At 44.5% G+C, this 72,089-nt stretch overlaps 1 protein-coding gene across 1 annotated transcript; it reads right to left on the reverse strand.

The window, feature by feature from the left end:
- Window positions 1-6,634: 6,634 nt before the first annotated feature.
- Window positions 6,635-45,299, reverse strand: LOC140213790 (venom metalloproteinase antarease-like TtrivMP_A). The gene is made up of 8 exons (XM_072285114.1): window positions 45,233-45,299; window positions 45,050-45,180; window positions 36,335-36,384; window positions 33,189-33,297; window positions 19,512-19,649; window positions 16,680-16,794; window positions 8,963-9,064; window positions 6,635-6,905 (listed from the first exon to the last, which is right to left on the reverse strand). The coding sequence occupies exons 2-8, from the start codon at window positions 45,121-45,123 to the stop codon at window positions 6,879-6,881; spliced, it is 615 nt and encodes a 204-aa protein (XP_072141215.1). The 5' UTR covers window positions 45,124-45,180; window positions 45,233-45,299; the 3' UTR covers window positions 6,635-6,878.
- Window positions 45,300-72,089: the final 26,790 nt, after the last annotated feature.

Genomic DNA, 72,089 nt, shown 5'->3' on the forward strand with positions numbered 1-72,089 from the left:
TAACCTATATGAAAAAAAAGAAACGTCAAAATCACCTGGACGTATGCTATTCACAAGTACCTTAGTTTGTAGGTTTGAGCGTTTGAAAGATGTTCAAATTTTTTTTTAAATTTATGAACTTGAATTGTTTTTATGTAACCAATACTTAGGCTGTAGGTGAGGAGTCTTCTGGTGTTTTAGCAACTGCAATGAAACATCACATGGGCTAAATTGACCTTAAATGCGAAGCGTATACTCTCATATAATATTGCTAAATCCGACAGGCTTGTCATTGTATAATTTCCTTATAAACAGCTAATAAATGGCACCTACTCAGACGATGCGTGCAGCTGGCGGCAAAGCGGTAGCGAAGCGGACATGGCGAATATTGTAGAATCGTGCGCAGCTGTTGATCTTTAATTAGCGCTATGTGGTGCCTAGGCAGGCCGGAACATTGCTCGCTCGTCATTTGCGAGTTTACGGGCGCCTCTCTAGGCGTGCCTTCGGCCCGCTGCACTCGTGATTTGAGCTGTCGCAAGAATGTCGATGTGTTGCGCGATCGTCGGGTGCTCGAATACGTAATCGAGCACGAGCAATGACTCATCAGTACACGGTGCAGAGTATAGGAAGGCCGAACACATCTTTCCTGTGCCAGCTTCCAGAGCGCAAGCGTTTACCGCCCAGCAGCAGTCATGTGCGAATCGGATGAACCAGCGCGCACGGAACATGTAAACTCTACTTGATAATGCAAGCTACATTTCAACAACATACTGACTAACCCATCTAGATGTGCTTAGCCAACGCTTTCTCGGTTTGCGTATTATTATAACCTGCGATGGTGCTCGATAACCAAAGGTTGCGTTCAAAGGTAAATTGTATTGAAGGGCGATGTTCTCAAGCTATCATTTCCTCGTAGTGCCTTATCTTCAATATACTTCGTGCGTCTCTGCATCGGACACCTGGAAGTAGACCAACGGGATCCTTTCTCACACAGCGCCAGAAACGAGCAGGAACAGCCTACGGTGATTTCTAACAAAGGAGAAGGCGACGTGGCGGCCATGGAATATATGCAGTGGCAAGCCATGCATTAATGCAATACCACCAGAGCGAAATGGGTGAAGCTTAATCACCAAGGAGGTTATATGTTTATCACGGCCGCAGTCCGGCCTGTCAGGCCGTGAGTTTACGCGCACTTAGTACTATGGCGTCGGAGAAGCGTGGTCGTCTGACATCTCGGAGGCCCGGGATCGATTCTCATTCAGACCGAAATTTGCTGGTTTCTTTTCAAAGGAAATTATTTACTTCGTCTACAGGAACCCGCCTGACTAATTTGAAGTGGGTACGATCATTTTTCGACGTGTTCTTACTCTTCGTTCCGGCAGCCATTTTTTCTACCATCTTTCAGTCACGCCGCCGACGACAATGCCGGATTTTGGGGTAGTGGAGCATATGAAGCTTCGCATTAAAAGCGCGAGCAGCCACAAATGTGATCCAGCGTACCGTTTCCCTTTCAAAGCAGGCGAGTCCACGTCGATTTTTATTTGCTTCCTCCGCGTACCCGGCCGTACGCGGTAATGCGGGCACTTTGTGTGCGTCACCATCTCGCTTGCTAGAAACGCACAACTCGGTAAAGACGCTCTTTGACCACATACAAACTCCTTTTCGACTCTGATATACTCTGATATACTCTGATATACTCTGAGTGCTTGGTGGCATCCGGAAAACTATGTAAAAGCTTAGGAGCACTGGCCTCCCGCACTTCCTATCATTACCGCTGTTTCGCTCTTGGGGGAAAACTGTGATCAATATTGGACTCTGTAGATTTAGGAACTTGCATATGTGAATGTTCAACGAAGCTGCATCTGCTTCTTAGTACACACAGCCGACAGGGACGATTACCCGTCGTGTGGGGGCACGCCAACCCTATACCACATTACGTGGGAGTGCGCACTAGACAACATGAACACCCCGACACGAACACCACCAAGGAGCAATGGGAGGCACCGCTGTCCGGCTCGGCCCTCGACGACCACCTCAAGCTGACACAGAGACTTGCGAAGATGGAAAGAGCCAGCGGAGCACTGGACTAGGAACCCCGACCGTTAGCGATTTTCCTGACTATTCTTTTAATAAAGTTTATCTATCTATATGTCACGTTCATGTTAGGACCAATCGCTCTGAAAGAGGGAGAAACCATTATTTGTTTCTAAGAGCGTATACCTAATCCTTCAGGGAGTTGAGTAAAAATGGGCACATGCGCAGTCGCACCTACCTAGTATTTACGAAGTGGTCCAATTTGAGGCGTGCAAGATGTTAGACACAAGCATTCAGGCCAAGTGGCAAAGATCTCATAGAGATATGAATTGTCCTTAAACATGCCTTGCTTTCTGTACCATTATTATATGTTGCAGACCAAACCATCCATTACCGCGAGGCGAATGGAAAAACAAGACAAAAAGAAAAGCTGACATGCGTTAGCAGTTTGGGAGCTTCACGCGGACGTAGGTGGTCACCGGATGACGCTGCAGTGACTTCAAAAAACGAAGAAGCACTCGCGCTGCTTTGTTTCATACTCAAATACCATGCAATCACACTAAATGTATCCCACATCGTGTAAAATTGTGGTCTTTGGTATAGATACTTGACAGATATTCATTTTCGTCCACTCGTTTTCGGTGCTAATTTGAATTTAGAATAATTTCCCTTCATTCGTTCGTCCTGTACCAGTTTTCGATACGTCTTAACCAGTATAACTTGTACTGTTTGCCCTTTTGGCTTAAACTTATGCAAGAAAATAAAGTCTTAGATCGTGCATCTTGTATTCGGTAAACCAGTTCAAAAGTTGTAACGCCTCCTTTCCACATGAAACGTTGTTTTAGAAGTCAAGCCAATACAAGAGGAAACGCATGCAGGAGAAAAGCAAAACAAATAGAGAAAAGCTGGAAATTCCTAAGTCACGGCACAAAAGAGGGAATAACATATTCACCAAAAATGATTTTCCAGCGAAGTATCCTCAGAAGCGAATTTTTCATATTGAGAGCTACTTCAAACAAGAGATGTCCTTCGTTAGTACAATGACGTAGTTTTGATTTTTAGGTGGCAATGAGCGTGTGAAGAAAGCCAAGTGCATGCGGTGTCTCATTTACAGATAAATTTAAATATAAGTGTAGGTAAAAGCTCTTGCCTGCGTTCTAAGTGCGCTTCCGTAAGGTCAACGTCAAAACGCTCCAAGCGTCTCAACGCGCTCTTTTGCCGGCGACGAATTCATAACTGGAGGAAACAATGCATGGCTTTCAATTTGACGTTATTGCTTTTCTATTATACACTTGTGGCTGCGGCGTGACGTGTGCATTGACGCACGCACATGACATAGCTTTAGTCAACCAGAACCGTACAGCCGCAATGACGTTGGGGAAGTGTGCTCCTCCAACGCCTCCTAGATAGCACAAAACCGATGCAATTTGACTCCTGACGTCATGTTACATTCCCCAACTACCAGTGAATCTATTGGGCAGGCACCCGAGTAAGCTGCGGTGATGTTGACCTCACCGCTTTGATCACGCCAGGCTCAGCAATGGAAATCAGCATGACGTCACAGAGGAGAATGCATAGGCCTCCTATCTAGGAGGCGCTAGCTACTCCCTCACCCCGTAGTCACGGGTTCAATTCACACCGAGACCGAAATATGCTAAATTTTCTGTTAAAATCTAGTACTACTTTGTTTATAGGAACCTGTCTTTGAAGTGTGATGTCAATCAGAGTATTTCCGACGTATTTTTTTACTATTTACGCCGTCGGCCAGTATTGGTAACGTTATTCGACCTCGACGCCGACTATGATAGATTTTCGCGCAATGGTGTATATAATGCGTTCGTATTAATTAAATCAGTCATTCGCAGTCCCGTGTGATATGAACTCCAACAACATTCCCTTTGTCGAGGGACATTTGACTGTACAGCTGCGCCAACAAAGAAAGAATCGTTAATTTAATACCTACGAGTAACTGAAGTTATGTATAGTTCCTAAATTATTCGTATGTCGGTAGCACCCGGGTCGTCTGGCGTTTCCTTAGACCATGAACATCCTGTTGCAACTCGCACTGCACGCAAGTGCAAATTTTAGATAAAAAAACATAATTGCTTTTGCGTGGCAAAGACTGATGCACTCAATAAAAAGTATGCGTAAAACAATTCTAAATGATACTCATTGCAGCAGCTGTCGCCGGTAGCGAGGTGGCTTTTGATCGAAATTTTCAGCTTGCCTTCAAAGCCATTTCTTTTCCCATCGAAATGAATGGACAAATTTACATTTGAAAGGTGCTCGCAAATTATTTCACTTGGAATGAAGACACATAATCGAAAGAGAAAAGCTTAATACGGTATTTCAGCTATAAAGAATTTACACGTTTAGCAAACGTTATTGTGCGGCACTTAGTTTAGCGGTTCCTTCAACCTTCCGGCCACATATTCTCAGCAAAAAGCGACTTTCATGGACAGAGAGGGCGCACGTCGCAGGTCCGCTTAGTCAGCTTAGTGCGATGCCCCGGTAAAGCGCATGCCATTGACCGTTTAAATAATATAGAGATTGATGTTGCCAAGTTAACATTCGGCGGTTACCCTCATCAAACGACCGGCGGAGAGTGGCGTCAAGGGCCGGCGTTTGTCTGTGGAGCTATAGTTGATGGCGATTCCCGAGCTCTGCCGACGAGAGGAGCTCGTGCAGCCGTCCCCGCTCTGAATTGACAGTGCCCCAGAGGATTCCTTTCTTCAGCACGTCGTAGGGCATCTGGCAGGGTGGTGCCGATATGACGTCGCACAATATGTGATGTCAGTGTGTAAGGGACCGTGCCTTGCCTGCTGTCGGAACAAGGTGCCTAGAATGAACTTCTACTTTAATAAACCAGAGATCTAGATGATCAGGCCAGAAGAGAAGTAGTCGTTGTGCCTAATGACTCATCGACGTGGTCAGTGATTCTGTTGAATTGGTGCTTGACGGCGGCCCTGCGGAACCTTCTGGGACTTGCTATTCTTTATTCCCGTGACATTACTAATGCAGGTAGCAAGAAAGGGACGTTGCTACGTCGAGTTGCGAGACTCACATAACTTTATTTGCACTGCTCACACGCTCGCTCATCTCCCGTTATGGTTTTCGGCGCGTCAGTACATCGGCACCGCCACAGATGTCCTTGAAGGGAACGCTTTAGCGAGATGCGCCGTCACTGCGCCGGGCATGAGCCACTGTTCAGTGGACCTCTCAGCAACATAGCCAGCACCAGCGCACCACGATTCTCGTCTAGAAGGACAGCCGCGCACATCACGGCAGTGCCACTAGACGGCGAAGCATGTACAGAAAGCAGCCCGAGAGAGGAGCCCACTTTCTGCATCACGTATGATTCAGTTTTTACGCGCATCAATTGATCGCTGTATTTCAAATCCAGGCGCCCGTTTCGCGGCGGCGGCACTATATGGCACTGACTGCTCTGAGGGAATCGTGAAAGAGGAAACTCGCTACAGTACATGCCGCATACATAACTCGTTTTGACGGCGGTAATGCGTTGTGTCACTGCGATATTCAATACTGAACTTTATACCACTTGCAGTCAATTGGAGAAGGGTTGCGCCAAACTTTCTTTCTTTAAATTCAATCCGAACCTAATATATTTCTCCTAGCAAAGCAGGAAACATTCGCTCTGACTGTAAAAACGTGTATATCGCTCTAGAACCCTGACTTATTTATTACGAAATTGTGAACAGCCCACACCTGATCATTTTCTGCAGGTTAGTCATACGGTGCTTCACATTTCAAAAGAACCCTACGCAAGTTGCCACTTTAGATTCGCGTGAACAGGAATAAATTATTATACATGTTTCTTCTGAGATGCCAACTTAGAAATCAACTGATTGTTTAACAATTATCTGCAAGCACGCGATTCTCTAACTTCATTTTATCCACGCATCATTGCTAACATGCCACCTATATTTCCTATACCAACTAAAGCCCCCAATTGGAATGTTTTGGAATAAATTTTGGATTCAGTTGTGTCACTGACGTAGGCAACGTTTTGTACAACGGCTATTTTAACTCCCTAACGTCTTTAAGGCAATTTCCTACAAGGGCTACATTTACCCTACATAAATAAACACGATTTCATCATTTCTCTTCATACCATTAAGATGAAAATTGTAGCTCGGCACAGTGCTGCCAACCTTCCATGCGAGCTGTGCCCTAAGTCCACCAAAAACATGTTACTTCCACTGGACTTTTCCAAAATATGGTTGATCGGTTTGTCAATATTACTTCTTTTGTCATAAAGCTTCGGCGAGGCATACAAATAGACTGCAAGTGTTACAGCTTAAATGTATTTTTTAAGCTCGTTTTAAACTCTTTTCGCACGACTCCAGTGCAGAGGTCGCACTGGAGGTCGCGCTCCAAGAGGTCGCACGACTCCAGTGCAAATGATGTCGCAGTGACGTCCTTTGAGCGTCCAGTGGTACACCGAACTCAGCCTCTCTAGAGCTCCCTAGCCTAAGTTCTTGCTCTGTCTCGCCACGTTTTCTGGCCACCCGTCTTCAGCTGATTGCCTCACCCGCAGCCCATTCGACGCCTGCACCATTCTTCCCATTAAAATCCTCCGATACTCCACACCAAACAATGCTTCATACAAATTTTGCTCATTTATTTAAGTAGACAGGAGGCTCATTGTTGCCTTTGTATCTAGGGGCCGTTCCTAAGTAATATTTTGGTTTATGCATATGTCCTTAAGATCTTCTGAAGCGTGTTGGTGTGTGGCAGAAAGCATCTCCTTCGCCTTGAATATTTAAATATATTCGTGCCGAACAAGTTCAAGAACATCCAACGGTGAAAACGCCTGCATCGTGACACAGCAGTAATCTATTATTTTATGTACACTTTCCGTTGTTGCATATCTGAAAAGAAAAGAATTGTATTGTATTGTGTTTTATGGCACAAAGGCAACTAAGGCCATCATGCGCTGGAAAAGAGGCGTGGAATGTAACTAAATAATGACAGTCCTTTCAAAAATTGACACAATATTTTAACTAGGCATCCATAAAGCTTCCGATCAGTAATTTGTGACAAATGCCGTTCTAATCGCGTGATGTCATTACCTGTGGTGAAAATATGAATGCGCACCCCAAACTACTAGCAGCATTGTTTTCGAGCCCTTAGCCGAACTGTCATTTTCTAAATTTTGAGCAGTAGTTGTGGACATTCGTTCGGATTAGTCTAACAAATACTTAACGACAAGGTTGAATTGTCGATTAATTACTCCTAAAGTGATCCTTACTTTCCTCCTAGAGATTTAGCTTTATTGTGTCGGCTTCCTGCACAATCAAGAGAGCTTGACTGTGGTCAGACTTTTTAAACTTCAGTTTGCCTCATCCCTGATTTAACTAGATCTTCGAAATTTCATCACTAGCGAAAGGTTTATATATATCTAGCACTTTTCGATTTGAATATTAGTTCAGTGGTACACTTCACACCTCGGCAATGCTATTAATGTGGAAGATATGAACGTATGCCTCATGTTCATAGAACTCTAATATGTCAGGTTGCAATAGCGTACCTCTGATTCACATGTGCCTGTTTACCTTTAGTCGTACACTTCCGATTTCTTTTCATCGGAATGTGGACTTTAATTGCATGAATAGGCAAAACTTGGCACATTTATACGTTTATACATGCTTGAGGGAAATGTTGGGGATTCATCATCGCCATTCTGATTATGGTCACCACTGAAACACCTATTGCTAGCATCGGTATCAACAGCCTAAGAAGATAAATTTGATATTGTGCACATACCACGAAGAAGTTCCATTGATCTGGTAATACATGTCTTGCGTCAGCTGAAACCATCTTTTGTCGGCCAATTACCTTATTTTATCCCACCCCGTATTGCGTAAGCCTCCTCAGATACACTGACCTTTGACCGTTTCCCATTCTGATATCAGCAACAATTATCGGTCCCACGCCTTACATCTACTGGCCACCTCCCTTCCATCTTCATACTCTCAACAAGGCCATTCATCACCCACATGTCCTGTAATCCCCACACCCCTCTTTCTGTCTCTTCACCTTATGACAACCTTTCACTGCAATCGCACGACGCTTTCTTAGGTTAATGCGAAGTATCTTCATTGACTTTAACATTTGTGCGGCTTATGCTAGCAACAGTAGATTGTAACATTTTTATAATACATGTAACCAGCTGGTAATTTGTCTGATCGTGAATGTCGCATGCGCCTAAGTACATTTGTTCATCGGCAAATCGTATCCTGAAGGTCATGATCTCCTGTGAATAATTAGCCTACGCATATGAACTCTTTCAAGGATTCTCGAGGCTGAGTTCCAATCACGATTTCTCGTTATTTTCCTAGGGCGTGGAATTTTACATGATGGCTCTGGATATTGTCCTTCAGACCTACCGACACACTTTGTCGGCCAAGGTACTCAATCTGTTGTAAGTTATCTCCATGATTTCTCACCAGTACAATATCACCAGGAAGCCTCAGTTTGGAGCATTTGCGAATGGTTATCAGGGCTAGTCAGTTCTTACCTAAGAGCTTCAAAACTTTTACACGTGCAGTCAGCTTCCTTGGAAAGATTGTTTCTGGTTGTCTGGCCAACTTCCTAATATTTATTTCCCTGGCTGTTCTGTGAAGAACTCGAGTAGCTGTGGACTCTATAGCAATTTGTTTACATATTCCCGTATGCTGTGTGCGCTTCTTGACTACGCAATATCTCTAAACCTTAAGCTTTCTCTAATTCATCAAAGGCCATGTCGTAGCCCTTGCATGCCATTTACAAATCCCAAGAACAAGGCTTGTCGGTAGCTGTAATTGATACACTGTATTGGATTAACCCTCAATATCTAGGCAAACATTGCGACGATTGGCAACTCAGTGACCCTGATTTGGGCTGGAAATGTTGGGAATGAAAGAGAAGCTCACAAATGAACAATTACCTGAGATGAATCGAACTTGTTGCAGCGTTTACCCTCTCGTTCTGGCAGCTGAAAGGAAGACTTGCGGCCAGTGTAGCAACGGAATGAGCATGGTCCATCTGTCTGTTTGATAAAGTGTTAAAAACACAAATGAAAATGAGTAACGATTACATCTGAGCTAAATTTACCACCGCGAGATGTAACGTAGCCTACTAAAAGAACATGGTGGTGCTAGTAGTGGTGGCTTGTAGCAACAGGCGGGTTTAGCTTGGCGATCAAGGCAGGTAATGGTAAAAGGAACATCATCTTGCTACACAATATTATTTCAGTGCCTTGGCATGCTCAAGAACAACCTCCCTTATGGTGGGGTCAGCTTTTGTGTAGAAATAATGGAGGGAGCTGGGTGCGTTGTGTTGACACGTCAGAAGGTGGGGAGAAAGCGCGAGCAGAAAAGGCTCACCATACTCAAAACGCATTGACGCATGACTTCGAGCGTACCGGAATCTTGGAAAAACGGTAAAATAATCATAATCCATAAGAAAGGGGACGCCAAAGACTTGAAAAATTATAAACCAATCAGCTTACTGTCCGTTGCCTACAAAGTATTTACTAAGGTAATTGCAAATAGAATCAGGAACACCTTAGACTTCCGTCAACCAAAGGACCAGGCAGGATTCCGTAAAGGCTACTCAACAATAGACCATGTTAAAACTATCAATCAGGTGATAGAAAAATGTGCGGACTATAACCAACCTTTATATATAGCTTTCATTGATTACGAGAAAGTGTTTGACTCAGTCGAAACCTCAGCAGTCATGGAGGCATTGCGGAATCAGGGTGTAGACGAGCCGTATGTAAAAATACTGAAAGATATCTATAGCGGCTCCACAGCCACCATAGTCCTCCATAAAGAAAGCAACAAATTCCCAATAAAGAAAGGCGTCAGGCAGGGAGATACGATCTCCCCAATGCTATTCACAGCGTGCTTACAGGAGGTATTCAGAGACCTGGATTGGGAAGAATTGGGGATAAGAGTTAATGGAGAATACCTCAGTAACTTGCGATTCGCTGATGATATTGCCTTGCTTAGTAACTCAGGGGATCAACTGCAATGCATGCTCACTGACCTGGAGAGGCAAAGCCGAAGGGTGGGTGTAAAAATTAATCTGCAGAAAACTAAAGTAATTATTAAGAGTCTCGGAAGAGAACAGCAGTTTACAATAGTTAGTGAGGCACTGGAAGTGGTAAGGGAATACATTTACTTAGGACAGATAGTGAGTGCGGATCCGGATTATGAGACTGAAATAATCAGAAGAATAAGAATGGGCTGGGGTTGCGTTTGGCAGGCATTCTCAGATCATGAACAGCAGGTTACCATTATCCCCCAAGAGAAACGTTTATAACAGCTGTGTCTTATCAGTACTCACCTACGGGGCAGAAACCTGGAGGCTTACGAAAAGGGTTCTACTTAAATTGAGGACAACGCAACGAGCTATGGAAAGAAGAATGATAGGTGTAACGTTAAGGGATAAGAAAAGAGCTGATTGGGTGAGGGAACAAACGCGAGTTAATTATGTCTTAGTTGAAATCAAGAAAAAGAAATGGGCATGGGCAGGACACGTAACGAGGAGGGAAGATAACCGATGGTGATTAAGAGTTACGGAATGGATTCCAAGGGAAGGGAAGCGTAGCAGAGGGCGGCAGAAAGTTAGGTGGGCGGATGAGATTAAGAAGTTTGCAGGGACAACATGGCCACAATTAGTACATGACCGGGGTAGTTGGAGAAGTATGGGAGAGGCCTTTGCCCTGCAGTGGGCGTAACCAGGCTGATGATGATGATGATGATGATACTGAAAACATGTCGGCGTTAATATCACACTGCTCTCACCATTGTTATAAAGAGTGGCGGGCAACATTGTCCCGTAAAGGAGCGAAATTGGAATTGTAGTTAACACAGAGAATGTCGGCATGGGTCGCATTAGGGTGAGTATGTGGTGAGACTGGAACACACGTGTGCTTACGCGTGGCGTCATGAAGAATTTTTTGAGGAGCCGCGCGAAGCAAGAACGTGACCACCCTGCATCGCCGCACGAGCGGTGCCATTCGTATCGCACGCTTTGTCGCATTCACCGCATAGTGGCCTTGTCTGCGTCATTGTCCTCCTTAACTATAGGGCAAGAAGTTCCTAACAAAGTTGCCTTGCAGATTGACAGTTTTTGCGGGCGTGCAATGTGAGAAAATGTAGCCATGTTTAGGTTTTTACCAGGTAATGTGTCGTAAGGACTTCACGTCTTGCAATAAGCACCCATATGTGAAGGAGTAAAATAGTGAAAATTTGTAATTTTACACATCTGGCTTTCTGCATGATCAGTGGTATTACTTGAAAACATTGTAATCGCCCTTCAAGGCGTAGTCCTTTTGCAGAAAGCCCCTCCCCCCTCCAGCATAGAATTTTAAGAAATCCACTTGGGGAAAAGAGCACGGTCGTGTTCATGTCTTGATTACGGGTAAATGCGGATCCGGTGATTGGCGAAGGCAGTTCTACTCGCGCTCTAAGCTGGCGTTTTGTGGGCCACTGTGCACGGCTTCGCAAGCTTGTGCTTCGCTATATTATTCAGGTCACAATCAACGGACGTGGCCATTCCTGAATCTGAATGTCTCTCAGCATGGTGCTTATTTGCAGATATTGATTTGGCTACAACGGTGACTCCAAGAGTTGCGTTTGTCCATTCGCAAAAAAGCAAGGCGTGATGCCTAATTTTCTCCAACACTTCATGATGTCATGTCAGGATTATGGATGAGATTTACAGCGAAGCTGCTAGCCTGTAGTTCGTAGGGTTTTTTCGTGGCGTGCTCACCCTGAAAACTGCAACTGGAATAGGTCTTTGTGTTTGAGTTCTCGCGTAAGAGAATTATGTCTTCGCGTATATTCGATTTACAGTTCGATGCTATCATGTGTGTCGGATGTGTGGAAATTCTTCTTTACGCATTTTCTGACACATTCTGTTTTGAGAAATTCAGTTAGTTCAATGACGCAGTTGCGGTAGGAGGAGGGCTTACAAAAAATGAATGTATGCTATGCAAACAGTACCGTCATCTCTCATATAGACCACTCATATAGACCTCGAACAGCCGCTGGAAAAGGGCCTTGTCTTTCAGTTACCGCGTAACAGTTTTATGTTTCCTTGTATGTTCGAATAACAATTCGAAGTTATCGTGCCTGCAGCGTGAGCGTATGTCGTACTCATTTGTTTTGCTACGCAATTTATGTTTAAATATATATTTAGTTCCTCAATGTGATAACTACGACGAGCAAGAATGAAGGTCCAGCAGAAAATACATTGTTTATTGCACAGAGCATCGTGTTCTTATAGGCCACTTCTAGCGTGCCGCGCGAAGCTTATCAGGAGCGCAGAAACTATCACAACAGCGGCTCGCTGGCGCTTGTGCGATCGCACATAAATCACCATTGCTTAGTGGACAGCCTAGTAGAGTAAGGATGTACGCTGCACTTTAGCACTCGTGCGTGCCTGCGTGACGCACACGCTTGTGGTGGTGGTGCTTGTGTAACATCGCCGAACGTCTGTTGTGTTGGTGGTACTTGTATAAGGTCTGCACCAGCTTCGCTTTACGTCCACTTTACTAGAGTTGAATGCAGGCAGATACTCTTTCTTTTTATGGTATCACATACATTCGCACCTTCACTGCTTAAAAATTGGGTTAATAAATGTGGGCATGTTCGAGATGACCAATGTGGCGTTGAAAACCTGCCCCAAGCAAATAACGATAGTCTCTACAGTTTGAACTGCTACCGTGCTAGTCGCGCAAAAATGACATGTTCTCAATCTTTTTTTGCACTACTGTATTACCACTATAGAAGAACTGAGAGGCAAGATCTTCGTCATGTATCTGCGTACGAAAACCGGATGGCTATTGAACAGGTCAGGTATCCTTACTTCGTTGCTTTAAATTTTGGTAACATTCTCTTCTGCCTGAGACACCAATTTTGGAGCATGAAAGCAGCTGCCGAGTGTGAGTTTCGGTTTGGCAGCTGGGTGATCTTGCTGTCTTTTAACACGGGAAGCATGGCGTAGTCGTTAATTGCGTAGGTTCGTAAAGAGGCTATATTACTGCGCGCTTTCTCATGTGACATGTGTTATTTCATGCATGCGAAAAACGTAATGATCAATCAAATCAATTATTGTTCATTTATTCAATCAGCACAATGAAATATTATTTTGAAAAAAATATGGAGGGCAGGCGCTGTAACGGACTCAACGAATAGGTTTGACGAGGTGACTGTCCCTCCATTGGCAGTGCCCCAACCGTAGAACCAATATTAAGTAACCCTATCATTTGGAGCTACTACAACATCCACTTCAAAAAATTATGTTTGTGCAATCCCTTTATTATGCGTTGCGGTATTGTCGAAAAAAAAGTATAAGAAAATATAATCAGGACGATGCGCCCATCATCCGATCAAGTAAATGCGATAAGTCGATTGCTAGAATAATAATGAAAATAGTATTGCCACGCTCATTTATTCAGGGCATTTTGAAAAATTAGACGCAATTTAAGACTACTTCTTGAAAAGAAATTGACATCAACGGCAGCACACGAGAAGGCGATGTGGTGAGCACTAAGATGGTGCAGATGGCAGTTCAATCGAGAATACACATGTTGAGTGGGCGTCAGGGAGTCATGGAACCTGTGGGGGCGATCCTGCTCACGAGGATTGACTGCTGTAGCAGCGGTCTACGGTTTTTTTTCTCTCACAATGCTCGCATATGAAAAAGCGGACGCAAGTTATTCCTTTCGGGTATGTTTCACTGACAATACTGCCCTTCAACAAGTCCTGCGAGCATGAAAGTCATAGGCGTCTAATACGCAAGCCCATTTTACCCCCGCTGCTTTGATTGATACTATGAGGCACGTGTTCATCACGGCACCTTAGGTTTGGCAACGTGCTCACGTTAATATATAAGATTCACTGTGAGGTACACAAGTAACAAATACAACGCCAAGCAATAAAATAACACATCCAGGGAGCAGTGCTGACACCATGTGCCTGCCGGGACCTTCCGCGTCATACCCAAGGCTTTTCTTGCGCTTGCAGACGCTACTCATGCATTTGTCGGTATCGGCGAATGATCCCCGTAAAGGTAAACAAATCGTAGATACCGAGCCCCCCTTTAGGTGCGCCTGTAAAATATATCTTGTTGTAACACGCAAAATAAACGTTTTATATAACGCTAGCGCGCTAAGCACTTCATGTATGTAAGCAAACCTTGAGTTTTCATATCGCTGGCACAGCGCTAAACTTATGGGTAGCGCAAGCCTGACTACCACATTAAGCCGTCCCCCGCTCTCCACCCCCCTCTCTAATACCGGTGTGGGGAGGCTAAACAGGCGCTTAGTTCTCTCCACGCTGAAGTGCCCACATGTCGGCAGAAGGCGAGGGAAGGGGAGGTCCCATAGGACTTCCCTCTGCGTCAGCGAAGAGTATTATTGCTATTGAATGTCGACACAACATATAGGCATACTCGGGGCAGATACACCTTAGTGAGATAGGTAACTGCCGTACGGAAAACTGCACACGTGAGAGCACAAACATTTTCACGTCGGCCGTGCCGCGCACGCCTCAGCGGACAGCTCAGTTTCGGTAGAAGTCGAGAGTCGCCGTTAAAATGTGCTATCGCGTCACCATTGCAGTGCATGTCCCCGGAGCTACAAGGTGCATGTGGTGACAAAGAAATTTCAGCACTGTTTCATCTTGTTTATACTTTCCTTGAATAGTGGTGGTGGCTGATACTTCTGTGGTGGTAACAGAAATTCGTTACGAAGATTATGAGCCCTATCCATGGTCTTGCGCCTATGATAACCTAAAGCACGGTATTATAGAATGTACACCCAGACAGAAAGCTAGTGTCATGCATCTGCTGATATGACTCGATGTATTAGTAGTTTCGTATATTGTGATAGCAATAGCCCTGATGTGTTGAAAGGTGCTGGAAAGTGTAAACAATTCAATCAAAGTGGCCTGCAAAAGAGTAGGTGCAACATCAATGCGCAATATTTAAACGCTGTGTCTTGTCTCACGCGATGAAAGCACCGCACGTTTGTTAATTTCAATTTTTTTTTATTTTTCATTTGCTGTTTCTTTTCTGTAGAACCCGCAAGGAACTTAGTACGTTGCAGGCGGGAGGTATGAAAAATGATACGCATAATTTAAGAATAGATTAGAAAACTGGAGTGCACAGAAGAACAAAATAAATAATTTAGAGTGGAAAACGGGTGATAATACAGAAACAATAGCTAAAGTGAGTTGCACAACAAGGGCTAAATAAATACGCAATACTACGCGGTAACAACAGACAGTCTTCTTGCTTAGGAATTATACAGCATTTGGCTTAATATCATTTGATTTCGTGTTAGTTCATGCATGCTTAACATGAATGCGGTCACTAATGCTTACCGATGTTCTAGGTAGATTATTGCAATCAATTGAAGGCGCATTACGGAATGATTGCGAGCGCGTGATGCTTTTATGGCGCACTGAAATAACCTTATGCACAAAATCGCGACGAGCGAAAGGATAAGGCACCGGGTTATATCCTGAGGGAGCAGTGAGATGCGTTGTGATATTATGTTTCTGAAAAAGATAAAAGCGCGATTTCTTCCAGCGGAAAGAGAGTAATAGAATCAAAGCCTAGAAGCAAAATAGGGCTTCGTTAGAAAGAAATGAGCCATGCAATATTGTACTACTGCAAGTTCATCTATTCTTGTGACCTGATGTGGACCCCAGAGAGATTCAGAATATTCAGATGTACATCATTTTTACCTCCTTTATGTAGCCTCTCCCATCTATAATGTATACTTTTTCTGAGGGTACTGTAAATATACGAATAAAGCAAAAATATTATATTATAGAAGGGGGGGGGGGGGGCATTCCATGTGGTGCGCAAGAGAAACGTTTATGGAACTGATGCAGGGAAAAATATTTTCTTAGAGTAACATAAAGAGCAGTTTTCTTTGGGCACTAGGTATCCTAGAGGCTGTTTTTTTAAAGATTACCACTTATATAAACGCCATGTTAGCGGTAGGTGTTTTGCGGATTGATGAGGGCAGTCGTTGAGGCTATAGGCAGGACAAATAGTGTTATAACGCAATATACATTTACTAATGTTTAGCTCCATGCAGCACGTAAGGCATCATCAATGGACGCAGTTTAAGGAAGGTTGAAGAGACTTTACATCACAACCAATATTTATTTTACAATGTATAAAACATTCGTCAGAAAATAAACAAATCTGCGAGTAGAAAGGGCATATTAAAATCAAGAAAGATCCGAGAACAGGCCCCTGTGGATGGCAGGATTCAACTGAAGCCGCGTGAGACGCGGAATAAGTGGTTGCAACAAAGTGAAAACGAGAAGAACACTTGGGTGCATTTAGGTACGCCGGTACCAATGTTTAGTACGCTTAATTTGTGTAGCAGCGAAACATGGTTAATCTTGTGAAAAGCCTTCGAAATATTCGAAAAGGTTCAATCTGTCAGAAAAGCGCTATTAAATATGCACACATGTTAGTAAAATATAAGAGTTAGTCCCACAAGAATAAAAATGGTCGTTTCAGAATGCCCACATGATAAAAGTTCATTGGATACAGGCTTCATGAATCAATATTCACACTGTATATGGGACATATCTCTCTCAGATAAAAGCAATATATTTTCTAACCTCAGTACGTAGCAGTTGCTCGCCCCTTGCCAGGAAGCGTTTGCAGCTGTTGACTCTGTTAACGTCGAGCTCTGGATCACTCGTGTCTTCAAATAAGCAATCGGCTGCTCCTTCACTGCGCAAATATAAAAGCAAATATATGTACAGATTTTGGATACTGCGTTTTCATGCAAAAAAGAATGAGTCAGCGCTCTATCTTGTTTTGATCTTGTTTGTGGTTTTGCAATTCTACGTATTGTAATACCGTGTTAACTTTACACTTTATATATCTTACCTGCAGGTGTTCTTAGTGTTCGGAACACCTTGATCGGTCTCCGCTAGAAACAAAGCAGTTAGGTAGGCCCATCGCGTCGTCAAAATCTATCAAAAGCATGCGTTGATTATATGTTTAGATGCGCCCTTTCCACAGGTAGACTGCGGTCACTTCAGTCACGATATGTTTAGATGTATATTTAAAAGACGCCTCATCAGGCGCCATAGGAAATTTCGGTTATACGCTGGAATTTGTTCCGTGCCATCTATGGAGCGTTGTGCCGCAAATTTTTTTTTCAAATCGGCTCATTAATACTCGAGATAGAAATATCACAATGCCGCGAACACATGATTTCAGCAGGCGGGCTCCACTGCCAAGCAAGATGCTCTCTCCACTCGCCCCGTCTAGCCTTTCCTTCCCTGGGTTCTCCAATACCAGACCTCGAGGATCGCGTGACGCATACGTGACTGGCCCTGCCTTCATTCTTTATTCTCCTCGCTTTTTTTTTCCCGCGCTAACAATTTCCGCCGACGGCGTCGCGCGCGGGCTGTTGTCTCGTTCGCGCACAGCCCGATATTGCACTCTGTGCACAAGTAAACATGACTAGCGGTATAATTTAGTGCTACACAAATACTGAGTCAGAACAAGCCGATCGAATAGTATGATCACGCGCTGGAGCACGATAAAAAATGCCATACTTTCGGTACCTACGCACGCGACCGCACGACCTTGGGAACAAGCAGATTTAGCGTAAGTACATCCGCAGACATTACATTTGTGTGTTTTATTGTGTTTCTAAACTTCGTTTCGTCAATTCAAGCAACAGATCACACAGATAACAGACGTTGTCTTGAATAATTCTCGAAGTCACGTGTCACCACGAGCGACGTCACAATGCGGACACGACTAAGTAGACGCAGGGGCACAACTACGTCACCGTCCGGCTTGGAGCGCGGCGGCCCCGAGGAGAAGGAAAAACGGCGTTCGGTTTGAAAGTTCACATGTTTCCGCGGTGCGTAGCGACGTAATACTTTGCAGACATGATCGTTATCGCTCAATGTATGCTCTGCGCTTGTTAGCTCAAAATGGCCAGGCCTGGTGAGGGGCCCCTTGAGGTAAACTTACGAAAGCTCACATTTCAAAGGCCGCACGCAGCGTGCATTCAAGGTGCAAGTGCGTGTCCTTAACTGAAGAACGGAAACCGCGAGATGAAATCCAATGTCTGTGTGTCTGTGTGTGCACAATCACATGAAAGCAGCAAATGATAAAGTCCAGAAAAGCTTAGCATTAAAAATATTTTCGAAGGTGAAGTGTCGAAATTACAACCTAAAGGTAAAATAATTGAAACACACGAAGTCTACTCATCACGTTTCCACTGTTCTAGGAATTGTGCATTTGAGACTGCCTTTTCCACGTCCATATTCATGGGTATGCGAACGTACTCGCTACCCTGTTTCAATATATATGTTAAGAATACAGGATCGCTGTATAGAAACGGCGAGCACTTCGGGCAGAAACGCTTGCGCAGAAGCTACGCACCCACAGTTTTTTTCTGAATGGTCATAGCAAGTTGTTTACCAGCGTGGTTTAATGCGGAAACCCTGATTTCTAAAATCGACGATGCTCGAGCGCCTAGGAAAGCTTGAAAATCTTGTTCACTTGTCTTAACGGTCTCCTAAAAAAAGTCATTAAAGAAAGTTATTATTAGAGAAAGTGTGCGCAAGCTGAGGCGTAATGTTCAGGCGAAATTACAGCGTTTGGGTCATTTAAAGCTAACACAAAATCCCGCTGCAATCGCTTTCAGCATGTTTATACGCGTCAGGAGAAACAATTGCGTGCGCTTGGAGACCACTTCCTTCGCCTCAAATTAGGCTATATACTGTAAAATTTGGTGCGTATGTGCTACGATACCCCGTCTAGGTTGAGTTAATCTGATGTGCGCGCCCCCTGTGTTTCTTTTTGCCTGTACATTTCAAAAGGTACATTTGCGCTATACACTCCTCACACCAAGTCTCTTTCCTTCTTTCTTGATTCCAGTTCTTGTATGTGCTTTAATGTATTTATTTGTATATAGCCAGTGTGTGATGTTCAGTTGAAGCCCCCTCCTGACTAGATCTCGACGCATAAACCATAAGTAATGATTCAGAAAACTCAATCCTTCAAAACAACAGTCGCTACAATATTTTTTTAGAAAGGGGACGATAAACCACGTGCGCGGCTTATTAAAGTTCTTAAAGAAGTTCGATTACTAGTACCGAATGCTTTTGTGCTGCATTAATAAACTTGGACCTAAAAATCTTCACTCTTAAATGATCTTTAAAAACCGCTCATTTCTTTAAAATTTGAACTCGGTGCATTATATTTACATTTTTCTGGAGACCAAAAAGGCGCATATAATGATTTTGTGCACTTTCAGAGCGATGAACACCTTAGCTCTGTGATGTGTGGTACAAAACAAGCCTTAACCGTCGCCTGCACTTTTATTGCTCGATTTATGCAAGGTTAGATTAGTAGCGCCAGCGTACCATTACAAATTTGTTAATTTTTATTGTGCTAATAGCGTCAATAAAATAACTTACTTTAGAAACTTCTCAATATCGGCAATGCTGCAGGGAGAGTAGGACGGATTTGGGATTGGTATCATGTGTGGGCTCATTATGTATCCAACCTCGAAGCAGTTGACTGCGCTACCTTCACCATCGTGGAAAGCTCCGATCCTGAAAAAAAAGTTTAATTTCCAGGATTCATTTTCCATTCATTTATCATTATTTTATTTCAATTAGTAAATACAAGTAATTCTCCCAGTGTTGTCCTTGGCGTCTTTGTCTGTTGGCTTCTTATGACATGATCAATAAAAATTGGCCCCCTGGGCTAACCCCCTTTCTTCTCATTGACAACATAAGGAGGGTCTCGCATCCGGCCGCATTGATGACTCAGGGTAGCATGTGTGGGTTTATTGACGAATTGCGTTCACCCGAACAGTTAAAACAGCTGACATAAGGAAGTATAATATGAATAGAATTGAACATGCTCTCTGGCATAGAGGAAGCCTAAAAGCAGTGAAGAAGAAAATAGAAACAGGCAGGAATCAGTTCTATGCGTTAAGAGACAAAGCCGGCATTATCATTACCCACATGGATGAGATAGTTCAAGTGGCTGAGGAGTACTATAGAGATTTATACAGTACCAGTGACACCCACGACGATAACGGATGAGAGAATAGTCTAGAGGAATTTCACATCGCACAAGTAACACCGGAAGAAGTATAGGAAGCCTTGAGAGCTAAGCAAAGGGAGAAGGCCGCTGGGGAGGATCAGGTAACAGCAGATTTGTTGAAGCATGGTGGGCAGATTGTTCTAGAAAAACTGGCCACCTTGTATGCGGAATGCTGCATGACCTCGAATGTACCGGAATCTTGGAAAAACGCTAACATAATCCTAATCCTTAAGAAAGGGGACGCCAAAGACTTGAAAAATGATAGACCGATCAGCTTATTGTCCATTACCTACAAAGTATTTACTAAGGTAGTCGCAAATATAATCAGGAACACCTTAGACTTCTGTCAACCAAGGGACCAGGCAGGGTTCCGTAAAGGCTACTTAACGATAGACCATATTCACACTATGAATCAGGTGATAGAGAAATGTGCGGTATATAAACAACCCTTGTATATAGCTTTCATTGCTTACGAGAACGCATTTGATTCAGTCGAAACATCAGCAGTCACGGAGGTATTACGGAATCAGGGTGTAGACGAGCCGTATATAAAGATGCTTCTCCTATCCCATACTTAAAATCCCATACTTCTACAACTACCCCGCTCATGTGTTTTTTGTGGCAATGTTGTCCCTGAAAACTTTCAATCTCATCCGCCCAACTAACTTTCTGCCGCTCAATGCTACGCCTCCCTTTTCTTGTAATTCAGTCCACAACCCTTAAAGACCATCGGCTATCTTCACTCCTCATTACATGTCCTGCCCATGACCATTTCTTTTTCTTGATTTCAACTAAGATGTCATTTACTCGCATTTCTTCGCGAATCTGCTCTTTTCTTATCCCTTATTGTTACATCCATCATTCTTCTTCCCAGAGCCCGTTGCGTCGTCCTCAATTTAAGTATAACCCTTTTCGTAAGCCTCCAGGTTGCTGCCCCGTATGTGAGTACTGGTAAGAAGTATCTGTTATACTCTTTTCTTTTGATGGATAATGGCAGGCTGCTGTTCGTGATATGAGAATGCCTGCCATACGCACCCAGCCCATTCTTATTCTGATTATTTCAGTATCATGACCCAGATCCGCGGTCACTACCTGCCCCAAGTAGGTGTATTACATTACTACTTCCAGTGCCTCGCTACCTATCATAAACTGCTGTTCTCTTCCAAGAGTGTTAAACATTACTTTAGTTTTCTGCAGATAAATTTTTAGACCCACCCTTCCGCTTTGCCTCTCCAGGTCAGTGAGCATGCATTGCAATTTGTCCCCTGAGTTACTAAGCAAGGCAATACCATCAGCGAATCACAAGTTGCTAGGCTATTCTCCGTTAACTCTTATCCCCAATTCTTCCCAATCCAAGTCTCTGAACACCTCCTTTAACCACGCTGTGAATAGCATTGGAGAGATCGTATCTCCCTACTTGACGCCTTTCTTTATTGGTATTTTGTGGCTTTTTTATGGAGGACTACGGTGGCTGTGGAGCCGCTATAGATATATTGCGGTATTTTAACATACGGCTCGTCTACACCCTGATTCCATTATACCTCCATGACTGCTGACGTTTCGAGTTTCGACTGTATATATATATATATATATATATATATATATATATATATATATATATATATATATATATATATATATTGTAAGCACTATTAACGTACTTCGTCGTTTTCATTTGTACATAGCCATCATCATCTTCCCTGTTCTTCGACTTCTTCGCGCGTGGGCTGGGGGCGTTGCCTTTTGTGGAATAAACAGCGCTGGACAACTCGATCGGTCTCGGTATTATAAAGTGGTGGAGGTACGTCAAGATCCCGACGTCCTCTCGCGTTCCCGTCCTCCCTGGAGCTCCGTTCCGGTCGCCGCCTGCACCCAGCTACCCCTACAACAATGGACACTTCCAACCCCGGCCCTTCCGGCGCCTCAAACCCTACCGCACAGACGGCCCCACCTGCGGCGCCCTCTTGGACTGTGACGAGCCCTCAGCGCGATCCCCGTCTTTTCGGGACTCCGCGGTGATGACGTAGACGATTGGCTCGACCACTACGACCGCGTGAGTTCTTGCAACAAGTGGAACGACATCCAGAAATTGAGGCATGTCGCCTTCTACTTGACCGGTGTTGCGAAGACGTGGTATTTCAACCACGAATCCGACATCGCGGATTGGTCCACGTTTACCTCGAAGCTGCGGCAAATCTTCGCTTCCTCGTCTGGCCGTGCAGAAGTCGCCAAACAGAAGCTGGGAACGCGCCGCCAACTTCCCCAAGAGTCTTACACCTCATACATAGAGGATGTCTTGGCTCTGTGCCGCCGTGCGAATCCTAGCATGACGGAAGCCGAACGCGTTCGCCACATCTTAAAAGGCATTGGGCCTGTCGCGTTCAACGCCTTAATCGTGCAAAATCCTGCTTCTGTCCAAGACATCACTTCAACATGTCAACGCCTCGACGAGCTGCAGTCTATTCGTCTTCCACATGACAGCAGCGATCCTCAGGTTCCTCATTCTCCAGATCTACGTGCTCTTATCCGCACCATCATCCGCGAGGAGCTTCAACTACAAGACCTAAAGCGTCCCCCTGCTGCCTGCGCACCAACCCCCACCTTCGACTTGCGCGAGGTCGTAAAGCAGGAGTTGACAGCGATGACTACACCCGCGACGCATCTTGCTCCGGTAGCGCGCTCCACACCTACCTACGCGGATGTTGTTTCGCTACCCACCCCTACCGTGGCTTCCGTGCCTGCTGGCGTTTCCTATGACCATTTGGCTTCGATGGGAACCAGAGCACTTGCTGCGCCATCGTACCCTCAGTGGCGTCCACCTCGTCCGGTTTGTTTTTACTGTGGCATACGCGGCCATATATCTCGCTTCTGCCGCCGGCGCCAGCAGGATGAAAGGCGAGGCTATGCTGAGCACGAAAGAGACCACACTCGCCGATCAGACGACTACTATACCGGACCACACTCGTTCCCTCAACAGCGTTCTCCGTCTCCACCAGCTGCTCCCAATCTGCCTCATAGTTCCCGTTCGACCAGACGTCGTTCTCCATCCCCTTACCGGCGCTCTACATCACCGCTTCGTCCCACTTCCCATTTTGTCGACCAGCACTCGGAAAACTAACTGTTGCAGTTTTTGGAGGGGAAACTGCTTCTTATCGGTCTTCGAAAATTCCTCCTGTTCGCCCGGCCAACATGCTTTCTGTGACTGTCGAAGGTGTTCCCGCGTCAGCTCTCATCGATACCGATGCCGCCGTTTCTGTTCTTCGGAGTGATCTGTGTTCCCGGCTCCGTAAAGTAAAAACGCCTTATCTTGGACCTATTTTGCGTGGTGCTAATAATGCATTCATTCACCCTGACGGACAGTGTACTGCTCGTGTTCTCATCGACGGCATACGCCACCACATCGAGTTTATCATCCTTCCAACGTGTATCCATGAACATATACTTGGTTGGGACTTCCTACATTCTGCTTCAGCCGTCATTTCATGTAGAGAGGAAGTTGTCCACATCACGGATACAGAGTTTGAACCTGTTGCGGACTCTTCCCTTTCATGCGTGAACTTGGCCATCGCTGCAGACTACGTCCTGCGTCCTGGTCACGAAGACGTTGTAGCCGTAACATCCAGTCAGATCGCCGACGGAGACGCCCTAGTCGCCCCTTCTTCCCGCTGTACTTCTCGCGGCATTCTCATTGCCACCTGTCTCGTCCGGTTTTCACGCGGCCGCGCCCTTCTGTCTGCTTGCAACACGACCCCAGATCCTGTGATGCTGCCCAAAGGGATGACTGTGGCAACGCTCGCCGACACTCAACCTATCTCTCTAGTCACGCTTTGCCCTTCTTCATCGCCAGCACCAACCTCAGGTTTGGATGATTCTTTCCCTCCTCCGGCCGTTCTTGGTTCTGACCTATCAGCCGCGCAGGCCGAAGCCTTAATGGTGGTCTTGGCAAAACACAAAGCCTGTTTCGATAGCTGTTCCCCTGTGTTGAGCCAAACTCCTGCGGCTACACACCGCATCGAAACCGATGGTTCCGCTATAATACGACGACGCCCCTATCGTGTATCGCCGTCCGAACGAAAGGTCATTGAACAACAGGTCGCTGACATGCTTGCGCGGAAGATAATACGACCTTCATCTAGCCCATGGGCGTCTCCCGTGGTCCTGGTAAAGAAAAAAGATGGCTCAGTTCGCTTTTGCGTGGATTATCGAGCGCTCAATAAGATCACACGCAAAGACGTATATCCAATACCTCGAACTGACGACGCTTTGGACACACTACAAGGGGCGGAGTATTTCTCCAGCCTTGATCTTCGATCAGGATATTGGCAAATTCCGATGAACGAGACTGACAAAGAAAAAACCGCATTCGCTACAGCGGATGGCCTTTATGAATTTAACGTGATGCCTTTTGGCCTTTGTAATGCTCCTGCCACATTTGAGCGCATGATAGACAACGTACTTCGTGGTCTAAAATGGAAGACATGCCTCTGTTATCTGGACGATATTGTCATCTTTTCGTCTGACTTCAGCCAACATCTTCATCGATTAGACGAAGTTCTCAAGTGCCTTGCGAATGCTGGTCTCCAGATCAATACAAAAAAATGCAAATTTGCAAGCAAAACAAAAAAAGTATTGGGTCACGTCGTTTCAAGAGATGGCATCCAGCCTGACCCCGAAAAGATTAGTGCCGTTCTTCAGTTTCCTCGCCCCCAGCAACAGAAAGATCTACGTAGTTTCCTCGGCTTGGCGTCATATTTTCGTAGGTTTATACGCAACTTCGCAGCAGTAGCAGCTCCTCTACACAAGCTACTGGTTACCGGTGCCTCTTTCACGTGGACTAGCGACTGCGAGTCGGCTTTTCAAGCTCCTAAGCGGCATCTTACTTCCGGACCAGTGCTTCGCCACTTCGATAATCGTGCCCCCACCATACTCCATACTGACGCAAGCGCACAAGGTATTGGCGCAGTACTTCTGCAACGTAATACAGCATCTAAAGAGCAAGTCATAGCATATGCCAGCCGAACACTTTCTCCAGCTGAGCGGAACTACACCATTACAGAGCAAGAGTGCCTGGCTATCGTTTGGTCGATTCAGAAATTTCGCCCATACCTTTACGGCCGCCACTTTACCATCGTCACCGACCACCATGCTCTGTGTTGGCTGTCATCAATGAAAAACATGTCAGGACGCTTAGGACGCTGGATACTCCGCTTGCAGGAATATGACTTCACTATAACGTACAAGTCTGGAAAACGCCATCATGATGCAGACGCATTGTCTCGCTGCCCGCTCTCACTCTCTCCAGGTAACGCGCCGTCGTCTTCCCAACCACGTCGTTCCGATGCTACGCCTGCCTCTCACCAACTCTCGATAACGCCCCTGGACCAAGTTACGCTTTCATCACGTTCTGATTTCGTCTCACTTCAGCGGGCCGACTCCTACTGTCGAGCTCTCATGGATGGCCTTAGTGGGTTCGCCGAACCACCCAACAGCCGCTTGCGACGCCAACTTCGACAATTCCGCCTTCAAGGTGGCGTGCTACACCGCTACGTTTACCACCCAACAGGTCACCGGTGGGTCCCAGTTCTACCTCGCTGCCTTCGTTTGCGGGTATTAGAGGCTCTTCACGACGATGTATCGGCTGGCCACTTAGGCTTCCACAAGACTTACGACCGCATAAAGACCCGCTGCCTCTGGCCTAGCCTATCCACAAAGGTGGCCAAATACATTGCCTCTTGTGCGTCATGTCAGCACCGCAAACGCTCGACATCCCCTCCTGCCGGTTTACTACAACCTCTCCCTTGCCCGGACGCACCTTTTGAATTTGTTGGCATTGATTTATATGGTCCCTTGCCGTTGACACCCTCCGGTCACCGTTGGATTGTCACTTCGGTCGACCATTTAACAAGATATGCCGAGACTGCCCCTCTGCGATCCGGCACCGCTTCTGAGGTCGCCGACTTTTTCTTGCGCGCCATCGTCTTGCGCCACGGGGCTCCTCGCGTTCTTCTCAGTGACCGTGGCAAGGCGTTCATTTCACAAGTTCTCGAGGAAGTTCTTCGAGCCGCTAATACCGTCCACAAATCTACTTCTACTTATCATCCGCAAACCAATGGCCTTACTGAGCGCTTCCGCCGTACGCTGTCTGACATGATTTCCATGTACATCCGTCCTGACCACACTGACTGGGATAAAATTCTTCCTTTTGTGACATTCGCATATAATACTGCTATTCAACGGACTACCGGCTACAGCCCTTTCTTCCTTGTGTATGGACGATCTCCTTCCACCATATTCGACAGAGAACTATTTTTCGCACCTTCTTCGCCTAACGCGTCGCTTCCAGAAGATTTTGCTGCCCGAGTTGCACATTGCCGTCAAATCGCCCGGCAAAGCACAGAAGCTACCCAAGCTGAGCGCAAGCGTTACTGCGACAACAAACGCCGTGACCTACGTTTTCACCCTGGAGACCAAGTCCTGCTTTGGACTCCAGTCCGCACTCCAGGCCTCTGTGAGAAGTTCCTTCCACGCTACATTGGCCCATACACCGTTGTGCAGCAAACATCTGCAGTGAACTATCTCGGCCGCCCAGTACACTCCGTCACTGACCGGCGCCGCCGGAATGCCGAAATTGTTCACGTCTCGCGGATGAAGCCCTTCACTCCCCGTTTAGATAATCTCTAATCTGCGGCCAGGCTGGCCGCTTCCATGACGGGGGGAAGTTAGTGTAAGCACTATTAACGTACTTCGTCGTTTTCATTTGTACATAGCCATCATCATCTTCCCTGTTCTTCGACTTCTTCGCGCGTGGGCTGGGGGCGTTGCCTTTTGTGGAATAAACAGCGCTGGACAACTCGATCGGTCTCGGTAATATAATATATATATATATATATATATATATATATATATATATATATATATATATATATATATATATGTAGTAGGCAAAGAGGGATTCTTCAGGCTACCTTTCAAACGTAAAGAACTTGAGTGGTGCTACAAGGTAAACGGAACAAGTATTTAATTTCGACAGTTTCGATCGGTGGACCGATCTTCATCAGGGTTTACAGAAGAAAAAAAACCCTGATGTAAACCCTGATGAAGATCGGTCCACCGATCGAAACTATCGAAATTAAATACTTGTTCTGTTTACCTTGTAGCACCACTCAAGTTCTATATATATATATATATATATATTATATATATATATATATATATATAAGGGTTGGTTGTATTCCGCACATTCCTCCATCACCTGATTGATAGTGTGAATATGGGGCATTGTTGAATAGCCATTAAGAAATCCTACCTGGTCTTTTGGTTGACAGAAATGTAAGGTGTTCCTGATTCTATTTGCGATTACCCTAATAAATACTTTGTAGGCAACGGACAGTAAGCTGGTCGGTCTATCATTTTTCAAATCTTTGGCGTCCCCTTTCTTATGGATTAGGATTATGTTAACGTTCTTCCAAGATTCCGGTACGCTCGAGTTCATGAGGCATTGCGTATACAGGGTGGCCAGCTTTTCTAGAGCAATTTGCCCACCAGGCTTCAACAAATCTGCTGTTAACTGATCCTCCCCAGCTGCCTTCCCCCTTTGCATAGCTCCCAAGGCTTTCTGTACTTCTTCCGGCTATATATGTGGGATTTCAAATTCCTCTAGACTATTCTCTCTTTCATTGTCGTCGTGGGTACCACTGGTACTGTATAAATCTCTAGTCATGATATTGCCGGCTTTGTCTCTTAACGCACATCGTGATTCTTGCCTATTCCTATTTTCTTCTTCACTGCTTTTAGGCTTCCTCCGACCCTGAGAGCATGTTCAATTCTATCCAGATAACAAATATTAATGTCAGCTGTATTACGCTTGTTGATTAACTTGGAAAGTTCTGCCAGTTCTACTCTAGCTGTAGGGTTAGAGGCTTTTATACATTGGCGTTTCTTGATCAGATATTTAGTCTCCTGCGAAAGCTTACTGGTATCCTGTCTAACGGAGTTACCACCGACTTCTATTGCGCACTCCTTAATGATGCCCATGAGATTCTCATTCATTGTTTCAACACTATGGTCCTCTTCTTGGGTTAAAGCCGAATAGCTGTTCTGTAGCTTGATCCGGAATTCCTCTTGTTTCCCTCTTACCGCTAACTCATTGATCGGCTTCTTATGTACCAGTTTCTTCCGTTCCCTCCTCAGGTCTAGGCTAATTCGAGTTCTTACCATCCTATGGTCACTGCAGCGCACGTTGCCGAGCACGTCCACATCTTGTATGATGTCAGGGTTATTGTAGAGCGCACAGTCTATTTCATTTCTAGTCTCGCCATTCGGGCTCATCCACGTCCACTTTCGGCTATCCCGCTTGCGGAAGAAGGTATTCATTATCCTCATATTGTTCTGTTCTGCAAACTCTACCAATAACTCTCCCCTGCTATTCCTAGAGCCTATGCCATATTTACATTTTAGATGCATACATACATGTTCACGGCTATACGCTGCACTAGTGTACTACAGTAACTTAATGTAGAACCTGTACTTTACTGCTTGTGGACCGGGAGAGGAAAGAGGAAGAGGGGCGAAAATGGGACATTTTAATATTTCACCCTCTATGTTATTAAACAAACTGTAACGCAATAATTATGTCAATTCTGTTCTCAGTTTCTGTGTAAACTCGTGTACAATGTGTTAAAATATGTAACGTTATGTGTGGTCCGCTCACTGCCAATGAACTGCCATAAAATAATGTATAATACACGCGTTTATTCAGGCTACAGGGGCCCCTGTCAGGCGCTGTACGCTTGTTGCCCCTGCACCTTTCTTGAAATTGTACTCAAGATGAAATAAACTTTCATTGATTCATTCATTCCCACACTGAATGTATTTGGTTTCGACTTTACCCATCGCCGATTCCACGTCTTCATAGCACCTTTCGACTTCCTGGTCATCATGCCTGGATGTAGGGGCGTAGACCTGTGCGACCTTCAATTTGTACCTCTTATTAAGTTTCACAACAAGACCTGTCACCCTCTCGTTATTCCTTAGAGTTCCTGTATGTCACCAGCTATATCCGTATTAATTAGGAATCCGACTCCTAGTCTCTCCGCTAAGCCCCGGTAGCACAGGACGTTTCGTGTCTTGCAGTGTATATGCTTCTTTTGTCCTCCTAACTACACTGAGCCTTATTATATCCCAATTACTACCCTCTAATTTCTCCAATAGCGCTGCTCGACTCGCCTCACTAGATAACGTTCCAGCGGGAAACGTTGTCAGGTTCCGATTCCAATGGCGGCCTGTTCGGACCCAGGTATTGTTAGCACCCTCTGCTGCGTAACAGGTCTGACCGCGGCCGTAGTCACTTGCTTCTGAGCTGCTGGGGACTGGGTTTGATTGTTGCATTTTTATAGGAGGTAGTGGCCAAGTACTACACCAGGTTGGCCAATCCTGCTCTGGTGAGGGAGTGCGTTACCGGTTCTGGTCACCGGGATCAGGCCAAACTCCCGGCTTGTTTATGAAATTTTGTCAACACGTTAATTTTTTAATCCGGTGGGAAATTTCGCGGCACCGGGATTCGAACCACGGTCCTCTTGACCGCGAGACGGATACTCTACCTCTACGCCAGTGCTCTACCCTGTGCCCGCGTTGCAGGGACAACATGGCCACAATTAGCACATGACGGGTGTAGTTAGAGAAGTATGGAAGAGGCCTTTGCCCTGTAGTGGGCGGGACAAGGTTGATGATGATGATGGCAATGATCATGAAACAGATCACGTACTTATGACGCCTTCGGCAGAAAGGATGTTCCACATTCTCCGCCAAGGTATGTGAGTGGTGGCGCTGGCAAACACTTCCAATGTTAGTTCTTAAACTAACGCATACATACCCGAGAAAGTGGATGGCATGACGGCCTCACGGTAGCGCCATTCGTAAGAGCATCGCACGCGTATTACGAGTACGTGGGATCGCTCCTCACCTGCTGCAAGTTGTTTTTTCTCCACGTTCATTTCCAATAATATTTCGTTCCTATAATTAAATCAGTAAATAGAAGTAATTTTCCCAGTGTTGCCCTTTGTCTTTGTTTGATGGCGTCTTATGATATGAAATATAAATCGGATCCTTCGGTTACCATCCTTTCTTCTCGATATTAAGACGTAGGCGTTCAGTATTTATGTAAATGCGTAAAAATGCGTGATGCGTCAATTTCCGTCATCTGCCTGCGAAATATAGATGCAGCTAAAGCCTGTTCTACGCATCGGATGCTGTCAGAAAAGGTTGTTTGAAAAAAAGTGGTTTTCATCAAAACTCTTAGGAAGCTATGTTATCCCTTCCTTTCTAGGTTTACTGATTTCATAATTTATCTTCAGCTTTGCCATTATTGCTGTGATTAGCAGTCATGTGTATGCATTAGTGGGCCCTCTTTGTATCCTGACTATCAAACAAATGCACAGCATTGTTACGCAGAGTAAGATATAAATCACATAAATGCCTACATTTACTAAGAGATCAAATTCCCGCCACAACATGATAATTGAAACAGGAACGAAATCGTAACCTCACGCTTACTGCAAGCACACACTTGCCCTAGCCCGGCCGTCTAACCCCACTATTACCCAGGCTTACACCCCACTGATGCATGTAAAGCGTGCGGACACAGGGCAACGCTGCGACACATACTCTGTCATTGTGCCGGCAATAACAGTACCGAAACTGCCACTATCCACGACGCGTCTAAAACGGCGGACGTGACCAGAATACAGGAAGCCTTGAGCTCCCTCCTTCCCGACGCCGCTCCAGCTGGAGGGATCGCCGGAGACTTTCTCAGTCAACGTCGACGCCTCTGGGGGTGGCCCTCAAACGTTTGAAGCTGGAAGACCAGCTATGGGCCGTCCGGGAAGCGATGCCACGCGAGTTTAAGCACATCGGGAGGCCTGCTGAGGCCACAACAACCAAAAGTGCTGGACCACTCTTTTTATTAAAGTTTATTTTCTTCTTTAAAATATATCTCCTGCTGGCCGGAATCAAACGCGGGTGTGTCACATGCGTTCAGACACGCACCACGTGCGAACTTCTCGGCTGCGCCACTAGATGCCGCAACATGTCCGGTCAGAAGCGCGAAAGAGGCGCCTGCTTCAATACATGTCTAATACATAACGCTTTGTGGCTGTGGTGATTTGTCGCTAATCACAATAACGTGAGCATTCATGGAGAGATGGGTTCGGTCAAATCATTGTGAAGTCATTTAGAAATATGGCTGCGCATACATTTTTTTAGATGATTGGGGATGAAGCCGAGGAAAGCCTAAGGGTTTTCACATGCAGTTCAATTTAGAATGTATAAATACTGAAGACAGAGAGAAAGAGACAACATTATTCATCAGAGTGGGGAGCTAATTCATGGCTCGTCATGAAGGCCAGATGGCCGCTCGGCGTTGCGTGATGGCAACTTCTTCGGCTTGCTCCACGGCTCGGGTTGGCACGTTCGCGTTGAAGATAAGGAGCACTTCCTCCCACGATGAAGGTGAATGAGAGGCCAGGAGTTCGGGGCGAGGGGTGACTTAGGATGTGACTTAGCGTAGAAAATACTGAAGAAAAGCGGAAATGCGTAATTCGGATGTCACGGGTTCGGTTTCGACAGGCGAAAGGTTATCTTATCGTCCACTGTCATATACTCTGTGCTTGATTATTTTCCACATTTCAATTTGAACCACAACTGAACACACCTGAGCTTTCCTTGGCTCCATTGCCAGCTGGCTTTATATGGCCGTGATTAAAAATATAGCGCCCCTTTACTGTTTGCCTGTTATATATATATATATATATATATATATATATATATATATATATATAACCCCTGCACTTGCTAGTATATCGTAAACATTTATTGATCATCATTATTTGCTCTGCTAACGTTGTTTATCTTGTTATGCTGCGTTAATGCGATAACACTAATTATGCGTTTTATACGGTTAATTAAAAGAGGTCCAAGTGGTGCTCGTGTCCGTGACCTCCTGTTGTATAGAAATGAATGAATGAACATCCTTATTGCTTTAAGAGACTCAGAAAGGGCGAGCTACATGTGAAGCTTGAAGTTTCTAAAAGCACAGCAATAGCTATATACGTACGTACTTCACAAATTGTTTGAAGCTATGCAATGGCACCACTAAATTTCAGTCATTACAATAAGCTTTTTCGCTTAAAACATCACGCGCGACTTGTGACGTGTTTCCTTTTCTTCTTTTTTTTTTTGCCTAAAACAACGGTACAGCTAAATTGGCATGCTGGAGCTCGTCGGAAAAAATCTTTTTCCTGCCGACATTTTCAATCATGGTCCTCCCCAATAAATTAGCTGCTACATACTGCGCGTGGCCACAAAATCTGTCGCTGTTTAATCTGCCGCCACTAAAGGGTATTGTATGATGTTCCAATTTCGGGAACATCCGCAGAGAAGGGCGCAAAAAAAAATGCAGCTCGGGATCTGTCGGTGTGTACGTATAACTGGGAAGAATCCGATATCGACAAATCATACAGCACGGTGCTCCAGGGCTTCGCGTTGGTTGACCTTACAGTGGCCTGGGCGGCATGTGAGGGCTTTTTCTCGGGCAGGTATGTGATTATGCCGCTCATGAAGTAGACCCTCCTCAATAAATAGGTCATCTGGGAGCTAACCTTCGCGATGAAAATAGGGAAATAATCTCTAATAGGGAAACGCTTGTGGTGGCCGTTATGCGCGAAGGCCTGCTTCATGAATTTTTTATTTCTTCTTTCCTTCGCACGGCTTGTACCGCCGCTGCTGCCGATGCACGGAGGTAAACGCGATCTGATAGTGCTTCAAGATGGCTACCTCCGCTTGCCTTCTCGCGCTCTCTTGGCTCTCGCATTATTTCAGCCTCCGCTGCGCCCCGCATTCGCTCCTTCATATTTCGCTCCGCCTGTTCGCTCAAATACGCCTTCTATGCACGGCGTCGTTCGACCCTCTAACGGCCGTCTAAGAGTTGTGCTCTTAAAGATCAAATATCGCCACTCAGAGGTATCCCAATTTGCTATGGTACTTACGCATGAGATATTTCGTGCGCGATGGCGAAAGAAGTATCACCATCGTTGTCTTCGTCCCACACAGTCAGCACATTGTCAGGGCCACAAGCTCCTTCAAAGTTTGCGCGCCCTGTTTGAAAAACATAGACTGAGAAATATGCTTTCAAATGACCCATAGAAAGAGATGTCGGAACTATAGAGATTTGGCTCATATAAGCGTGCGCCCCCCAATTGTGTGCGAAGGTTTCTGTCTTATGCGGAGCAAAATTGAATAGGGGAAGAGAATTCACAAGAAAGCAAGGAATCGAACTAGGATAATTTTTCTAGCAGTTCACAACCGTTTGTACAATTATCGTGCGGAAAGTAAAGGTAACTTTAACTATAAAGACAATATCAGAAAGGGCTTATGGGTTCACACTCTCCTACACTGCTAGAAAAATTTCGCAATAAATATTTCCCAACCGTTCCCAAAATAAACTGAAGCTATAATTCAAGCAAAAATAAGATTTCATTGCACTTAGAGAGCATTTTTGAAATAAGTGATATATAGCTACGCGATGGTGTCTTAAACTCCAAGAGCAACAAAATTTCCCATTCCCAAAATTGGCCACTGAAGCCACAAATAAAGAGACGACGCGTGTACCTGGTGGATAGCGGCTATAACGTAAGCCCCAACACGTCGCCTGCAAGATTTTTCAGCATGGCGAGAGCAGCTATGCGAGCCTAATAATGTCGGAAACATTGCTCTGCAAACATGCATTCTAAGTTATGCACAACTTCCATCGGGTTGTTGTGGCGGGGTTTCTTTAGTTTGGTTTTGAAAAATTGAATGCTGGTTGAGAATGTGCAGCCCAAATATTTAGGCGTAGGCTGCACTCGGGTCTAGGCCATTTTTGCGCCCTATCTCGAGCTCAGCTAATGATTTCGCATCAGGAGGTCCTGCTTTCCCTCGGGCAGTTCAATGTAAAGATGTTTATAGCGTTGTGGCTTAAAATGCGATAGTGCTCGAGTGCTCGCCGGCTGTCTAAGCATGCAGCCGCGCTGCCACATGGGCAGCAGCGCACCCAGCTACCCACTGCCACCCAAAGCTGAAGATTTAAGGAGAGCCACACCATATTCTAAAGCTGTTCGTGCACATCAAAAGCTCCAGGGCAACACTACAGTTTTTGGAGAAGCAGGTGCAAAATTGAAAGTCGGAGCCTTTCTGATGCTGCTCAAGAGCTATCCCAGAAAGTAATATTCCCGTTCCATCTCCATTTTGGGCAGGTGACTTCAGCGAGTTTCTGACCTTGATGCAAGAAAGGAGAGAAAGAAAATGTTCCAAGATTTATTTCCTGCGATGTAGATGTGCTGCCGGGTTCCTTTTTTTATAAGTAATGGAATTACAGCTAAAATTCTTATAAACGAACATATACACCCTAACAAAAATATAATAACTTTCCAAAAATATTAGGCTCTGTGCAGCTTCCAAAGTTAGAGAAATTTGTCGGTAAGTAGAGGTCCATTTTCAATATTACCTGCATTTTGGAACGAGCTTTCTCCAGATTGGAAGATTTCAAAGCAAGATATGGTGTAAGTTTTCAGAAGAATATCTCCGTTATTTGCTTTTTATTGGCTAATCATATTTGTCACTACAGTTAACTGAAGTTACGAAGTCAACGATTAAATGCCAGCAACACGAAACACGAGAGCTCTCTGTACTTTGTGATGGCTTGTGTTATCTGTCATATAGATGTACACTGCAGAGATGTGAACAATATACACAAAAGTCAACAGCGGAGTCGTACAAACACATAATTTTACGTAATCACGTGCTACCATAACGAAGGAACACAGAGGTTTCACAGATCACCTTAATTACCTGTAGACTTTTTGCCTGCTGCAGATAGAATGTGTCAACGACTAAAACGTCTTCATCCTGGAATGATATGTCCAAAAACTTGTTTACCACAACAGACGTCTAATTTTATTTCAAATTGGTCTACTCGCGGATACATGGGGGTGAAATCGAAGTTGTATTTCTATTAGTAAGATAGTTATTTCACTTCTTTTCCGAACGTTAACGCAGAAGATCCACGAAACTAAATAAAGGGGCACATAGCTAAAATCTTACGTAAAGCTTAATGGAATGATAACGTTTCCGTGTTAACTAGTTTTACATCCCTAGTAAACAAAGTTTTGTAAGGAAGAAAAAGAGAAAGAATCACAATCGGATGATATTGACCAGTTGAGGACATTCCTAGGATAGCACGTGTGGAGATTCTGACGAACGGCAAAAGAAACGTCGATGCTGGATAAACGGTGTACAATATTGAGCTTCGCGACCACTCGTCGATAAGTCTGCCTTTCTACCAACGGTTCAAGTTATAAGGTAGTAGCGTGTTCTGAAGGTGCTCTGAGGGTTACGATCGTATGGATTTAAAATTAACCACACTGTCTTCTTTTGGACACGTTTGGGCCGTTGTATGTCGGATGTACAATTAGGTGGCCAAAAAACAGACACATACTGAAAGACAGGCATCATTGGGGTCTTGTAAACTCCTAGGTAACATTCCTTTGCTGCCACTTGTATAGTTCTAAGGTATTCCAATTTTCTAAAATATATAATTGCGTATTTCTCAACGCCGAATAAAATAAGTGGATAAATTTATCTTAACGATTAGGAGTGCTTCGGCTCAGACAATATGATATACACGAAAATTCTCGGCAGGCCAGCTAATACGTTTGAATACAACTCCCACGCTGCTAGCGGATGCCACAACGAGTACCGGGATGCTGCAGATCTGAGTAGAGCGGCGATCGTGTGTTTACTTGGCTTCATTGTTTCTCTATCTGAACGCTCTCCTCATTGTTTGCTATGTTCGCATCATCCGAGCACGGGCAGCGCACGCGAATCGTTATCGTGGCGACCCTTGCAGCGTCAAAGCATCTCGACCTTTAATGTAATTCTTATCGCAACAATACATCAACTCTATCAACTCAGATACTTGCACTTCTTAGTGCGCCACAAACTTAAATTTGCCGTGCATTTCACGACACATTGCTCTGTCCAAATGAAAGTGAAATTCCATGTAGCATATATTGGCGGTGAATTCCGGCTCAAGCGCATATAAAAGCACACAGGGACGGGTGCGTAGTTCGTATTTCATTTAAGAAAGAAAACATACCTTGTATGCGAGATGTTCCTCCATTCTGGGTCTTTTTACTGAGTGGTTTCCTACAAAGTTAAAGGCCACCAACCGTCAAAACATTATATCATACTTGAAAGGACAGATTATATAGGTTCTTAAAATCTGTGTCCTACGCCAGGTAATATCTCTTGGTGCAAAGCATTATGCGCCATTAATATGAGAACTCCATAGCCAGAAATACTGCAGTCTTATCGCAGTACATGGCTCCTGTCACTTTTTTCTCTTGGCTTCAACGTGGCTTTTTTAGTTTATGATTTGCGTTGCTACGGTATTGCGCGTTCGTAAAGTGTTTGGTTACCTGAAAATATCTTGTAAATACGAGAAAAAAACTCTCGCATGTCCTGCCCAATTTTGGTTTATTAAAATCCGAAGGTTATCAGAAAACGACAAGGAGAACGACTGCCACATGATGCGGGTACTGTAAAGACAAATACCATGGCATAATTACATTGGTAACGAAGATGACGACCAATGAGGAAGTGCAGATGGTGTAATGGTCACTGCTATTACAGAATGACATGCATGGCGCCTTTGTGGAGTGAAGCAGTTAAGAGTATTTCTTCAATAGTTCGTAGCCGTGGTGGTGACGGCCGGCTTGCCTCGGGGCGTCTTGGTGAAATGCAAATGTTACTTGTACAACAGCCAACAACACAGGTTGCAACCCAGTACCGTAGCGGACGTATGCATGGAGTAATAAAATGTGCAGAAATCTTCAACGATGATTTTCCACATCAGCGAATAGCAAGGGCAAACGTACCAATGGAGAAGAGAGAGAAGAGAAAGCAAGGACAAGAAAGGCAGGGAGGTCAACGAGAAGAGCACCCGGTTTGCTACCCTATACGGGGGTGAGGGAAATGGGAATAGAAAGAAGAAAAACGGAGAGAGTGAGCACTGAGTGCGTGTGGGAGTGACAATATACGCAGGGGCACTATAAATGGTCTCTTAAGGCGGTGGACTTCAAGTATTGCACTAGTGCACGAATCGCTTCTGGTGCCAGTGACGGGTGGGACCACGGTGCGAGTATCTTACAATCGGTGAACGGTCTTAAGTCCAGTCGGTGTAAGGTTGCCCCCGCAGAGAGAGGCGCTGTACATCGTAGCGCGGGCAGGTACACCATAAGTGCTCGATGGCTTCCTCGCATCCACAGGAGTCGTACATGGGGCTCTCTGCCATTCCCAAACGATAGGATTATGCGTACCAAGTGAGGAATAACGAAAATAACGAGCAGACAGCGCACGAACTCCTGAACGAACGTTTTCCTTATACTTTAGTCCGACTGCGGAACATCAAACACCGCGAAATCACGAAAACGGCAAAGAGGCCAAATAAGCTAGTCACTTTAAAAAAGTAGGACAGGGCGTCACGTGACAACCTTGAGGTCTTGTCAGCAAAAACAAAAATGGCACGTAGGCCCTCGTAATGCGATCAGTATGCGGTGACTTCTGGTCCTATCGTTTGGTTGCGCCTGCTCAGGTGGTTTGATCTCGCCATTTGTGAGGTGGGAAGGTGGCGTCTTGAAGGTTTGCAAGACAAAAGTCTCCTTACGGTTATTTAATTCAAAAGCAGCATGTCTCTTCCGCGCGATACTTTTCACTTGTTCATGTGCTTGAATTGGGCGAAGATCATTTTCACGGTGGGTCATCCAATTTTTGGGCAAAGCCAAGTCAACTTTGGGAGTGGGTCAGGTCGAATTTGAGCATGGGTCAATTCAATTTTTGAATTCGGCAAAGTAAATTTTTTTGGATGTGGCCGCGCGGCCGTCGCCTTGGATGTTCACGATGGAATTTCGCAGTTCAAGCACTTCAAGCCACGGCAGGTCCAGCACCGGGTATGTGACGCCAAAACTTGGTCATGTGAGTTTTGGTAGCATCGAATTCTAATTTCGGACGCCGGAATTCCCACTTCATGGGGCACATAATTCGTTGGTGTTAAAATTGCGCAGGTTGAACACCTGTGTCAAAATCGTGAGCACGTGAAACTTTCGAGGTGTAGTTTTTGTTGCCCGACGCTGATGTCTGATGTTTGCTCAACAGCGCTGTCGTTATCTTTTGGCTCTATGCTTGATCGCACTTCTGATAAGGCATCGCTGCTGGTCTCGTGTTACCGCCTCTCAAATCGATGCTGAAGAATTCTCTATTACCAGCTTTCATGGGGGTGCGTTGCTTGACGTAATTGACGTGTTGTTGGAATACTATATTTTTATGCGTTGTGAGCCCAGCCCATGAGAGGCGTCACACAACACGCTAGGTAGCCACAACTTAGAAAAGCCGGTAGAATATTTGCAGGAAGCATCGGTTTATTATGCAGAAGAATTCAAGCTACGCTGCTGCTGATATTACGAGACCTAAGGAACGCGTGGAATAGGCAGACCACGCTCGGACTCATTGCAAGGGTTTGAGCCGAGTACACTGGTGATTCCTCTAACCATGCTGGTAAACGCAAGTGAGGCCTTAAAAACTGCACAGTCGTGCGCCAGGTGCCCAGGCCCACGTCCATGCTTCACGGCAGCCCACCTGAGGCAAGGTGGGACGGTGTGACGGTGCGGCTAGACGAAAAAAGCCGTTTCCATCTTACATGTCTGCGACGGCAGGCGCCACTGAAAGTTGTTCCGAACCAAACAACCCCTTTCCATGTTTAGCGAATATGGAGTACGGAATAGTTCCGCCCAAGCCACCGCTCGAATACACCTGGGAAAGATGCATGCGGTTTTCTTACTGCACTCGCTGCGGTTGCACTTCGAGCACGTTCCCTCCTTGAGGCCATCGCGAGGGCAGTGTCTGCCTTGGACGGTGACCATCAATTGGCGCTCTCCGGTGGGGCTGGGCCCCAAGCCCTGCCCTACCGTTATCTTCCATCGCGCCGATGCGCCTTCGATGCAAGGCACGCCAGTTATCGGTGAATATGACGGGTGAGGTTTTGGGGCCCTATAATGTAAAACTATTTCAACCTCTTTTTATCTCTATCTCCTAACATCAAGTTTCGGTAACCAACGACGTAAGCAACGGCCGGTAACCCATATAGTCTGCTTCAAAACCCCAATCAAACGCGCTCCTCGCTTAGAGGAGGTCAGTCCTTTAGCTTTCAAAGCGAATAGGATTGCCTACACTCAGTAGTTATTGTTATCTACTTCGCTGACAAGAGGCGAGTAGCACGCTGAAGTGGGGAGGCTTTACTAGGAGCACAGCGTGGAGCCCAGTGAAACTAGATAACCGCATGAGGATGGTGGTGCCCGCGTTTGCAATTTCTCTGCTTCTCCTTGCTTAGCCTACGATGGCTGGTCAAACATAGCGGATGGGTGCAACGGAAGCTTAAGAATGCCGCCAGAAAGGACCTTAGGCAAGGAAGAGCTAGCAAAGCTATCTCGTATTGGTGCCGAACCAGCTCGATAACGTTATACTGCAACTCAAAGATATTTGTTACACGCAAATGAATCTATGCTTACCAGCGGCTCCCCGGTGCAATCGGCGGGCACCCATCTTCTATTCCTTTTGGAACGGGGCAGTCTCCCGCTATTCAGAAATAAATTAACCTTTGTTCGGCATATTATTGCGTCTAACGCGTAACCGTCACTTTGACGCGGTGAGTTTTTGTGTTTTTGGGACGTCGCGTGAGAGACAGGTGACCTGGGTGCATACCGAAACCGTTTGGCCAATAGCCCAGGGCTAATGTAAATGAAGTCGTCAAAGACGAATCGATTTTCTTTTTTTGCTGTTAGGTCTAATCCTCCATAAGCAGTGTGCGCGTTTCATATATGATGGGGGCGTTTTCTAGGTTTTCGTGAGGCATCGTGTCAGAAAGGCGAATTGGAGTTGGCCCGTAAACCATTTGACATATTCTGGATGGCGGATTGCAGAAATTGAATAGAAATGTTTGAACTATTTTTACGTCATAGCGCCCTTTGTCCTGTGTTATTCTTAGAATAACCTAGAATACCTTAGGCTAGTACGGGTAAAAGATGTCAATCAGTGCTTCTGTAAACAATATGAGCATTCCAGAGGTCAAAGCAAGACTCTAAATTCTGTAGACACGGCATCAACATGTATTGAAATTGCCATTTTTAGGAGCAAGAAATGTTGTCCAAAGGGACTTGATTGGGAGAAAACAATTGCGTTAGAAACACTGCAAATCTGCTCATTTACACACACAGTCAATGCAAATATAAGAGAGTAGAGCATAAATACATCACGATAACTTGTCATATGACTAGAGGAAAAGAATCTGGGATGCAATAACGTAATTCTATTCTAAGCTTTTATTCAGAAATTCTACAATCAGACCTCCTCGATTGACAAAAAAACCTTCGCGCCTCCCCAACCTCACCAGTCTGTCAATCGACGCCACGAAAAGCGCGATACCTCCCCGTCAAGTATGATGCGTACACAATGATAATCTATTATTAGACTGAACAAAGGAAAAATAATTATTTCTTATTTAAGGCATGTTCGCCGTAAGCCCTCTGCTACTGTTCAAAGTTATCGGGCCGCGAACTTCGCAGGTCTGTCACCCCACGTCCTAAAACCGCGTCAACAATGCGTTAATGGTCCGAACGAAAGTGATTTCTTTTTCTGAATAGCCGGAAGCTGCCCCTTTCTGGAAGGAATAGAAGATGGCTGTCCACCAATCACTCAGGCATGGGCTACTCGGAGGAGCTGCCTGAGAGCATAGAGTAATCTTTAGAAGTCTCGCTGAGACTTCCGTGGCGCCTGCTACATCCGAAGTACACTGCCTCCGGTATCGCCCCAGTTTACAATGGGATTAGCTTGCCAAGGTGACCCTTAAGTATGACGGCATTACGGCGATCGTGTGATGGCGCAACGACGACGGTGGTACGACAATCGCGCTACGACAGAGGAATAACGTCGATGGCACCGCGGATGCAGTATGATGGTGACGGCATGTTCATACTGAGAAGACGATTATGAAATGATAAGGTTGCAATAACGAAGCCAATTATGCCACGAGGACAATAAGATGACGACTAGCTTGTGATAAAGAAGGTGTGGCGATGATTGTATGATGAGAACCGCATCACAAAGCTGGATTTACATCAATATCGACTCCCCAACGGCATGAACACGACCATATGAGAACGGATGCATGACAACGACTGTTTTACGACGGCACAATAATGGCAATTGCGTGACAACGGTGACGTAACCACGATTGAATGACGATAGCATGACTATGATAGAAAGAAAAAGAAATGATGTCACTGAAACGACGAAGATGGTAAGATGAGGCGGCATGGTGACGAAGAGATGGTGTTTCTGAAGTAGCATCATCATCATCATCAGCCTGGTTACGCCCACTGCAGGGAAATGCCTCGCCTATACTTCTCTAACTACCCCGGTGATGTACTAATTATGACCATGTTGTCCCTGCAAACTTCCTAATCTCATCGGCCCACATAAATTTCTGCCGCCCCCTGCTACGCTTCCTTTCCCTTGGGATACAGTTCGTAACCCTTAATGACCATCGGTTATCTTCCCTCCTCCTTAAATGTCCTCCCCATGCCAACTTTTTTCTTGATGTCAACTAAGATGTCATTACCTCGCGTTTGTTCCCTCACCTAACCTGCTCTTTTCTTATCCTTTAACGTTAAACCCATCATTCTGCTTTCCATAGCGCCTTGCGTTGTCCTCAATTTAAGTAGGACTCTTTTCGTAAGCCCCCAGCCTCCAGCCTCTGCGCAGCTCAGACCTCAGAATCCAGACGTGGGCAGTGCAGCAAGCCCGTGAGGCGGCGTTGAGGCAGGGCCTTGACGTTCCCCCACGGGAGACCTGAGCCCGGGTCGCGTTAAACCTTGCCGGACGTACAAGACAGTTGTATCCATCCATCCATTTACGGAATCCTGCCAGGTCCTTTGGTTGACAGAAGTCTAAGATGTTCCTGATTCTATTTCCGATTACCTTAGTAAATACTTTGTAGGCAGCGTACAGTAAGCTGATCGCCTATCATTTTTCAAGTCTTTGGCGTCCCCTTTGTTATCGATTAGGATTACGTTAGCGTTCTTCCAAGATTCCGGTACGCTCGAGGTCATCAGGCATTGCGTATACAGGGTGGCCTGTTTTTGAAAACAATCTGCTCACCATCTTTCAACAAATCTGCTGTAACCGGGTTCTCCCCAGCTGCCTTCCCCCTTTGCATAGCTTCTAAGGCTTTCTTTACTTCTTCCGGCGTTACTTGTGGGATTTCAAGTTCTTCTAGACTATTATATCTTCCATTGTAGTTGTGGGTGCCACTGGTACTATATAAATCTCTACAGAACTCCTCAGCCACTTGAACTATCTCATGCATATTAGTAATGATATTGCCAGCTTTGTCTCTTAATGCATACATCTGATTCTTGCCTATTCCTAGTTTCTCCTTCACTGCTTTTAGGCTTCCTCCGTTCCTGAGAGCATGTTCAATTCTTTCCATATTATACTTCCTGATGTCAGCTGTCTTAGGCTTGTTGATTAACTTGGAAAGTTCTACCTATTCTATTGTAGCTGTAGGGTTAGAGGCTTTCATAGATTGGTGTACCTTGATCAGATCTTTCGTCTCCTTAGATAGCTTACTAGTTCGATAGCTTCTCAAGTATATACAACCGTAAAGTGAAAATGAAAATACAGTGGGGCCTGATAATTGTATGACGCCGACTGTGTGATGATGACGGCAAAACGACAAGTGCATGGAATGACCACGACGCCACCACGAGGATGGTATGACAACGGATGTATGACGATGACCGCATGCGGACGAGGCGATGACAAAAAATTCATGACAACTGTTTGAAGACGATAGCATGAAGACCATAGCACGAAAAGTACTGTGTCACGAAGGCTATATAACGACGATGGTTTGAGGATGACGGCATGGGGAAAGTCAAAAGGCGAAGCTGGAATGATGAGAATGAAACGAGCACGACGGGATCATGACGATGCTATGGCTGCTAATACATCCCGACGGTTTGACGACGACGGTACGCCGAGAGTCGGATGACAAAGCTTGAATAACGGAGCAATAACTAAGTAGGCATCACGACCCGAAGCACGAACCTACTGCTCCAAAGTATTAGCTAATATGGACTAGTGTGTCCGCGCAGAAGGCGAGACGAGGCCAGCATGTCGACAGCCATAACACGAAGCTGTAATGACAATGAGATGACATCCAACCGGGCATCACGACCCCGTGTATATATTTAGTGATCGAAGCTGCTAGACATTTGGGGTTACTTAGTCTTAGAATGCTCGGTGACGACGGCATGACGGCAGTCAGATGACTATGCTGGAAATAACTGATAGCCGGACCACGATGGCATCGCGACGATAGCAGGACAACAGATATACGACAGCGGCTGTTTGACGTCGGCGTAAAGACAAGGATAGCTTGACACTGCGGCTGAATAACCGGATTGAATGAGAACCAAATAATTGCGATGGAATGAGAAAGATGGAATGACGTCTATTGAATGAAGAATGCTCATGAAAAAAGCGGCATGACAACGATGAGATGACGTTCCTCAACAGATGACTGCGGTACAACGACGACGAGACGACGACGGCATGACGATGCTATTACGACGACTGTGGGACGACGATTGCCTGACGATGACATGACAAGAGTCGAATGATGAAGCTGGAATGATAACGATAAAACTATCACGCCTGTCTCACGACGACAGTATGACGACCAATGCATGGCGACTGTGAGACGAAGAAGGCGTGATGACGACGGCATGATAAAAGTCCGATGAGAAAACATGGACACTTACGATGCAACGACCATGATGGCATCACGGCCGCGAGCACACACCTAGTGACCCAAAGTATTAGACAACTTTCTTGAGTCACTGGGTAAGCGTCAGTGGATAGATAGATAGATAGATAGATAGATAGATAGATAGATAGATAGATAGATAGATAGATAGATAGATAGATAGATAGATAGATAGATAGATAGATAGATAGATAGATAGATAGATAGATAGATAGATAGATAGATTAGAAAATGCCTGAAGCAAGCAGAGAACGCTAAAGACATTAATATATTTGCATGTTGCATGTGCGACATACACTATTTCAGCGAAATACATGAAAGCGCATCAAATTCGGTGCAACAGAGGGCAAATAAAAGAATCAGTTTTTACCAATAGAGATAGGAGCTCCTGTGTTATTGAGTCCTCCAATTTTGGCGTCACTGATCATATTTGTCTACATGTGCCTCAATCATACTTCTTCTGAAAGCGGCGAAGTTTCCAGACATATTTTATGATGTTACCAATTTTCGGAAACCTTTAAAAAGATGTGTCAAGATAACATACATGTTGCCGAACCAAGCAATAAGTCATGAACTACGAAAATGTTCGCGGTAATTGAATAAAGACGTAAGAATCTGTGCAATAGTGCCTCTCTGCTCAGGCGATTTATGTCATCTTTCTTCGTTCTTACGATCTGCGCTGGTAAACTTTCGTAGTATTTCTAGAAGAAATGGAGCTGGTGCGACGCCCTCTTATCCAATCTTTTTAGTGTGACAAAACGGCTATATTTCAGTTACGTAATGTGCTTGAAATTATTAAGAAACTTGTGTTGCCTTGGCAGCCCTAGTCTTGGCTATCCCCAAAACAGGACGCACACTTGAACAATTGTTTCCATAATTATATTCTCGTTGACGAGGAAAAAAAGAAAAATCAATGAGATAATTGCTCACCCTGTCAAAAGAAGCAGCAAATCCGATCCCCACATTAGCGGGTATTGTTCCGCATATTTAACTAGTTTGTCCATCGTTTCTTCGGAGCTAACATCGCCGTTTGGGGCGAATACCAAATAGCCTTCCTGTCCCTGTAATGTTCATTTCGTTATATAAAGCTATATCCACGTCTATTTCACTCACCTCATAATAAGACTGAAGTCCTGTTAAAGTAATAGATCCAGGAGGCCGAAGTGTCCTCAGGTACGCGTTTGCCTACAAGCAAGTACTCCCATGAAAAATGCCTTAAAATATACACCCAATAATTTAGAACGTGCCATAAATTTAGACTTCTTAAATATTTGGCCATTGTCCTTGCACTCTGATAAGTGAAGAGGCAAAGAAACCAGTCAAGATAGATTATCAGTGGCACGGTGTCTGAGCTTCTGATGGCCAAGCTATGTAGAAGTAAGGCTGCGAGACATGACCATAAGATAACGGTGTTTTGCTAGCAGTAGTATATGTGTGAAATGGGGTATCAATTTTGTTATACTTTATTATGTAAATAGTCATAATTACTTGAACAAATGAATAAAAATGTTTCAAATTGCCCCAGTTTTTCAGGGACCTTTAAGGACCCCTTTTAAGGTTCTTTTTTGTCATTTTAGAGCGTCATATTTCAGTGGAACGTACGCAGTGCTCTCAGTAGACATGAAAGTGCCTCATTGAACTTTGGTACATAGTCTGTCACGCATCTATAGTGGCGCATGTCGGCATAAAGGATGTTCACTAAAAAAGCATCAGTTTTGCCTGAAAGGCGACTCATAGATTGCGATCACAAATTGTCACTGAGTCATACGAAGCAAGGGTAGTGCTTTTGTTGGCCGTATCAAAAAAAAATTAAAATATGGGGTTTTACGTGCCAAAACCACTTTCTGATTATGAGGCACGCCGTAGTGGAGGACTCCGGAAATTTCGACCACCTGGGGTTCTTTAACGTGCACCTAAATTTAAGTACACGGGTGTTTTCGCATTTCGCCCCCATCGAAATCCGGCCGCCGTGGCCGGGATTCGATCCCGCGACCTCGTGCTCAGCAGCCCAACACCATAGCCACTGAGCAACCACGGCGGGTGGCCGTATCAAGTCGTACTCATTCGCTTACCAACTAAATTGGTAACCATGGCATCAGCGCGCACAGCAAGCTTGAACAAATCACACTCAATGACGGCTGAACCTCGCTTTCCAAATGCTGCCGTGAGGAAACGCGGCAGCAAGAGCGAGCGAAGTAACCTTCCGGGTGTGTATCGCTTGAGCGCAAATTGAGTGCCGAGGACGCACAGCACAAGCAAAGCTACAAGCTCACCACGCGCCTAGGCTCCACCCCCAACGCCAATCGCTCTCAAGACACAACCGTTCAACAGTGCATAGCCACCACATACGCAGTTGCAGTTCTATGCATGCACGCATACATGCATGCATTGCTAGCCTCTGGAAAATACGTGAGCTGTCTCAAGAATGCTAACATTTTAATAGAAAATATAGATACCATCTATAAGTCAACAGCCGAATAGCATAGGAAATAGAAAGTCACAAGGGTAGCGCACATCGAATTGAAAAAAAAAAATTGGCCTTACAAATTATTGTTAGCCACTTCTAGACATGAAGTTCGATGAAATTCAAAGTAAAGCTTGGTGTTATGAGCGCAAACGCCATTGAACATCATGCGTTATTCTACTCTGTGATATGTTTGCCTATGTATATGATTATGCAAATATGTAGTGACGTGTATCTTAATCGGGTGGAATCGAGATGAGCATATTGAAAGTATTTTGTGGCTCCAGTTCACGTGTTACATACATGCAAAATACATCAGTGATAGAATTGTCGGCAGCCCAAAGAATTCAGTGGTGATGATGCGCATTTTTTTCTTTGGTGTGTGACTGGACCAACTTAAGAATGACAAGGTGCTCCCTGTTTTGCCAATGAACTCTCTTTGGTAGAGCGAAACATTCGAGATGTAAACAGTGTTCGAACAAGTGCAGGTAAATCTTCGTTTATTCCGTGCTTGTAATGCGTCGAAGTCCTTTAAACATTAATATGAAATCTAAGGTGTTTTTATCTCGTATACATGGAGGAAACAATGGTTGTGCTGACCCTAAAACAACGGTTTAGTTCTGCGTGCTCTAGCACGCATCAAAAGCATCTATTGCGGCTTGTAGTGACTGATGTGCTATTTGTGTGGTAATATCATCCCTGTGTATGTCATCAATATCACCAAGCACCAGGACTGGCGTATCATGGCATTAGGCAGGCTAACATCTCATGTATAGTAAGGAAGTTTTTCTTGCCCTCTCTGCGCTTACGATGTGCAAAACGAGAACAAGCTAAAACGGGAGCCTCGTTCGCATTTTGCTGATCGTCTTGAATTTCTATGTTCCGCCTTCCCCGTAGTCTCCTTGTCTTGGTACCTAATAAAACGATTTGCTAAGCGCTTTTGGCTTAATAACATTGGTACAGTACTTCTACTGAATATTTTTACGTTTGTGTGTCCGGTGTGTCGGCATCAGGTATGTATTGTAAATCATTCCTTAAGCACTTCTTCGCGCACTTGAAAATGTACGCCTTGAGGAAACGGTTTTCCCTATAAGGGCTTAGAGCACCGAGCTGTGTACTGTAGGCATATGCCATCTGTTTGAATCAATAGTTTAGAACCTTTTTTGCCTCAATATAATCAGTTTGCAGTGAGCGCTTGCTCAATTTCTATCTGGGTTTACGTATGCTCTCTCATTCTTCGCATTAGTGAAGTAATTCCTTATGGCAAACATCTCCCCGTATTTCAAAAAAAAAAAACTATACTTAGTTCTCGCACAAGCTTTCTTTTCTTTCTATATTTGTGTACAACTAATGAATGAGCAAGTTACAATAAATTGGAATATGGTAAAAAATCATTTTTTTGTCGGAATGCAACAAAAAATATCTGAAATATGTTTTCGTTTCTTCGAGAAGATATGTACTGTACTTTGTCAGGAGGTGCTCGGCGTATTTCTGCGTAAATTTACAAGGCTATGCAGAAAGAGCATGGACACAAATCCTTTTTATATCTGCACCGATCATATGATTAACCACCTACTACTAAAAATTGAGGGTTGCCTTTATGGAGCATACGACGGCTCTGTATACATTTACTGCGAAAACAAAAATATTTCTCTTTACCGTTACAAAAAATAATTTAGAGAGAGAGACGTAATATGAATTAAGATATAGTTTGTACTTGCCAGAGTGATAAGTTTTTGAACATGTTGCTTGACTTTTGCGTGGTTGTTGCCGAAGCGCTGTGTAAGGGCATGGTCAGCAATAACGAATAGTTCTATATTGAATTCTTGTAACGAGTCGTCGTCTGTGGACGAGGTTAAGAAGAACGCAATCAAGACAAAAGAAGTGGCATACATTTACACATATAGCTCATATTAAGATCCAGGATCATCTGTTCAAGCAAAACATTTTATTTTGAATAAAAGAAGCAAGCAGTCCTTATAAGTTATATACGACTTCGTCTTCTTGAGATTCAGTTGAATGGTATGAAAACTAATTATCCCAAGAGCTATATTGTCGGTTAGATTGATGGAAAGCTGGTCTGCGTAAAATATAGCCCCGGTAAAATGAACTTCAATGGCCTGATCTGGTTAGCGTCATACGTGTGGATAAAAACAATAAACAAGAATTTTGAAACGGAAGCCTTCATCCACACGTCGTGAGTATTTTAACAACTAACTACACGGCATTGCAGATGAGCACAGGAGGATTCGTTTTTTTTTGGCCCTCATAACTATGTGTTATTATTTTATTATTGAGAACAGCCTATTGCAAACAGTGTAACTGCATGACGAAGTATTGGCCAAACTTGGTGGCATAGACCTAAGCATCCTGTAAAAGAGTAGCGATAGATATGCTTTCTTTTGTCTTGTGAAAATTCAGACCCCCGTTTTCTTGCTGTTTCTTTTTCTCTCAATGCATTGGCTCATAGAACCTAATTTCTTTACGCAAAATAAAATATGCGCACGGCTAACCAACTGTTCCTTCAAAACTTAGCTGGCTCAACATTAAGGATAGGAATAACACTGGCGTAATCGTTTTGCGGCTGCGGGTAAATGCTACAATATATTGTGCATAAATTCCACAGACGTGCGGTTCAGAATACTGGTGGGTCCTATAAGCCATTGAAAGCGTGGAACAGATCCACATTCATTATCTTATCTCACCACGACGTGCATTTCGGAGCATTTGTTGCTGGTGGCATGTTTTCCTTTGAAATCAGGGAGATGAACACGGTTACTTGTAATCGGGCATGCCAGTGGATCGACTTCCACTGTGTAGGCACGCAGGCGCGAATAGCTGCATGTTGCGGAGTTGAGCTCATTAGTGAGCCAAGCTGCTCCCAACGTGCGTAACAAAGTGCCAGGTGCATCTTTCGTGTGACTGCTATGAAAGGGGCGAGTAGAGGAAATTGTGTCTGGCTCTGGTCCAGACGCATGCGATTCTTTCTGTGCGAGCAGTCACTATTAATGCCGTTCTCTACGCACACATTGGCTCTATTGAACGGCGTGGGTGTCACCCGCAGCCGAAGAGAAACCGGTGATTCTGGCCCCAAGCAGACTTGGTTGCAAAATTTTAATCACAACTCAGAGACGAAATGTACGTGTGCACAGATGCACCTGATTAAAGCATTTTGTTGCCGGTGGCTACCATTTATTATGCAGTGCCGAATGTCTCCTCTCTCAACTGAGGAATGTCTTGTTTGCGTAGAAGTACTACGCGGCATTCTGCTTCTTAGTAGTTTAGAGCACTTGCTGTGAATAAGATGTGTTCTTTTGGCCTATGCAATTGATTTTTGCTGGGAGTGCAAGTGATATGTGTGCATTGTCCTTGCCACTGTCGTATTTTATATGCCTTACTTGGGAATGGGAGCCTACATTGAGAACTGAGCTGAAAGAAGTGGCAGTAGGCGAGGTTGATCGTTTTGATAGTAACCACTCGCACGGAGAACGTTGTACAAATCGGACAAATTATTTTTGCACCTACTTTGAATATCGAAAAAATTCAGAACTAGTTTTACGATGGATGTCAGCGGTAATGCGTTTACCATTGAATCAATTTAGCAACATAAAGTACTGTGCCTGTCAAAACAATTCTACATGATGCATGAACTTCAGCGGTACTCCACTCTGGGGCTTCCCTAGGAACACCCGATATAGCGGCGCTGCCACGAAGCGTGTGCGTGCGCTCCGAAATTCAGGGTGCCTAAGAGCGTAGTGAATGCTGAGAACGCTATGAGAACGCTATGTAGCGCCTATAATTTTTATGAAAGCGCGAAACAGGAATCAAGCGGAACGCCTCACAGATAACGTCTTTCGAAGGTAGCAATAGGGTGTGTCGCTATACTCATTTAAACTTAAACGTATTACCGTCACCAGTCAATGTGCAATGCATTCCGCGAAAAGTTTTTCTTCATGTGTAACTGTTACAAGGAAGATGTTTTTCTGAACATAAATTGTATTTCTTTAAGTTTATTCTGCATATTATTCCTTCTATGAGAAAACACTAGCAAACATGTAAAGCCTCAATCTTTAGCGTCAGTGCTCTTCACTTGAGCAGAGCATATCTCGTGGTGCATCTCCAACACCCAAGCGGGATCGCAATGTGGTTAACCTCGATGGGGACGACAACGAACAAAACACCAATGGCACACAAAGTCTACAAGGTAAGTTCACTGGCCGAAGCAAGTCGACCTGAAGAAGACGCCTAAGCCTTCACCCTGAAAAAAGAAGGAAGATAATGTAGTAGTATTCTGATCACTGGTCGGCACCATGTAGTCGCATTTACAAAATGAGGCTGTGCTTACCGGACGCCGAAGACTAGTGTTTTGTTGAGGGGCGACGACGTACGGCTAGAAATGCTCAAGAACTGATTCTGAGTGACTCACTTTACCACCCTTCAGCGCACATGATGGAGCGGTCAAAAACAGAACCGAGAGGGTCAACAGTGCAAGTTGCTTGGATATTTTTATAGCCCCTGCTGCGTTCAAGAGAAAAGAAAGAGTGCTGAGAAATCAAATAAATGTGTAATGTTTACTGGGGCTAAATGTCGACTCCGATGACATCAGGCGGAGATACCTGCTCAAGTACCATCAGCGCGGTGCAATTTCGAAATCGTATAAAAGCACTGCAGGCAGCTAGAAGTTATTATAGACAAAGTAACAATAATAATGTTTGCGCATCTAGATTCTTGCACTCTCGATCACCTTTCTAAAGAACGAAATTGGCAAGCCTGCCAAATGCAAGCGAGTGTTTAGGCATTGGTGTTCATGTCCGGTTTGCCTTTTATATTTCGGGACGTTGTGTGGTTTCTATCATCACAATGAATGTGCTTTTTGTATGGTCAAGCCCATAGCCGATCCTTTTTTTTATTTAAGGTTGTCGTGTAGGTTTAGTTCGTCCGAAACGCGCCTTATAGTGTTGACATCCGAGCGCACGAGACTGTAATAACATCTCTGTATTTTTCGCGTTACTTTACAGCGCCAAAAAAAGAACCACGTAAAACATAACGGCATGAAAACAAGTCCATTGAGAATTTCCAGCGCGCGCTACAACTTAAAAAAAGAAAACGTTATTTAAAAAAAATCTGCTTATGCAAAATATTATAAATTCCACAAAAATAAACACAACTTTGAATAATTTCACCCATGATCCCAATACTCTGAAGCGAAATTTGAGCGCAGCTGTATACGCGTTTTTATTTGACAATATATTGGCTGGCGCCGGCAATTTGTTTCGTGCAGCGCGTTGCAAACGGTGCGAATTGTGGCGCCACTGCCTCGCTAATCGGCAGATCACGACAGATGGCGCGTTGGCGATGCGTGGGCGCAATTCACACCAGCCGCCGCCGATAGACCTCCGCTCATGCAGCACTTTGGTTCCCGATATGGTTTTGGTGCCGTCGTCGGTGAACAGACGACGCGTTATACTCTAGCACCATCACGTAGCCATCATCGCTGCAAAGCCCGTCTTGCACGACACTACACTATTCTTTTCACCATACCCTCGTCCTCGGCTTTCCGCACCATGGTTCCTGTGCACCCTCCTCCAGTGCTTTCTTCCTCGCGCCCTTTTCGCTATCGTCATCTTAATTACCGGCTCCGCTTTCGTACTCTCGTCCTTCGCTGTGCTCGTTGGTTCGGTCACGAAAACACCTAGGGAAGACGCCGATGCTCGCCGCAGGAACGGGCGCTTAAGAGATGTGCTCTAAGTATAATCTATCCACTTCAAAGATAGCTTGATTAGCAGGAGACAACTACGAATGACACTGTCTTTAAAAAGAAGGAGAATACCTGAAAATGCAACCCACAGGTGCTATTTCAGATATTATTCTAATGTGTGCCATATTCTTTTTAAAGCTTCAGAAAATAATTCTAACACAGCTACTCTTCGGTCCAGTGTCGTCTACTAAATGTATCATAACATGCAACACCATACTCACATTCGTCCTCAGCTCCCGTTTGTGGAAAAGCTGAGCAAACGGCTGAAAAATTTGTAGAATTTTGTAGCTGCAGAGGCGTTTAGAGTACGCTAGTCTTCCCCTAAATAAAACAATTATCCTAACTACAACTACTCTATAAAGCCTTTTTATTAACTCCATCTGAGCGGTACATGCCAAGCGCATTAATAAGCGATTGTGCTTTTAATACATTTTGTCACCAGGAGCCACTTGACTTGAACTTTTTTGCTTCATCAACATTAATTTACCATGTGGCAATCGCGCTCTTATACCAAAGTCACCATGAGACCACCGTAAATTTCAATAAAAATATAATTCAAGTTTCTGTCTGTCTGCCCGCCTCTCTGTGCCCCTTACCATTTTGCTGTAAGCTTTGGGTTACTGGGTAGTCCATGGTCTTATGGCTTGAGCATCGTGTTTATGTGCTCGGGGGAAACTGGTTCTATACCAAGCTACCCACAAGCTTTGGTCACTGGTAATGTGACATTGGGCATTTAGCGCTCTTCAATGATCCTCTTTCACTGCGACCTAGGTCTATGGACATGTGCCGCCCTTCAGTAGACCTCTTCCATGCCGGCTTGGTTCGCTAGTTATATGCCTTAGATGAATCAGCCTTTTTTACACCAATCTATGTTACTGGGTATAAGGCATAGAGTATGTTCTGCTCTTCATAGAGAAAAAAAATGCTGTAATATTTGTTCGCTGTTGAAACCAATGCAACGTACCTCTTATATATTGAGGCAATCTTATGCCAGTATATATACTGGGCGTTCTACTTAAGACAATCTTTAAAATATTCTGATGCTACGTAGCTAAACAGAAGCCATGTATTGTTGTTTGCAGTCGCTTGGAGATAATCAGATCAAGCTCTCCACAGAACACCTATATGAGTGCACCCTGGCTTTCAACATGCAAATGTAAACATTAGCGTAGACAGAGATTCTTACTGTTGACATGGGAAAAATGTACAAGCTCAACGTATTTACTGGATCAATCTACATAATGAACTGGGGCAAGTGAAAAAATTTTACGCATTATGCCATCCCTTTATAGTTGGTTGTTGTAATAAAAATCGTAATCAAAAAGAAATTCGCCGTGGTGCAAGGCTATGATACTGGGATTAGAATGATCAGGTCGTATGTTATAAACCCCAGCTGATAACTGTTTCTTCTTTGCTGTTTTTTAGTTCTCACTTCCTATATTTTGCACCAACAAACATACAGAATTCTAAACATGTATCTGTCAATTTTATTAAACATTGATTAATACCTCCCGAACGTCAGACTACACACACACATTGACATGCAAGAGAACTTTCTCAATTTCTAGTGTCTTTCAGCTTGGTAGTCATAAATAATAATCTAACTTCTCAATTGTTACAATTAAATTAAAAGGGTCCATGAGAAAAATGTAGAGCAACATGAAAAACCCCCTGTGCAGCTTGCTGCTGCTCAATACGTGCTACACGAAAGTGTTTTTCAGAGCGTAAAAAAGCCCACGAATACGCCCAAGTGCCGCGAGCGACCAGTCGTGCAGCAATTTTGCACTGATCCATAAACGATCCAAGTGACTAGTGATCCAAGACATTGACAGTGACAGTGACTGAAAAACGATGTAGCTTTAACGGCACGCATCCAAGTCCAGCTAAAGAAATGAAGGTAGTCTGTATCAAAGACACCGATATACAATACTGGGGTCATATAAGATTGGTTCCTGTTGTAGCTTTCAAAAAGTTTATAACTTGGGAAAGAAATGAACCTGACTAGAAAAAGCGAGTTCACAAATTGAATTTAGGGTTCCTTGGGAATCCCAAGGTATTATTAGTGACCACTTCAAACATTATTAGAATCTCACTAAAGTGATTTGGAAGAAATAGACGCTTAAGCTGGCCTGTTGATTTCAGAACTGGTTACTGTCGACACTGTATTCTTTTGGCACATGATGGCCTACCAGTCCTGAGAATTTTGATAATTTCGCCATAAAACCGGTTACCTAAAGATGGGTTTACATGTCTCGGTCCTTTTTTATGGCGCCGTTGTCTCTAAAGGTGTCGTTATGAAGGCCACTTTTGAAGGTTTTAGTCGATGTGAAGCTTAGCATGATGCTAATGTGTTCAGTATGTAAAATATTGTATCAGCGAAGAGTGCGCAGATTCATAAAGCTCGCTTTAGTGGGGCAACATAAACTAATATTTCGCATCATGGCCTATAATCTCACCGTCTTCTTGGTAGATATAATCACCATTGCGTGAAATGTGTGTGATATGACACTTTAGATATTTACAAGGTAATACACATAATGTAATATGAGATGCTGCGATCTCGACAGCCCCCATACATTCCCTGCTGCTGAGGATATCAAGTGTGACATGCTCTTCGCATCTCTCTGTACTATAGGTAGTTTACATGTGCATTCAACCGGTAGCACTCACATGTAAACAAAACACCTTAGCCTAAAATAACCTAATACATTAACCATAAGTAGAGACATGCTGCTTTGTATGGTGTGTAGCATACAGAGACACTGGTAAATTCATTTGTATTCTAGTTTTCTTCAAGTTATGATCATAAACTATGATCTCAAGTGCACTTGTAGCTGCTAGAATCGCTGAGTATGTGCCCAGAAAAAACTCGCTCTTCGGCAATAAAAATTAAAATTATCAAACACAGCGGACAGGCTGTACGTCCAACCTTTATGAAAAAAAAAAAAAAACACTACAAAAACCTGCACGTATGCTACTGACAAAAACCATATTTTGTAGGTTTGAGCGTTTGAGGGGTGTGAACTTTCAAATTGAATTGTGTATTTTTAAACTGACCGCTGTTTTATGTAACCAATACATAGGCTACAGGTGAGGAGGCTGCTACTGTTTCAAAGTAAACTACAATGAAACTTCACTTGCGATAAAGTGACTATAAATGCGTAGCGCATACTCTCATATAGTAATATTGGTAAAGCCGCAGGGCCGGTAATTGCCTAACTTCGTTATAAACAGCTAATAAATGGCGCCTATTCAGAGGACGCGTGCAGCTGCCGGAGAGCGGTAGCGATGCGAATATGGCGAGTGTTGTAGAACCGTAGGCAGCTGCTAATCTCTCATTAGCGCAATGTAGCGCCTAGGCAGGCAGGCGCATTGCTCGCTCATCATTTGCGAGTTTACGGGCGTCTTGCTAGGCTGGCGTTCTGCCTGCATCACAAGTGATTTGAGTTGTCGCTAGAATGCCGATTCGTTGCGTGATCGTCGGGTGCTCGAACGCGTACCACAACACGAACAATGGCTCTGCAGTACGCAATGCTGTGTATAGGAAGGCCGAACACGTTTCCTCTGCCAGCTTTCAGAGCGCAAGCGTGCACCGCGGTGCAGCAGGCAAGCGCGACGCGGATAAACCAGCGCCCACAGAGCATGTAAACTGCTACAAGCTACGTTTCAACAACATAGTCACTTACCCATGTACAACTGCTTGGCAAATGCTTTCTCGGATTGAGCATAAGTGTTAGAACCAACGATAACTCACGAAAACTAAAGGTAGCATTCAAAGGTGCATTGTGTTAAAGGGCAATATTCTCGAACGATAATTCTCTGGTAGCGCATCATCTTCAAGTTATTTTGGGCGCCTCTACGTCGGACACGTCGAATTAGACCAACGGGATCCATCCTGGCACAGCTCCAGAATCGAGCACGAACCGCACGCTGCATTTCTCACAAAGGAGAAGGTGACGCGGTGGCCATGGGGCTGATGCGGCGGCAAGCCATGCGCGAATGCGACGCCACCAGAGCGAAATTAGTGAAGCTTCAACACCAAGGAGGTTATATGTTTATCGCAGGCGCAGTGAGGCCTGTCAGGCCCTAAGTTTACGCACACTTAGCATCTAGGTATCGGTAGCACCTAAGTGTACTAGTCTCAGATCCCGGAGGCCCGGGATCGATTCCTACTCAGACCTAAATTTGCTGAAGTTTCTTTTCAAAAGCGATCATTTAGTTCGTGTACAGAAACCAGCCTGAGAAATTTGACGTCGGTACTATCACTTTTCGACGTGTCCTTACTCTTCGTGCCAGCGCCCATTTTTGGTACCATCTTTCAATCACGCCGCCGACCACAACGCCGGATTTTCGGGCAATGGGGCATATAATGTTTTCGCACTAAAAGTGCGAGCAGCCACAAAGGTGATCGAGCATCCCGTTTCCATTTCAAAGCCGGCGAGTGCGCCGTCGATTTTATTTCCTTCGTCCGTGTGCCCTCATGTATGCGGCTATGCGGGCGCTTTTTGGCTGTCACGTTCTCGCTTGCTAAAAACCAACAACTCGGTAAAGACCCCGTTTGGCCACTTACAAACTCCTTTTCGAGTCTGATATACTTGTAGTGCTTGGTAACCTCCGGAAAACTACGTAAAAGCGTAGGAGCGCTGACCTCGCGCACTTCCTATCATTACCTTTATTTCACCCTTCGAGCAAAACTGTGATCAATATTGGACACTGTACATTTATGAACTTGCATATGTGAGTGTTGAACAAAGCTGCGTATGCTTCATAGTACGCACATCTCACTTTTGTGCTAAGGCCAATTGCTCTGAAAAAGGGAGAAGCCAATATCATTTTCGAAGCGCGTACGCCGAATCATTCTGGGAGTTGACAAAAAATGGGCACACGCGCGGTCGCAATTACCTAGTTGTACTTACGGAGTTGTCCAATTTGAGGGGTGTAGGATGTTAGACGCACATATTCAGCCAAGCGGCAAAGCTATCAAAGATAAATTCCTTCTCTATAAACATACCTTGCTTTGTGTATCACTCTTATATGTTGCAGACCCAACGATCCGGTACCGTGAGGTGAAAGCAAACAGAAAACAAAATAGAAAAGCTGACATGCTTCTGGAGTTTGGGACCTTCAAGCGGACGTATGTATTTCCTGGCTGTAGTGACTTAAAGAATGGAGAAGCACTAGGGCACCTTTGTTTAATACTCAAATGCATTTCAGTCACAACAAATGTATCCCGCGTCGTGTAAAACTGTCATCTTTGGTATAGAATATTTGACATATATTGATTTTAGTCCACTCGTTCTCGGGGCTAAGTTGACGTTGGAATAACTTTACTTTATTCATTCGCGGTGTACTTCTTTTTGATGCGTGTTAACCAGTATAACTTGTATGTTCGCCCTTCTGACACAAAACTTATGCAAGAAGTACATTCTTAGATCTTGTAGTCGGTATAGCAGTTCAAAAGTAGTAAGGCCTCCTTTCCGCATGAAACTTTGTTCTAGAAGTGCAGCCAATACAGGAGAAAAGGCATACAGGACGAAAGCAAAAAGAGTACACGAAAGCTCGAAATTGCTAATTTAAAGCACCAAACAGGGAATAACATATTCACCAAAAATGATGTTCCAGCGAAGTACCCTTAGAAGCGCATTTACCATATTGAGAGCTATTCGAAAACAGGAGATGTGCTTCGTCGGTAGAATGACGTAGTTTTGACTTTTAGGTGACAATGCGCGCGTAAAGAAAATGAAATAGACGCGGTGTCTCATTTACAGATACCTTTAAAGGTTAGCGTGAGTAAAAGCTCTTGCCTGCGTTCCAAGTGCGCTTCCTAAAGGTCAAATCACAAAGCTCCAAGCGTCTCAACGCGCTCTTTTGCAGGCGAGGAAGTTATAAATGGAAGAAATATTGGGTGGCTTTCAATTTGACATTACTGTTTTTATATTATACACTTGTGGCTGCACCATGACGAGTGCATTGACGCACGCACATGGCACAGCTTTAGTCAACCAGAACCGTAGAGCCGCCATGTAGGCGTTGGGGAAGTGTGCTCCCCCAACATCTGCTAGATAGCACAAGGCCAATGCAGTTTGACTCGTGACGTCATCTTACGTTTCCCAACTACCTATGAATCTACTGGGGACCCACCCGAGTATGCGGCGGTGATGTTGACCTCACCGCTTTGATCACGCGAGGCTCTGCAATGGAAATCAGCATGACGTCATAGCGGATAGTGCACAGGCTTCCTATCAAGGAGGCGCTATATAGCTTCTCTCTCACCCCCTAGGCGCGGGTTCAATTCCCACCGAGACCGAAATGTACCAAATTTTCTGTTCAAATACAGTACTTTACCTTCTTTACAGGAACCTGCCTGAGAAATGTGATGTCAATCCGAGCATTTCCGACGTGTTTTTTTTTTTTTACTGTTGATGCCGTATGCCAGTGTTGGTTACAATATTCCGCCACGCCGCCGACTACGACAGAGTTTCACGTAATGGGGCATACATTGCGTTCGTATTAAAACGGTCATTCGCAGACCCGTGCGATATGATCTCCAACACGATTTCCTTGTTCCAGGGACCTTTGACTGTACGGCGGGGCCAACAAAGAAAAAAATAATTCATTTGATTATTACGAGTAAGCGAAATTATGTTTAGTTCCTAAATTATTCGTATGTCGCGGCTACTTGGGTGGTTTGGTGTTTCCTTCGGCCACGGACATCGTGTTGCAACTCACATGGCACGCAGCTGTAAATTGTAGATATAAAACTTAATTGATCTAGCGTAGCAAAACCTGAGGCACTGAAAAAATATACATAAAACAATTCTAAATGGTATTCATTGCAGCAGCTGTCGCTGCTGCATTGAATTCATTGCTGCAAATAAGCAAACCTCACCGGTAGCGAGGTTTGCCTATTTAGCAAGAATATTCAGCCTGCCTTCAAAGCCATTTATTCTCCCATCGAAATGAATGAAAAAAAAAATGGAAAGTGCGGGTAAAATATTTCACTTTGAATGAAGGCAGATAATCTAAAGAGAAAATCTTGATACAATATTTAGGCCATAAACATAAAGAATTTACACGTTTAGCAAAACGTTATTGTGTGGCACTTACTTTAGCGTTTCCTTCAACCTTCCGACCACATATGCTCACAAGCAAGCGACTTTCTTGAACCCAGAGGGTACACGTTGTGGTCCGCTTAATCAGCTTAATGCGATGCCCCAATAATGCGCTGGCCATTGACCGTTTAAATAAAATGGAGGTTGATGTTGCCAAGTTCAAGTTCTAATTGAAAGCGGCAGCGACATTAGCGGGGATAACTGCTCCGATGAATATCATACAGAATACTTTTTCAGTGCATTAGCCATTGCTACACACAATAACTTGTGATTTTTATCGAGAGTGAACAGCCACTTGCAAAGTGAGGGGCAACACGGTCTGAGTGCTCGAAAGAACCGCGAGGAACCATGCTACAAGAAATTGAAAAAAGAAACACCAATGATTAGTGCGTAATATATGACTAATGTTTTGCATGTTGGCGGCGCCTTGCAGTCTTGAGGTCTCTTCGACCACGTACATGGCGTTGCATCTCACAAAGAGAAATACACGTGACTTCACAAGATCCTTTTGCCCACACTAAACTTTACTGTTATTCCTATATAAGATGCTGCAGTCATTACGTTGTCTTCTTTCGTCACACACACCTCCCACACTAACAGGCAAATCTAAGCCGTTGCATGTACGAAGTAAGTCTGTGTTTTTCAAGAAGCTGTGGATACGATAAATGCTCTTCCGAGGATACTGCGTTGAATCCTGAATACTGACAACTATAATTTTCCATTTTTTGTGCCATGTCCTTAAATTCCTTATTTTTCGCTACTCCATGGTTTTTCTCTTCTATGTCTTATAACCTGAGCTGCTTACACAACATTTTCTGTGTAAAATTAGCCTTGGTTCTTTTAAGCTAATGTGTACTAAGTAGAAGTTCTAGATCTTTTTTCGCCCATGCAGGTTATGCCCGAATGGCGTAGAGTACGAGTTTTATGGGCTAAAACGCATTGCACACAACTGCGCGAACAATGAGTAAACTGCAAAACTTTTAAAAAGAAATAAAGGACAACAATCCCAAGTTTAAAAGCATGACATCAAGATCATCCTATCAAAAATATCAAAATTTTTGGGCAAAACATCGAATGTGGTGGCAAGGTATCAGAATTATACGCGAAGCAACGCTAGTTTCTCTTCTTTTTTTTTTAAATTTATTCTGCTGTATCTGCACGCCGAACAATAGGTGCGTCCGCTTGCTGCTGCCGAACGGCAGGCAAATGTGAGCTGGTTTTTTAAATTTTTGTTTCTTTGGCGTGACCCAAAAATTGCGGGGTTTTGCGCGCCAAAAACCCTTTTGACTATGAGGCACGCCGTAGAGGAGGACTCCGGAAATTTCGACCACCTGGGGTTTGTTAATGTGCACCTAAATCTAAGAACACGGGTGTTCTTGCATTTCGCCGCCATCGGAATGTGGCCGCTGTGGCCGGGATTCGACCCCGCGATCTCGAGCTCAGCAGCCCAACACTATAGCCACTGAGTAACCACGGCGTGTTTTAGCTCGACCTCTTCGTACTCTATTGCTGTAACTGCTACATACAGGACCTTTCACTTAATTGAGCCGACATTTAAGAACATGCAAATTATGCGTAGCTGAAAGGAATCAAGGCAATGCTGTTTGCCGTGGCGTGTAGATACGCAGATAACTTTTTTGCATTTCGCCTACCTCAATAATTAGTCATAATTACTTATTAGCTTATCAAGTATCATAATTAGATGAAAAGTGTCAATGAGAATATTGTAGCTTTCTCTTGCTTAGTGCATGCTATTTAAAAGCGTTTTTCCGAGTGTGAGAGAAGTCCGGCAATACAAGCAATGTGCCTCGAGTGGCCAGTTGCGTTGTAACTTTGCGTTTATTCGTGGCATACTTTCACGCTCTGAAAAGTAAAAACACTTTTATGTAGCATATGTCGAGAAACAGAAAGCTGTATCAGGAGCTCTTCATGTTGCTCTACAATATTATAAATAACACTTTTATTTTAATTATAATAAACGAGAAAATATTTTAATAATTATGCCTAATTATCTAATTTTGCGGAATACAAGAATATTATGGGTATCTCCAAACGACGGTAAACAACACTCCTTTGGCTCGATGGTGATGATGATGATGATATGTCTTGTTTAATGCCGCGAGGGCCAAGTGTGGCCAAAGAGCGCCAAAACAGTAGGTGATGAGTACTGAATGAGCTAAAGGCTCATGTGACATGGCTGCAGAGAGTCCTAAAACTGAGAGCTATAAATTGCTTAAAATATGTAAGGAATAAAAATGAGAATGACTGAAGTAGGGTATACTATAAGTGAGGGATGCACAACAAGGGTGTAATAACGTTACATGCATAAAAGTGGACAGGTGATTGTTGATGACGAGTAGCACAACAGCATCAACGGGTCCCTTGAGCACAAGGGCCCGGAGGCATGTGCTATGATAAAGCTTGACATCGCAACCGTGGCCTCTCGCAAGAGGTCGTGTTACGAATTTCTTGGACAGAAAACGTGGAGCATGTCAACGCCGTATAAAAAGGCTAACATAGCTTGCATGTTAAATAGCGGTTCTCTGCCTAAAAACAGTGCCAGTTGAAGTGGTATACACTGAATATATGCTAAGGGGAAGTGTCGTTTCCGCTCGACTTGTGTTTCGCGACATTCTAGGAAGACGTGCTTAACACTGAGTGTCTCGCTTTATCTACTACACATTGGACGTTCATCGCCAGCCAACAAAAATCTATGTGTACCGTAAGTCTGCCCTATTCTGAGACGACAGAATAGGACATGCCTTCGTCTGGACTTAGTCAGTGATGGCCAGTATCCTAAATGTTGCTTAACTACGTGGAGTTTATTAAGGATTTCAGCGTCTCACTTACGCTGCCAGTAGGTTCCCAGTTTTTTCCGTAGGTATTGCTTTAGGTCTGACCGGAACGGCTGTGGACATTTTGCAAGCTTTCGTGTCTAAGAAGGTAGCAATTTGGTCTGCCAGGACGTTACGCTCAATACCTGTGTGTCCAGGCACCCAGCATACTGTTATGTGCTGGGCAAAGGCATAAATAGTATAGAGGAGAGAGAAAAGATCTGCAATTAGTGGATTTCTGTGGTTGCAGCATGACATCAATGTTTTCACAACGCTTAATGAGTCTGTGTATATGGCCGCCTCATGTAGCTCTAACTGTTTGATGTGTTTCGCAGGCGACAATAGTACATACGCCTCTGCTGTAAAGATGCTTGTTTGAGGGTGCAGAACAGTGGACTCCGAAAAGGATGGGCCGACGGCTGCATACGACACGCCAGCATGCGATTTCGACGCATCTGTGTAACATTCTGGACAAGAGTATTTAAATTGCAATTCTAGAAAATGCATATGAATGTGCGACTCTGGAGCGTGCTTCGTTGCCTCCACAAATGACGTGTCACAGTCAATGCTGCGCCACAACCAGGGCGGAAAGTGCTTGGCAAAAGCCATTAGATGATTTTCTTGAATACGAACATCCATATCCTCGCTCAGCTTTCTCACTCGAATCGAGAATGGCTCTTTGGCTGTAGGTTTGTTACGAAAGGGCGTTGCAGAGGTCATATCATTTATGGTGGGATAGAAAGGGTGGCTTTTGTTAGCATGTATTTGCAGAAAAAAATGAAAAGTAGAATATGAGCGCTGTAGATCAAGAAATCATTCATTCGATTCGACATACAGCCTTTCAATCGGACTCGTCCTAAAGGCACCGGTGGCGAGGCGAATACCAAGAAGATGCACTGGGTCCAGCATCTTGAGAGCACTGGGTGTAGCAGAGTGATACACTACGGCACCGTAGTCGAACCATGACCGTGCAAGGCTCCTGTAGAGGTTCATGAGGCATTTCCTGTAGCTTCCCCATGTTGTGTGTGACAGTAATTTCAGGATGTTAATTTTTCAAAGGGATTTAGCTTTCAGATACTTGATATGAGGAATGAAGATTAGGTTTGAGTGGAGTATTACGCCTAAAAATTTATGTTCAGTGTTGAGTGGTATGGTGTTGTCCATGCAGCATAATATCAGGATCCTATATAAAGCCTATCTTTCTAAAAAAGTACACAGGAGCTTTTGAGGGGGTTTAGCTTGAAGCCATTTTCATTTGTCCATTTTAAGGCCTTCTTCAGTCCGAGTTGGACTTGGCGTTCGCAGACTGCAAGGTTACAAGACTTAAATCCTAGTTGCACATTATCCAGATAAATTGAATAAAACATTGATGATGCAATGACATTGTGAAGGGAATTCATTTTCACAAGGAAGAGGATGCAACTAAGCACGCCCCCTTGTTGTGGCAAACCAGTCTCTTGTGTGAACAGCCTGGACAGGGCATTGCCGACTCTAACACGGAACGTGCGGTTAGACAAGTTGTTTTCTATTATGTTTAACATATTGCCCCATACGCCCATGGCAGATAGGTCTCGCAGGATTCGGTATCGTCATGCTGTGTCATACGCGTTCTCCAAGTCGAGAAACACACAGAGAAAAAAACTGTTTCTGTATATAAGGATCTCTGTTTGCCTAAATGCGAACAAGGTGGCCTATTGTTGACTTACCCTCCACGAAACCACATTGAAGGGGATCAAGCAGACGGTTGCTTTCCAGGAAATAGATTAGACGCCGATTTATCATTTTTTTTGTATTACTTACACATACAGCTTGTTAGTGCTATTGGCCTATATCTACTGGCTAATGCGGTGTCTTTGCCTTGCTTATGAATTGGGATGACAATCGCTGCTTTCCATGAGGATGGAATCTGCCCAGATACCCACATGGTGTTGTAAAGAGCCAGAAGTGTGTTCAATGTTTCTGGATGCATATTCTTCATCATTGCATATATTATGCAGCTACAACTTGGTGCTGAGTTGCTGCAGGAACTGAGGGCAGCCTTCAGTTCAGCGAGACGAAACGGACGGTTGTAAGGTTCATCTGCTCCGCATTTTCGTTCAAGGCGGTCTCGTTCTATGCGTTCCTTGAATTTTATGATAGTTGGTGCAGAGTGTGATGCACTAGAAATATTTTGAGAATGCTTGCCCAATAAGTATGTCTGATCGTTCATGCTGTCGCCTTGAGCGTTTACTAAAGGAAGCGGTTGTGTTTCCCTGCACTTTAATTTGTTCGCCCTATTCCACACCTTAGCCTCAACCTTCTACGAATTGACGCTACATATGTAAATTTCCCAGCTTTCTCGCTTAGCACGTCGACGTGTTCTCCTGCCCCGTGATTCTGCCTTCTTGTAATTAATGAGGTTCTCCGCAGCTGGAGAGTCATGAAGCAGGCCCGAAGCTTTATTTAGTTTTTTTCTTACCTTTGTGCATTCGTCGTTTCATCAAGGCAACCGACGCTTATTAGCAAGTCCATTAGTTTGCTTTATGCATTTTTCAGCAGCGTCAATAATAAAACCTGTGAGATATGCCACAGCGTCATCTATGTTTAAAGAAAGCAAATCATCGCGCTGTAAATACGTAATCTTTTCAAAAGGTTCCTAATTCGACTAGTCGATTTTCCATCGGCTAATCTGGGGAGGGCAATCAGCTTGTTTTGGTGGAGTTAAGGAAATAGGGAAGTGATCACTTCCGTAAGGGTTTTTTAGGACCTTCCAATCAAGGTAGGCCATTATAGATTGAGAGGCTGTGGTTAAGTCTATTGAAGAATATGATTTTTGTGTGGTGCTATAAAAAGTAGGTTCTTTTTCATTCAGCAGAACCACACAGGTTAAAAAAAAAGAAAATCTGCTACAGTAGACCCTCTTACATCGCAGCGCGAGTCACCCCACAGTGTAATATGGGCGTTCACATCACCGGTTAAAATGAATGGCTCGGGAAGCTGATTCACAAGCGTTTCAAGTTCCCTCAGTTGCAAGCGATGTTCAGGTGGTACGTAAAGAGAACACACCGTAACCAACCTGTGGATAGGATTGCCCTAACTGCTACTGCCTCTAAATTAGTTTGAAGGTGGAGGTGTTGGCAAGCAACTGACCTCTGAGCTATAATAGCCACGCCACCAGACGCTGCGTGGCTATCATCGCGATCTTTGCGGAATAATCTGTATTATGTAAGGAAATTTGTATTTGACGTTTTCAAGTGTGTTTCCTGAATGCAGAACAGCCTAGAATTAAACTCATGCATTGTTTCCTTGATGGCATCTAAGCTGTAAAGAATGCCACGGGCATTGCAATGAATAATTTGTACAGCCATTTTGTTAGAATGAGAAATGTTCAGTGTTCAAGTGTGTAGTTGTGTATTTTAGGTAACAGGACCCGTCGTCTGGCCCCGTTACGGGTTTTTTGTTTGTTTCGGCCTGTTCGAGAGATCCACGCCGGTTTTTCGGCAGTAAACGTGCCGGTGTTGTGTCCATTGCCTCTTGGGAGACACTGGATGCCCGCGCGTTCGGGCTGCTAGTTTGTTTGTCAGACCTCGCCTGGTGAGGCGGGGTCTTGAGGCCCGACGTACCCGGGGTAGTCGGCCTCTGTGTCTTGATGGGTGGAGCAGATTTGACTGCTGCCACCTCAGGGGCGAGGCGTGCCACAGCCAATGAATCGCTGTGTGTGGGCCGGGCAGGTGGTGCAGGCCGGTGCGGCGCTGCCCTCTGACGCGTCGCATCGGCATAAGCTATAGTATGGAATGGTGAGCACCGTTTACGTGCTTCCATGAAAGAGATGTTCTCATGTACTTTAAGAGTGATAATTTTTTTTTTTTCTCAGTTGGGACTTGATCGGGAGTATGCTGCATGTTCACCATCACAGTTTACACAGTGAGGTGTCTCTTCACACTTGTCTGAAGCGGACCTTGGACATTTCGCACATGGGAGTCTACCACGGCAGCTCTGTGATCCATGGCCAAATCTTTGACATTGGAAGCATCTTCTGGGATTAGGAATGTATGGTCTGACAGCTATCTTTGTGTATCCAGTTTCTATTGTTAGTGGCAGATCACATGTGGCAAAGGTGAGGATCAGGTACTTTGTAGGGATTTCAGACGTTAGACCAGTCGTTTATTTCACCCATTAACTCTTAAAGATTGCATTCACACTGCATAGACAACGACAGCTCAGATATAGTTAGGAACGGCCGTATCGCAGTAGCAGTACTTATTAAGGGGTCCAAGGTATGGACGCACTGTCGTGTATTCGTTCAAATAGGTTCATTGAGCTGTTCAACGATGAAAAGTCATAGTTCACACGCTAATGTCAGATCCAAGTAACTGAAATCATGAGAAGTTGAGAGACGAGAAGTCGAGATAGGAAGGTTGCACTTCCGGACGCAGGAGCGCCATGGCCGATGGCTCCTGGCTCCTGCACTACCATGGTGCTCCTGAGCCTGCAACTGAACATTCAAAGTCCTCTGAGAGTCCAGCAGAGCACTGAACCCAGCCTCTCTACAGCTCCCTACCCAAAGTTCCGGCTCAGCCTCGCCAGGTTGTCTGGCCGTCTGTCTTCAGCTGAATGCCTCAGCTTCAGCCCATTCGACGCCTGCACCACTCGGGTCACGAACTTCTCCGGCACTACTCACCCAACCATGCTTATATACGTATTTTCCTCATTTATTTATGTAGACAGAAGGCTAATTGCTGCCTTTCTATCTAGAGGCTGTCCCCAAATCATATTCTGTTTATCTATATCAATCAATCAATCAATTTTATTTACCAGAAACAAAAGGAACTGGAGGGACACTGGGAAAAAAGCTGTCACAGCAGCTTGACGGAGGTCCACGGTCCCTTATATGGCAGTAGCACGCACATGATATATACACAGAAGGCTTCATACACAACAAATATTACATATCGCATGTATGCATAAAAATGACATTTTAGACTTGAATGCAATTTACTAAAGTGTCGCTATAAAGAAAGAAAGTAATCATGACAACAGTATTTATTTAGCGTAGCTGTGTGCTTATATTTGTTTGGTACAGTCCATATATGATGTCCTTGAGGCCTTACAAAGCGCATTTGGTATTTGTGCGTAGCAGAAAGCATCTAGTTCACGTTGATTTGCGAATTATATGTGTATTGAACAATTTCAAGGCCATACTATAGTGAAAATACCTACACTTTGAGAGAGCCTTTATTTATTACTTTTTGTGCATTTTGTATTGTCGCATATCTGAAACGGAAAGAGGTGATTAACATTAAGAATGACAGTCCTAGTGTAAATTGACCCACTGCTTCAACTAAAAATCCAGGGAACTTGCGATCAGTAACTTATGACAAATATATTTCTATACAACGGAGTGATGTTATTAGCTGTGTTGGAAATGTAAATGTTTACAGAAAAACATTAGCACCATTTTTTTTTCTAGCACTGTCCTTTTCAGATTTTTGAGCTACTTTGGGGACATTCGTTCGGGTTAGTCTAACAAGTACTTAACGACGCAGCCGAATTGTCGATTTATTACTGCTGAGGTCATTCTTACAGTGCGCCTAGACGATTGGTGTTTTTTTCGGCAGCTTGCCCGAAAATTTAGAGAGCCTGAGTGTGGTCAAATTTTGAAAGCTTCTCTTGGCGTCATCCCTGGTTTATTTCTATGGCCAAAATTCATGAGTAGCGATCGCTTTATTTAGATTTATTACTTTTCAGTTTCAGTATTCGTACCGTGGTACGGTTGTCAGTTCAGCCGGCTATAAAATAACGAGGAATATATGAGGGTATGCCTCACGTTAATAGACATGTGATTTGTCGGCTTGCAGTACCGAATCCCTGTTTCAACTGCTTGTGCTTGTGATCCTGTCATTGCAATATGGGCTTACTTTATTTGGATGAATAGGCGAAACTTCCCACATTTATACGTCAATATATGTTCAAGCTCAAAAAATGGCGTGGTAAACCTGACTTCCAGCGCGTAACGGCGGATAAGAAAAAAAAAGCGGGACACGAGTATTATAATTCAACCAAAAATGATTGACCGCATATGAACAAAAGCTGTACAGGATCAACACCAGAAGTCACTTTTGCCCGGAAGGTGAGGTATCCTAGGCGATTGCAAATTATTAGACTGGTAAACGAACTAAGGATAGTATTTTTGACGGCCGTATAAACTTGTAAGCATTCGCGTACTAAATTAAAAAGGATGGTGTCGCACGCTCACTGGCGTTAACCAGCGCGGTGGTAGCAGCAAGCGAATAATTCTTCGTGATGCCATTCGCTTCCACGCGAACTGCGCGGCGAAAACACAGCGCACACCAAGTTATCAGCCCTCGTTGCCCCTAGACTGCGTCGTCATTGCAGATGGCCTTCGAGCTAGGGACCGCGTAACCGCATTCAGAGACGCCACGCCATGCCAAGCATCCGCCGGAGTAGAAAACCTGCTTCCCTACCCACCACAACCCACCGCCCCAATGTATGGCCATTAAATGATCTAGTGCCACTGCATGATTAGCCGAGGTTCAGTAATATCCTGTCAATAAAAACAAACTCCTCCTAATCCCAACAATGAATGGCTCACTCGCGCAAGACTGCGCATGTTTTTTTTTTTTACAATATGCAAAGCAACCGCAATTCCACGGTTGCGCTGGTCAGTGTTCTTCATAAGCGTTGCTAAAATCTGTTGGTTAGCCACATGACGAACAACTGGTTCATAAGTGAGAGCTGCTGCGAGAGCTACGAGGCGTCTGAATATTTGGATGACAAGGTGAAGCACTGGAGAAAGACAATTGTTCTTTTCTACCGCCACTCCCCCTCCCCTTCTAGAGGCTGCAGGGGAGAATGGCAATCGAATTCCACGCGATTGCTCCTGCCGCTGCAGTCCACCTATATATGACGATTCGGCCTCATATGTCGCACCAACTTTACTATCGCTGCATACATGGTAGCTTTATTTTCTTGAAAGTGCACAGTGACACTTTTAACGGTACCTAATTATTCTCATTGCAATGAACATACCACCGCAAGCGCATGATTCATTTACCTTGTACGACCCCATTGCAGTTGCGAATCAGTTTGCAGACGACAACGAAGTACTTTGGCTTTCCGTGACAGCGTCGTACGAGACTAGCGCGCAGTTAAAGGCAATACCCAAGGACACTCCAAGGACGGGGTACCTTAATGGCTAAATTCTTCTCATTAGAAGCAGTAAAGACAACTGTGGCCACACCTTCGACATTTTTGTTCCGAACGAAACTTACATCATATGCAATGCGTCTCTTTCATTTCTCTGGTAATCGCACAAATAAAGCGAAGAGTTCTTCAAACTTTTAGCTCTTCACCTGCATTGACAATCATAACGATGGTTTTTTGGACTATCTATAGGTATTGTGTTGGGGATTCATCATAGTTACTCTTATTAAAATCACCACCAAAACCCCTACCGCTATCATTGGCATCATAAGCATAAGAAGAAAAAATATGTATTATGTTCATTGCCTAACGACAGTGCATTGATCTCGTAATACATGTCTGCCGCCACCTGAAACCATCTTTTGCCTGCAAATTTCCATATTTTATCACATATCGTAGAGCACAGGCCTCCTCAGCTACACTTCCTTTGACCGAGACCCATTCTGAAATAAGCAACGATTCTCGGCCCCTCCTTTACATGTCGTCACCAACTCTTCTTCTGACTCTCAACTAGGGCACTCGCCAACCACATCCTTTGTAATCCATACCGCTCTTTCAGCCTTATTATATTAAGGCAACTTTTCGTTGCAATTGCTTGACGCCCCTTTTTTACGGTAATCTCCAGCGTCTTTATTGACCTTCATGTTTCTGCCCCATATACAAGCAATAGTAAATTGTAATAGGTGCACACTCTTTTTTTAAGCATAGCGGTAAGCTGGCGATTATTAGTCGGAAAACACCACCCTCATGCGCTTAAATGCATTTTCTTGTTTGGTAAGCCTTATCCAAATTGTCAGGGTCTCCTGTGAATATACGTATATGTACTATTTCAAGGATGCCCGAGGCTGAGTGCCAATCACGATTTCTCGTTATCCTGTTAGGGCGTAGAACTTTGACAGTTCTGGATATTATTCTTCGGACCTACTGATGCACTTTGTCAGACAAGGTACTCGAACAGTTCTTGAAGGTTATCTTCTTAGTTTCCGACTAGTACAATCTCACCTGAAAGCCACCAGTTGTTGAGGTGTTCGCCATTCATAATCAGGGCTACTAAACTCTTACTTAATAGCTTCAACACTTCTATACATGCAACCAGCTTCGTTGGAAATATTGTTTCTGGTTGTCTGGTCAGCTTCTTAATCTTTATTTGCCCGCCTATTCTGTGAAGAATTTCGGTAGCTGTGTAATCTATAGACATTCGTTTAGACATTCTGGTATGCTCTGCGCGCTTCTAGACCACGCAAAGTCTCTATCTTCTCAGCTATCTCTAATGAATCGAAGGCCATGGCATAATCTTTCCATGCTACTCACAAAGCCCAAATAAAATGCTTGTGAGTCGCTGCAATTGACACAGATCACTGGATTAAGTCGCAATACATAGGCAAACATTGCAATGGTTGGCAACTCAGTGACGTTCATTTTGGGCTAAAAGTGTTGGGAATCAAAGAGGCGAGGGTACAAAAGAACAATTACCTGAGCTTGATCAGACTTGTGGCAGCGTTTACCGTCTCGTTCTGGCAGCTCAAAGAACGACTTGGAGCCAGTGTAGCAACGAAACGAGCATGGTCCTCCAGTCTGCTTGATAAAGTGTTAAGAGCACAAATCAAAATGCGTAAAGATTAGATCTGAGCAAAATTTAACACCGCGAGATGTTGCATGGTGCTAAAAAGAACATGGTGGTGGTAGTATTGGTGGCTTGTAGCAACAGGCGGGTTTATAGTGCTGATCAAGGCAAGCAATAATCACGGGTACATCACATTGATACAAAATATGATTGCAGTTTAATAGCACGCTCAAGCACAACCACTTCTATGGTGGGGTCAGCTTTAGCGTGGAAGAAACGGTGCGAGCTGGCTGCGTTGAATTCACGGGTAAGAAGGTGTGGCGAAGACGCGCGTGAACAAGGATCGCCATGCTGAACACGTGTAGGCGCTAATATTGCACTGCTATCGACGTTGTTATAAACAGTGCAGCGCAACATTGTCACGTCAAGGAGCCAAATTGGAATAGTAGCGGACACAGAGGATGTCGGAGCTGGCCGCTCTAGAATTAGTTTGTCCGTCGCCTGACTGGAGCACACGTGTGCTTTCGCGTGGCGCCATGAATAATGTTTCGAGGAACCGCGTGGAGCAAGAACGTGACCACCCTGAGTGACGCCATTCCAATTGTGCGTTTTATGACATTGACCATATACTCGCCTTGTCTGCCTCATTGTCTTCCCTATCTAGGGCGCGAGCTTCCTAACAAAGTTGCCTTGCAGATTTGCAGGTTTTGCGGACGTGCAATGTGAGAAAATGTAACCATGTTCAGGCGTTTTAACAGGTGATTCGCTTAGTAACTAAGGGGACCAACTGCAATGCATGCTCACTGACCTGGAGAGGCAAAGCCGAAGGGTGAGTCTAAAAATTATTCTGCAGGAAACTAAAGTAATGTTTAACAGTCTCGGAAGGAAACAGCAGTTTACAATAGGTAGTGAGGCACAGGAAGTCGTAAGGGAATACGTCTACTTAAGACAGGTAGTGACTGCGGATCCGGATCATGAGACTGAAATAATCAGAAGAATAAGAATGGGCTGGGGTGCGTTTGGCCGGCATTCTGA

The sequence above is a fragment of the Dermacentor andersoni genome, chromosome 10, assembly GCF_023375885.2.
Source record: "Dermacentor andersoni chromosome 10, qqDerAnde1_hic_scaffold, whole genome shotgun sequence".
In the NCBI taxonomy this organism is placed as follows: domain Eukaryota; kingdom Metazoa; phylum Arthropoda; class Arachnida; order Ixodida; family Ixodidae; genus Dermacentor; species Dermacentor andersoni.

Coding starts and splice junctions, on each gene's coding strand:
- LOC140213790 (XM_072285114.1), bottom strand. CDS start 45,123: ATGGACAAACTAGTTAAATATGCGGAACAATACCCGCTAATGTGGGGA. Junction 33,298..36,334: donor AGGAACATCTCGCATACAAG/GTATGTTTTCTT, acceptor TTTTTCAAACAG/GGCGCGCAAACTTTGAAGGA. Junction 6,906..8,962: donor ACAAGTTCGATTCATCTCAG/GTAATTGTTCAT, acceptor TTTTCTTTTCAG/ATATGCAACAACGGAAAGTG.